Source organism: Mytilus galloprovincialis, chromosome 12, assembly GCF_965363235.1.
Source record: "Mytilus galloprovincialis chromosome 12, xbMytGall1.hap1.1, whole genome shotgun sequence".
Taxonomy (NCBI): Eukaryota; Metazoa; Mollusca; class Bivalvia; order Mytilida; family Mytilidae; genus Mytilus; species Mytilus galloprovincialis.
This window is the reverse complement of record NC_134849.1, coordinates 8,117,402-8,189,490: the sequence shown is the minus strand read 5'-3', so window position 1 is coordinate 8,189,490 and position 72,089 is coordinate 8,117,402. Positions and strand designations below refer to the sequence as shown.

At 32.5% G+C, this 72,089-nt stretch overlaps 1 protein-coding gene and 1 long non-coding RNA gene across 3 annotated transcripts; one reads left to right on the top strand and one right to left on the bottom strand.

Moving 5' to 3' along the window:
* Positions 1 to 14,970: 14,970 nt before the first annotated feature.
* Positions 14,971 to 23,164, top strand: LOC143053495 (uncharacterized). The gene is made up of 3 exons (XR_012971374.1): positions 14,971 to 15,185; positions 16,490 to 16,713; positions 22,984 to 23,164. It is a non-coding gene; the product is annotated as an uncharacterized LOC143053495 (long non-coding RNA).
* Positions 23,165 to 43,620: 20,456 nt separating this feature from the next.
* LOC143054643 (uncharacterized) lies at positions 43,621 to 71,627 on the bottom strand. 2 transcript variants are annotated; one of them, XM_076227659.1, is made up of 14 exons: positions 71,490 to 71,627; positions 69,952 to 70,091; positions 68,948 to 69,095; positions 68,600 to 68,736; positions 67,259 to 67,394; positions 57,203 to 57,298; positions 56,422 to 56,558; positions 54,038 to 54,129; positions 53,235 to 53,319; positions 52,853 to 52,918; positions 50,011 to 50,103; positions 49,091 to 49,249; positions 48,540 to 48,635; positions 43,621 to 44,173 (listed from the first exon to the last, which is right to left on the bottom strand). In XM_076227659.1, the coding sequence occupies exons 1-14, from the start codon at positions 71,605 to 71,607 to the stop codon at positions 44,024 to 44,026; spliced, it is 1,653 nt and encodes a 550-aa protein (XP_076083774.1). In that variant the 5' UTR covers positions 71,608 to 71,627; the 3' UTR covers positions 43,621 to 44,023. The 2 variants fall into 2 exon arrangements, with proteins under 2 accessions (XP_076083774.1, XP_076083775.1); XM_076227660.1 differs by lacking the exons at positions 48,540 to 48,635; positions 49,091 to 49,249.
* Positions 71,628 to 72,089: the final 462 nt, after the last annotated feature.

Genomic DNA, 72,089 nt, shown 5'->3' with positions numbered 1-72,089 from the left:
TATTGCCTAAGTTGACGCCATCGAGACATTTGTTGACAAAGGAAAGATTAAAGAAAGATTTTTTCTCTTTTTCATCTTTTTCAATGCGGACTTGCATATCCGAAATTATAGTTTTAAGTTTGTATTGGTTTGAACGAGGGTTTGTAACATTGGTTTCCATACATAAATTGAACAGAGTATGAAGTTTTGAAAGGGGTAATGAATAAAGTTTTGTTCGAATGTGATGAAAACCTAACGGCTTTGTACAGCAAGTCATAAATAGAGATATCATGCAGAGTAGGTGACATATAATGACGATGACCATAACTGCGTCTACGTCGAGGAGTACAGTTGAAAATATTCATCACATTCACCGAACTACATGAAGGATACATATACCATCAATTTTATCATTGCAACCATATGGTGTCGCAGTTCTCAATTGTCTAATCCAGTAGTCCTCTTTTTGTCTACAGAGAGGCGTTGCAAGACTAGGATTGTTAGAGCTATGGTATATTTTTTCCGATAAAGCGTACTGTCATAGAAACAATGGAATAATCGGGCTGATTGAAATGCTGGTAAGAATGTCGTTTGCATTGAGGTTAATGTCTGATCTATGACCGCACATACGTTTGTTTAGACTTCCTTTTGTTTCACCGACGTATACCAATCCGCTAAGGTTTCACTCTAATCCGTAGACTACATTTGTCGATCTATAATTCAGATCATCGAAATTTCTGGTAAAATATGACTTGCTAGTGAATTCAGCATCTGTTATTAAAATTTCACAAGTTTTGCAGCCGTTGGTCTCACATTTCGAAATGCGACAGTGTTGTTCTGGTAAAAATTCAAAATGTCTTTAAGGAGAACTGAATATGGCTGTATATGTGTAATATTGCTATTGTCACTAGTACGTTGATCTGAATGAGTCATGTTTGAGATATTTGTCAAGTTTGGTGTTGATGGGACACCTGCCATATCAGACGACACCGTGTCCATAGTGACGTCTGTTTCGGACTTTTATACTGGGCGACATCCGAGCCACCAGCTTCATGTTTGATCTTCGTAAATTCATGCAACTTAAGTTTTGCTACTGGGCGGATGATGTCCTCGGGGACAAAATGTCCACCAGGAGAGACATCGACCCAGTAGTTATTAAATGATAGGACATCATCAATATATCTGAAAGTAAAATTAAAGAATTTCAAAATGTGCTTTTTCTTTATATCTATTAAAATGTTCTGATTTTCTGAATGAATCTTACTCCCTACGAGTACAATAACAAATCAGCCAGTAGGGAGTGCACAATAAGTATTCATTGAAATATCGACTGTTTGTTGAAATATCAATCCACCAAATTCGACAAATATTTTGTCGATCAAAAAGTCCAGTATTTTAATACTATCATGTTCAGTTTATTTTCTGGTAGATTCACACTGTGGTTCTTCACAAAACTAGAATTATCATACTCCAAAACGTGAAATGTGGATCTACGATTCCCATTTTTATAGAAAAAGCTCTGTTTAATGAGATGGTAAGCTGATATTCCAACTGAGCATGGGGAAAAAGTAGTGTAAAGCCTAGAAAAATCAAAAGTCGTTATGTTGCGGCAAAATTGCAATGATTGTGATCGAAGATTAAGCAGTAGATCTTTCGAATTTTTGATAATAAAATTGAGAAAGGAAATGGGGAATGTGTCAAAACGACAAAAACCCGACAATACATATATGGTTTACGTGAATGGTAGTATATATTTCATCACAATATTTAGACGGCCATTTTAACTGCAGAAAGAGTAGTAGTCTATACTTTAAAAAGATGTTTAGTCGAACATTTTGGGGATTCAGCTATGTATCGTTCTTTATGTGGAGTTTTGTGAAGTTTACCAAAATCTTTGAAATAAACAAATTAGTTATAACCTTGAGCAAAGTTAATAAGTGTTTGACATCAACGTGTCAAGTGGCGCGATGATCTGAATGTGTCACTTAAATTGGCAACTAAAACATAAAATTAAACTTCATGTCCAGGAACATAAAAAAATTCCAATTTTAAAAAAGAAAATCATTTCACATTGCAAATGTTTCCGATCACAAACATAAGTGCGGAAACGGATCGAATGCCAAATTTTCGTGTATTCGGTCACCTTGGAAAAAATCCTGGGTATATAAGTTCACACGAGTAACAAACAACATATCTATAAAAGTAACTTTCTACATAAAGAAATGCCTGTACCAAGTCAAATTTATGAAATTTTATAATATTTTTAACTACTAGTTCTTGCAAGTCAATACTTTAACTCCAATTAAACGGTATTTATGTGACATTCAATTCAACAACTAAGCTTGAGATGAATTATGCATGTACTAGACGTGTCTGATAGATAATTTTAAACGTGCGTATTGTCATGCGTTTATTTTTCTACATTGGCTAGATGAATAGGGCTAGGGTTGAGATCCTATCAACATTTTTGCGCCTGTCCCAAGTCCCAAGCCTCTGGCCTTTGTTAGTCTTGTATAATATTTAATCTTAGTTCATTGTGTATAATTTGGAGTTTAGTATGACATCCATTATCACTGAACTAGTATATATATTTGTTAAGGGGGCAGATGAAGGACGCCTCCAAGTGCAGGAATATCTCGCTGAATTGACGACCTATTGGTGACCTTCTGCTGCTGTCTGTTCTATGGTCGGGTTGTTGTCTCTTAGACACAATCACCATTTCCATTCTATTTTTGTTAACATTTAAATAAAAACAAAAATGAAATCTTATAGTCCAATCCAAAAGAATCATTCTTAAACCTATTAATACGATGATTTATATATTTTTAAACTTCTCACTGTAATCCAACAGACCTACACAATTTTAATTTCGCGGGCATCTTAAATATTTATATTTTTCTTTATGTTTATATCTGCCTTTGTGGCCGTCAGTCGTCTTCGGAGTCATCTTGATTATTTAGATGGGATCTAAACTAGAAAATGCTGATACATATTATATAGTTCAAGTATTTGACAATAAATGCCCATTGAAGGAAGAACTTGGATAAGAATTATGATTTTTTTTCAGATGTACACGAAAGAACATTGACAAAATGGAGAGAAATGGATAAGAAATACATTTCCACCTCAGCAACTACGTTTATTGTACAAGCACTTGACAAAAATAGGGGTGTGATTATTACTGGATCTCCGGGCTGTGGAAAATCTTGTGCCGCTTATCATGTAGCATTGACCCTTGAAAAGGTAGGATACGAAATAATTTATTGCGATGGTCCATCAGAAATCTTTAAGCAATATAAGACGGAGAAGTTCCAAGTTTTTGTCATTGATAATGTTTGTGGTAAATTCGCTCTTTATCAACAAAAAGCAGACTCCTGGGAGCAAAACGATGGTAAATTAAATATGTTATTTGAATCGTGTAATCCGAATGATGACTACGAAGATACCGCCAAAATATATGGAACTAAATTCATAATCACGTGCAGAGAGAACATATATAGTCACAAGGGATTTCCAAAACTTACTTGCTTCTCACTTGTACAATGCAGCCTTAGTACCAAATATAAAAATTCTCCAGATGAAATGAGAAATATTGCATTGTCATATGTAAATGAGGATACAGTGAATACCATAGGAAATATTTGTCTTTATGATTTTTTCCCTCTTTTGTGTGGTTTGTACTGCACACAGGTCAATCCAGATACGAAATTCTTTACGCATCCTGTGGAAATAATTAAGAAAGAAGTCAAAGAAATGAAAATCAAATCAGAAATATCTTTTCTCTGTCTTTCTCTGCTTGTTATAAATAATAATAAATGTTGTAAAGATAAATTAGAATCAAGTCATATGAAACGTCTAATAAAGGCTATATGCAGAGAGAGTGAAATTGAATCAGTCGTTTCTATTGTGTCAATACAAAAATATTTTGAGTGTCTTCAAGGAATTTATATTACCGAATCAGATAACTTGTATACTGCAATCCACGACAAAATGTTTGACATCATTTCAGCAGCCGTTTCACCATTTATAATGAATTCTTTAATAAAGTTTGTTGACATTGCTTTCATTGCACATCGCATTCAGCTTGTGTCGTGTGGTAAAGGTAGTCTCCCCTTCGTAGTTTATATTCAACCAGAGTTGGAAAGAAGTTATTTCAAAAGACAATATAAGGAAGCAATGAAAGGAAAATACTGGGAAGTGTTTGGAAGCACACAGACTGAGAATGAGGCATATAGAAAATTACTTTTAACTTTTCTAAAAAAGCAGGACAATCGTCAGGAGATTAAGCACGTTTGTAACAAAGATATGATCACACCGTTGTTCGTATCATCTTATTTGGGATACAAAGATTTTGTAGAATATTTTATAGCTAAAACTCCATGTCACTTTAATGTAAAAGACAAAGACGGTAGATCTTCTTTTTATGTAGCGTGTGAAAACGGTCACATTTCAATGGTTACATATCTCATGAAATTTCATCATGACATCAATGAAGAAACTACTGATGAATTGAAAAATCTACATACAAATAAAAATGGATGGACAGCTCTACATGCAGCCTGTAATCATGGACATTTGGAAGTAGTTAAAGCATTGATTGAGATCGGTATGAGTATAAATGATAAATCAAATGTAGGTCAAACACCGCTATATTTAGCTTGTGGTAACAGACACTATGACACATCTAAATTCTTAATTAATTTAATTGGCAATAAATTAAATAATCATACAAAAACTGTTGGATGGTCAGTTTTACATGTAGCTTGTTTTAATGGACATACGCAATTAGTAGAACTATTGATTCAGATCGGTATGAATATAAATGACACATCAACAAGAGGTGTTACACCACTACATTTAGCTTGTCACACAGGTCAATATGACACAATGAAATTCTTACTTGATTTAAATGGCAAAACATTAAATAGTCGTGTAAATACTACAACGAGATTTTTTGAATACTGGTCGATTTTGCATTTAGCTTGTGCCAATGGACATACACAAATAGCAAAAATATTGATTGAGGTCGGTGTGAATATAAATGCCACATCAAATGTTGGTGAAACTCCACTATATGTAGCTTGTAGAAACGGTAAACATGACACAGTGAAATTATTACTGAATTTAACTGGCCGAACATTGAATAGTCGTTTAGATACAACCAGAAGGAATACATTTGGATGGTCTGCTTTGCAAGTAGCTTGTTTCAATGGACACACGCAAGTTGTAAAATTATTGATTGAGTTCGGTATGAATGTTAATGACACATCAACAACATCTTTAACACCGCTTTTTTACGCTTGTATCTGTGGTCACTATGACACAGTTAAATTATTACTTGATTTAAATGGCAATAAATTAAACAGTCGTGTAGATACGACAACGAAACTTAATGGACAGTCAGTTTTACATGTAGCTTGTTTTAATGGACATACGCTAGTGGTAAAATTATTAATTGAGATCGGTATGAATATAAATGACACATCATATTTAGGTAAAACACCGCTATATTTAGCTTGTGCAAGAGGTCAATATGACACAGTGCAATTTTTACTTGATTTAAACGGCCAAACATGTAATAGTTGTGTAGATACAACAATTAAAGATACAGATGGATGGTCAATTTTACATTCAGCTTGTTCAAACGGACATAAAGGAGTAGTTAAGTTATTAGTTGATGTTGGTTTAAATATAAGTGACACAACAAATGAAGGTTATACACCACTATATCTAGCTTGGATGTTTGATCATTCTGACACAGCGAAATTCTTATTTGACCAAGCATTTAATAGTTGTGTAGATTTAATCATACTAAAAGGAAAGGGATTGTCAATTTTACACTTAGCTTGTGTTTTTGGGTATACAGAAATAGTAAAGTTATCAATTGATGTTGGTATGAATGTAAATGACACAACAAATAAAGGATGCACACCACTGTATTTAGCTTGTTTGAACGGTCATCATGACACAGTGAAAGTCTTACTTGCTTTAAATGGTCAAACATTAAATAGTCGTGTAGATACAACAATTACGGATACAAATGGACAATCGGCTTTGCATGCAGCATATACAAGTGGAAATACAGAAGTTGTGAAGTTAATGACTGATGCTAATAACAATGATGGAGAAACAAGAAATGAAAAACAGCATTGTGTGATATTGTGAAGATAACCAAAAACAATTGTGTACCATTAGATATATGTAATTGTGAACGGAGAAGTAATATTTGTTTAAACATCATAAATCATTAAATGTATCTTTTAAATTCCTCAACATAAAATATGATGCAGAACGTATCATAAAAACGTGAATACTTAAGCCATTACAATACAATTCCTATATACAATTTCATCGGTACCATAGAAATATAAAAAAATGATCAAATTGCTAATAAGACAACTTTCTGTAAGATAAAGACATTGGGAAAACGTATGTGTTGGCAAGCATAGGTCAGTTATCGATTTTCAATAATCGATAAAACTCGCATATAACTTGAGTTAACATGAAAATATTGATTAATATTTTTTTTTATAAGCAGCAGTTCTGATGTGCCAAAATTTAACATCTGTAAAAAGAAAAAAAAAACGTAATTTATATGATAAATGGTGTCACAAGATTTTTAAGCGACATTTATTATAATAGAGAACATTACATTAAGTCTTTAATTTTTAGATCAGAGAAAAATTATCAAATACAAAACATACAAAATAATTGTTTATGCACAAAGACAGGATTGCAATTTTGATGCATATATTTTCACACCATAGCAAATGACGAATGCTGATATTGTTTAGTCTAAATATATATTTGCACGTTAAAAGAAATTATATGTCGGAGAAAACAAATCAAAAACTTTTATTCAGTTAATCCTAATATTGGAAATCATAATTGAAATTGATTTTTAATACCTTACGTTTAAAATAAATTGTGTATCTATATGTATGATTTTTTTTATTATTGTCTGTATGTTTTTGTATTGATGTAGTAACAGTTTCGATGTTGGTTTTATAGTCCCGTTGTCCATCTTTCTGTCTGTCCGTCCGGACAAACCGGACATTAACTCATAATCACTCAAACCAATTTGCATGAACCTTTTGGTAAATTGTTTATATCTATTGATGAGAGCTGCCTTTCGATTTTTTATTTTATAGATTTTTTATTTTACGTTTACGTCATTAAAAAAGGAAGATATTCCAGTTTTCAGACAATAACTCGAAAACGCTTTGAGCAGTTTTTATGTAAATTTGGTGAATTATTAATATCTATTGACAAATGATTGACATTAGCTCTCTTTCGATTTTTATGAATTTTAGATTGAACGTTTCCGAGTTTTGGTGTTTTATTGATTAACAAAGGGTGCTTTTCCAGTTTTCCGACTTTATATTAAAAGTGCTTTTAGCAGTTTTCATTAAGCTTTGCTGACTGATTTATTTATATTAAGATAAGCTAGCTTTAATTGATGATAAATCTCTGATATAACATTGAGCAGTTATTGAACTTTATATTTTGAAAATACGACGGGCGTATCATGCGCTCATTTCGCAGATGTTTATTATCAGTTATTTCTATTTCAAAATGCTGTTTTCGTATTAATTTTTCTGGTAATGATCCAACCTTGTTGCATACAAGCAGATGTTTAGCAAGGTTTTATATTTTCCTATTCTGACATATAGCTTGTCAACATTTAACTGTCCTGGGTGTTCCTGCGTTTATTTGTACCTGTCTCGTAGTGGTATTTTTACCGCTGCCAGATAAACGGGAGGTTTGGCTTGTCACAAACATCTTATAAATTATTACGTAAACATATTATAATGTTATAAGGCCACAAAAACAAATCAGGCCACGATAAATAAATATAATAACTGCAATATCATCACATATGTGACACTCCTATTTTGAATTTACTTTGGTATTTTCGGTAAGATGTATTTTTCTATGTGTAGAAATTAGGTTGAATCTGTTTTGTTCTGTTGGCACTTAATTTACGTTATTTTAACGAGACATACTATTATTGTCCTGTCTTTATTCTCATCGTGTGTCTGACACAAAAGTTTGAAGAAGTAATTATGTACAATTTACATTGTGTGACGCATATACATATCTATGTTAATCTGCTTCCCCTTAAGGAATAAAACTATTCAAAGCTCAATTGCTTTCTATGTTAAATTTTGATAATTGAAGCATTCACACTATTCATGTCAAAACTATATCTTATTCTGTCTTGGTTTGACACTTTATATTGATTAACTGGTTAAAATCAACTACTTCGGAATTACAGGCTAAATGTGCCCTCCTTTTTTGAATTTCTGTTTGTTTTTAACATATTCAAAATAAACCTGCAACAATTGTTGAACAGCGATCCTCCAGGTCCTTATGATTTCATTAAATACCAAAATTACCCCAAAAGTGTACTGATTTACAAGTTAAACTGATACTACAATACCAATTATTGTTTGTTCTAATGCTCGTCATATTGTTAAGCCATGTATTATAAATGAAGTCGTTATCTCTACACAGCATGTCGTTGAAACGATAACACTGTTTCTGATGTCCTGGCTTAACAGAGGGGGGCATTACAATCACCCTTGTCCGTATCTACATCCGTTCGTCCGTCCGTCCGTCCGTATGTCCCAAAATCAGTTTCCGATCTCTAACCGTAGTTTGCAATAACCAATTGTCACGAAACTTATTTTCAATGCTTATTACCACAAAACACAGATCAAGGTCAAATCTTGGTGGCGTCATTTTGTTCTAGAGTTATGCTCCTTTGCAATTGAAAAACATGCTGAATTTTTGGTTACCTTTCTCTAACTTAAGTTTGGCTCAACTAAATATCAAGAAACTTAATTACAATGCTCATTGCTACAATACAAAGATCAGGTTTGAATTTTGGCTGCGTCACTTTTACCGTTCTAGAGTTATGCCCCTCAACAAATGGAAAAATTGCTGAATTTTTCGTTTTCATTTTCTGAATGAAGTTTGCCTCAGCTAAATGTTATGAAACATATACATGATGCTTATTACCACTAATCTCAGACCAAGTAAAATTTGGGTAATCATTTTTTGTTCTTCAGTTATGTCCCGTTATAACGTTATATGCAGGGACATCATCTGTGTACCATACACACATTTTCCCATTTGTTTTAATTTAATGTGGCCCTTCTTACCGTCTGAAGAGCTGTAAGACTGCAAGAGAAAATATGAGTAGCCAAACCCACTAGTCCAACCAGCCGTGAATGAGTTTAAACGATATTTACAAAATAGTTTTAGATTTAGTATTCTGACAATTTAAGAATGGATGTTTTTAAAGTTTAATTTAATTTTTTTATCAAACCTCACATGAAGTAAGAGGTATATTGTGCAGGCGGATAATTTGATTGTTGATATTTGAGGTTGAACAGTTTTGTTACCAGACTTACAATTCTGTAATTAAACTTTAAGGTGATTAAAATTTTCAGTCCCAATGCAAGTATGTTATGCTTAACAGATTTGCGTTTCATTTTGCATTCGCAGTCCTATGACTAATTCTAATTTTATTTTATTTACAAATGATATATGCAAAACGAAGTTTACTAAATGAATGAAAATACTAAAATAACGTTAAGTTACTTAACTATATTATATTATCGTGCACTTCGTAGCTTTTTCGAGGAAAAAGGGAAAATTTCAGCAGGATATCATGATTACTTTAATACATAAACAGATTACACAGTCTTAATATTTGCTGTCTTGGAGATTTTGTTTATGCTTTTATTGTTTAAAAAAACAATCAAATTCTCAAAAATATAAGGTTCCCCTATTAGTTGTATGTACAAAATTGAATTATAAGCAAACGAAGTTTAAAAGAAGGCAGTCACGATAGGGATGGATTACGATGCTCCTCAAATTGAAAAAAAATATTTAAGATTCAGCTGATAGCATAAGTGGGCCACTGGTGAGGAGGGACAAAAGACTGCTCATAACTTGACCCCCCCCCCCCCCCACACACACCAATAAGTATACACCAAACGGTCACATTTATAAATGTATCAACAGATGAAGTAGCTACTCAACGTAGTAAAATTTAGAATATGTCATCTAAACGGCCATTGAATGTTATGTGTGTAACTAGGAAATCATGGACTTGATTATTCACCTTCGGTTGTTGCTATTAAAAAATATATGCATACTTTTTGTTAGGAAACGGACATTGAATATTATAGATGTAACTAGGAAAATTACTGGGCTTAAATATTCACCTTCAGTTGTTGCTAGGAATATTTTCTCCAATTTTGTACACAAAAATTTCATGCATTTTGTATTGAAAAAATTTCATTTCAACCTTGTCATAGATGTTATTGTAAACCTTAACATGCCCTGATATTAATTTTTGAGTTCATTGTCACCCTCAAAAACCAATCAAATGATTGACCTCTATTAATTAGAGCGAACAATTAACATCAACTAGTTTGTGATAAGAAAGCTCAGGACAGTTTCCCCAGAGAGCATTAATGAAAAAACATAGAAGAGTCACTAATTTCCCCTACCATCAATAATTTCCTGCTATCACTTGTGTCCAGTAACTCCGGGTTCCGTACTGGACTCTTACACTTTTCAGGAATGTTTGAATTATACTAGTTTAATCACAGTTGGCAGGGATGTGTAAATACGCAGCCACGTTCTATTACCTAACCTTAGTAAAAATTTATTACTCATTTTTCTTATCATCAAATTACTATATTTTTGGGATGTTTAAATACGCAGTCTCTGTTGCAATTGCTCTACCGTTGTCATATTTTAAATATTATACCATCTTAGATCGGTCAGGACTGTTTATTGAGACTGTATTTCCACCTAGTTGTATAACATCTCAACTGTTACCACCTTTGGGAATATAGAGTTGTGCCAGTTCACGTCGTAAATTACTATTTTTATTTCGGTATATCTTTGTAGTCTTTGCGCCGTGTTTGGAAATTTTAAAATTGTTCCAGCGTTCGCTTAAATTGTATAAATTTTAAGATTTTAATATAGTCCTAATTTGAATTGACATGATTCATTTGTCATCGAGCAATTACCGAGAAAGGATATCTGTTATCCGCTAACATATTGTTCAGAACAAAAAATTTGCGAAATCAAATTTACAGATCTTACATTGTTGGATTGATGTTTAGACGAGTTGTATATACATAATGTACACAGCCATGTATCACCATCATTGATGGCGATCCGATGGATAAATCTGTTGTAGAGTTGTCAGTGACTCAGACGTACTTATAAATATAATTATTTTCTGTGACCGTATCTTACATTAATTTGTAGGATCCTTTACTATAGATAATTGAGCTGATCTGTAACAATAACTTCTCCATGCCTTATATATCATGTACTGTAGTACGACGCTAGATTATAGCTGACGAGGACAGGTAACGCACGGCCACCGAAAGCTTTATTTTTGTAGAGCCCAGGTGGTCGTGTGGTCTAGCGGGACGGCTGCAGTGCAGGCGATTTGGTGTCACGATATCACAGTAGCATGGGTTCGAATCCCGGCAAAGCAAATTTACAGATCTAACATTGTTGGGTTGATGTTTAGACGAGTTGTATATATATATATATATATATATATATATATATTCATTCCTGTCACCTATCAATTATAGTATATATGTGTATTGAAGATATGTCTACAAAATTGTTGAATATATTATAGTAATCAAAATATCATCACATAATGATTTCATTTATTTTATATAAAGAGATAAATTTATTTGAAGTTCACCTTTTATCTTTATTGTACTAGTTTACTCATTTACACGACAAACCTACATGTGACAATACTTTGGACATTGGACGTGTTATCTTAACTCGTGATTGGACACATCAAGTTAAAGCTTGCATGGAGCGGACGAATTGATGTTATAAACAGGTAATGTATCTTGATAATATATACAATCAATTAAATGTCTTACGATGTTACGCTTTAAGGCAAATGTATGACCTATAGTTGCTTACATTTACACCATTTGGTCTTTTGTAGATAGTTCGTGGTAGTCACATCACCTTTCCTTTTCTTTTATCAACCCTGATTTTGTGTTCAGAAGATTTTGCTAATATGTTTCTGTTTTCCAAGTATTGGTTCGAGATTTTTCATATTCCCTCATTACATAACTGTCGATTTTGAATTGCTACTACATAAATTCATACAATTTCATAAACAATGTTCGACAAAACATTTCGTTCCTTACCGAACCTATTTGGATTTTTACTACCAAAGAATTTATTTCAGGTACAGAAGTAAATATCATCATGATCATGATACGAAATGAGCGTTAAAAGAGAATAATATTTTTTTTATTACATGCTTCGGAAACTTCGGAAGCAGTTGTATTGATAAACGTTCATTAGAAAGTTTAAAAAAATATGTTTAAGTTACGAATGAATACATGATTGATTAGAAAATAACGGAAAAGTAGTCTAAAAACTTTGGAGTCTTGTATTAAATTTGTCCGAGGATGTCGAATAAAGGAAACCGGAGTATACTATTGTCCAAAAGACATAAACCGATTGAGAGAACATAAATCAGGGGAACACATCAATTATAAGACGAACACAACGGACCAATAAAAACACGAAAGTGCAACAAAACAAACACAACATACATAAAAAAAGGACCATGTGACAATAACTGCCTAATTTCTAACATGGTACAGGACATTTTAAGAAAAAAATAGTCGATTGAATCTGTTGCATGGCTGCCAAACCTCCCCGCCGATATGGCAAAGTTAGCTATTGATATCTATTAACACCACTGGGTCGATTCAACTGCTGGTGGACGTTTTGTCCCCGAGAGAATCACCAGCCCAGTAGTCAACAATTCGGTGTTGACATGAATATCAATAATGTGGTCATTTTCATAAATTTCCTGTTTTACAAAACTTTTTTATTTTTTTCGAAAAACTAAGTATTTTCTTATCCCAGGCATAGATTACCTTAGCCGTATTTGGCAGAACTTTTTAAAATTTTGAATCCTCAATGCTCTTCAACTTCGTACTTGTTAGGCTTTATCAATATTTTGATATGAGCGTCACTGGTGAGTCTTGTGTAGACGAAACGCGCGTCTGGAGTACTAAAGTATAATCCTGGTACCTTTGATAACTATTTACACCACTGGGTCGTTGCCACTGCTAGTGGACGTTTCGTCCCCGAGGATATCACCAGCCCAATAGTCAACATTTCGGTGTTGACATGAATATCAATAATGTGGCCATTTTTATAAATTTCCTGTTTTACAAAACTTTGAATTTTTCGAAAAACTAAGGATTTTTGAAATTTTGAATCCTCAATGCTCTTCAACTTCGTACTTGTTTGGCTTTTTAAATATTTTGATATGAGTGTCACTTATGAGTCTTGTGTAGACGAAACGCGCGTCATGCGTACTTAATTATAAGCCTGGTACCTTTGATAACTAATTAAACAATTTCGTTAAAATGACGCCAACACTACATGACAGGAATACAGTACAAACAAAATACAATAGCACTCATCGATTAGAAATGAAATTTTATGTTCATGTTTATGTTTATGTCCACCCCATCCCTCCACCCCAATTATGGGGTTTTATGAAAATTTAGTGTCTTAATCATGTCTTTATACATTGTCGGGAAATGGAAAAAATTATTGCAATGAAACATTTAAACTCAATAAGCGAAAATTAAATGACAATAGTATGGGAAAATAAGAAACGGAACAAAAGACAAACAACAGTAAACATAACATAGCATCAAAAGCTAAAGACTGAGCATCAAAACCTCATTAAAAGTCCAACCCTTAAACAATAAGTAAAAACATGAGGTGATATACCGGGCTCCGAATTTGTATATATCTTTTGACTCTTATTAAATATCACAAAGGTTGTAACAAATGCGAATACTAAAACTAAAACCAGTTTTAATCCACCATTTTCGACATACCAAGTCAGGAATATGATAGTTCTTGTCCATTCGTTTTTGATGCGTTTTGTTATTTGATTTGCCATGTGATTATGGACTTTCCGAATTGATTTTCCTCTAAGTTCAGTGTTTTTGTAATTTTACTTTATACTACCATCAAGAACGTAAAGATTTGAAAATCAATATTATGGTGACATCTGACTAAATTCATCAGTTGCGCTCGAAAACAATCTGTTGGAAAAGATTATTGATTATAAAAGTGAAATCAAAGTAAGATAAATGTTCACATCACTATTGAGTATATCAAGAATATCAATAAATAAAGGATAATTTAAGAAAAATTCCAATTATCCAATTATCGATTAAAATTTTGAATATCCCTTGATAACTCAATGATATCGTTAATAAAAGTAAACGATATCCCATGTGTTAAAGGTTATCATTAAACAAATTAAGGATATTATTGTAGGTCTATAAATAATAAAAGCCATTATGGTATATCAATAACTACGTAATCAAAAGATATTTGATAATTAATAAATATACCTCAAATAAATAATTTGAATCCTGACTGAATTCTTGACATCCATAATGCATTTAATCTCTGTATACAGAAAGAAACAATTTTACCCTTTTATTTGAAACCAAAGACCAGGTATTTTAGTGTATCGATGATCTGGGAACCCTCAATCTAAATATGAAAAAGAAATTATATTTTGTCTATGATTATTACAATTTTAAATTATGCATCATTTTCCAATTCAATGGTCGTAACATTTATTCAATATAATTTATCTTTGTTTATAAAAGGACAGTAGTAGCAATATGTAAGTGCCAGAGAGGTTATCCGATTCAAAATACATGAAAAATGTTTGTTATAAAAAAAAATATAATTAGTATTTCTGATAAAATTCGATCTAGTATATTGAGATATTACTACGTTGATCTGAGAGTCACTGATGAGTCTTATGTAGACGAAATGTTCGCCCGGCGTTTTAAATTATGAGCTTGGTACCTTTGATAATTTAAGCTATTCTCATTAGTTTTATCATATTATTTTAGTATGGCAAACTCGCTGTCACAGGAAGAAATAAATTTTCTAAGATTGGCTGGTTTACTAATAAGAATTGCACCACGCGCTGTTAGACAAAAGTTTGACGATGAGCTTCATCCCGTACAGCTACAACAATTTCTGCCGTCAAAATCGTCGTAAGATAGATGACCTAACATTTAAGAGGAGAGTTATTACACAATTACAGTATGATTTATTATATCCTAGAGGTAAGCTTCTTAGATATTTGAAAACCCCTGGGGTATAGTAGAAGAAACAAAAATGGTAATTCTTCGATTTCGTCCGTGCGGCAGTTATACTTGCGGTTATAATAAAGACGTGTGAATTAATTTATCGTGTAATAAGAGTGTCATGCTCTCTGATTGTCAAAACCTTTCTCTAAATCCGTGAATTAACATTATTTATCATGTTTATGATGAACATTTAATCTTAACGATGGCAATTATATCGTTCTCATTTCCGAAATCATGTGTTATCTCTATTATGTCAATGACGTGAGGTAGCGATTTTTATATAAATTTCAAATCGTATAATGACATTGTAGAGATGGACATTGTGTCTATTATAATCATCTAGGGACGTGCATAATGAAAATTTCCCTGGAAATCACATTAATGACAAAGTCGTTCCAATATCGCATTTAACTTAAGGATGTTTGCTCCTCTATTTTTTGAATTTTTGCCAGATTTTCGGAATCCTCTGGTTTTATCCATGTATTAACATCAAAAAATTTTGCCCACTAACCACCACTTTTCTTTTCACATTTTTATTACATACAGTTTAAAAAGCCATATTTCAAAATCTTATGAAATCCTTGTTATTTTTTCATAGTTTTTTTAAACAAAAAAGGTGTTAATGTTAAATGTAAGAAAAATCTAGAGAGAATTATTTCCCGCCAAATGTTCAATGGTTTATATCTCGAAAACAAGCACACGGACCCATAATTTTTTTCTACTTTTTTAGCTTCTTTATTTATATACTATCAATTTATAACAGTCTTTTAAAAAGCTTGTTATTTTGAAACAGAGTAGCGAACATCCTTAACAGCGCAATATGAACGATATAAAGTCAAGATTGAAAATCATGTCTTTGATATATTTCGCGTAGTTAAAGTTAATCTATTGATGCACTTTCATATTGTCGACGGGGACAGTTAGGCGACATAAGTCTATCGATCTTCAAAACAGTTAAATCGATAATAAATTAATAAATGATAAATCCAGGTAACAAACAACTTAAAGAATTTCTTTTGATCTAAAAGAAGCGAGATCAGATGTGTAGTTCATTGTAGAAATCTCAAAGAGTTGGCTACAACATCTTTAGTTTACTACACACATCGGAAAATTGACTTTTTTGTATCTATTTGAACTGCCATTTCAATTATTTACTCTTTTTGTAAATTCCTGTAGCCGCTATCGTAAAAGAAGTGTATATTACTGCATTGTGTGTACATATCGTTTTTATAGATAAGAAGCTGACAAATTAATGTCCCTTTATTTCATGTTTTGATTAGGTTGTTCAGATGTGTCATCTGAATCATTTGATGTGTCATTGATGGTATGTCTACTGAGACATTTCACAGATCTTGACATCCAGGATGGACTTCCATTAGAACACATACATCTTCCAGAAGCTGATATATCCAGGATAAAATATTATAGAAACTACATTGTTCATTCTGACTGCGGCAAAGTGACGGATACTAAGTTTGTAGAAATACGGAACTGTTTAGTAGAGGTATATTTTACAGTAAAAACTAAAGTAAAATGTTTGTATCGTTACGATTAGCATTCGATGACAAAATAGAGCTTGACGATAAATAAAATCATCAAGAATATCAATCTAATTATATAAAAGATTGATAAAATCTGATTAGGATGATTTGAATCTGTGGAAGAAAACAAATAACGTTTCGAATAATAAAGATATTGTATCAATACTTGAAATAGCAGAAACTAATGGCCACCTTATTAATATTTATTTATTGACAACAAAGGAGAATGACTTCTTGCTTGTGACTTAAATATTCATCAAACATATGAACGTTATGTTCAATGGACCATTTAAATATGGTCACGGTCAAATTAGACTGACATATATATATATACACATTAAAAGGTGTCTAAAAAAGACAGCAATAAAGATTTGTATAGTTGATAATTGATTTAACAATGACTCAAAGCAAAACAAAAGTTTTGTGAAGTTGACAGTACATTACGTATATCGTACACAAAACAATGGAATAAATGTCGAGGCAACAGTAAAAATAATAAGAACAACACTGTGAAAACTACTTGTTTTCAAATCGCACATATAAAACTACCTTCACTTGGAGCAAATAAGGCAAAAAAATCCGAAAATAATGTGCATATTTATAGAGTCACGTCAAACAAAAGATAAAAAATCGAGAAGAGTGTTTTCTTTCACGTCTGCACTTTTATCGAGTATGGCATGCCAAATAAATATTTTAAATAATTATTACGGATGGCGAATTAGGACGATGTTTAGCTACTTTTCAATAATCAAGATATGACTCTTTTATTATAGATATACATTTGATACAGAATTTAGTACGATTAAAAAATTATGCACGTATTCTTGAAAATTATTCTGCCTAACGAATTTAATTAACATATTGCACAGGGAGGGAAGCTTTAAAATTCTTTCTTTCATTGAAATTAAATTACTATGACGGCTGACAGGACATGTATATATTACCCATTATGTATATTAACAACACCTTGAAAAAATACTAAAAATACTCATTTTGAATACAAAAACAGCTAATGAGGGGGGGGGGGGGTCTTTATTTCTTTCCTCTGTATTTTTTTGCCATTCTGATATATTCAGTAAGAAATATGTTTATTCTAATCTTGGAATTGTGTAAATGTGCCCCTTTTGAATTTGTCACTGCACTACACAAGTGACTTCATTTATCAATTTTTATTAATATCTGATTGAAACCAAAAAAGGAAAAATATAAATATAAATATAGAATTGTATATGTCAAAATTTATATATATGGGATAAAAAGCAGTAGATAAGATGATTTTTTATTTATATAAGATCCGTACGATGACCTATAGTTGTTAATGTCTGTGTCATTTTTTTGTGGATAGTTGTCTCATTGGCAATCATACTACATCTTCTTTTTTATATTATTTAGTTTGCAAACCGTTAGTTTGCGATGGGGAGATTATAATACTGAAAATTCGAAGCTGAACATTCATTTTATAATATATACATCAGCATTAGTTATCTGACAGCAAGAGTACATTTAACATTTATACGTAGTAAAACAACAATTTGTTTACCCCCTCCAAAAAAAACAACAACAAAAAAGATCCCCAAACCTTAACAATGTCATCCCTCCTCGAGTATTCGTCTTTCAGACCTTAGCAATAAATTGTTGTTTTAGATAAGTATGAATTATGGATCTTATGAAACTAGAGACGTATGATTCATTCCGACGAAAGCGACGTTTTGATTCTGAAATCACTTTTAACCATGTTATTTGTCCATAAATTTTGATATGATAAAGAATCTAAGGTTTTAACTCCATCAGGCAAAAGTGACCTTCGACTGATTTGGCTATTTATTAGGTCCTTTTTGTTCAAATGGCTCTTCAATTGTTTCTATAAAAAGAAGATGTGGTACGATTGCCAATGAGACAACTCTCCACAACAGACCAACATGACACAAAAATTAACAACTATAGGTTACCGTACGGCCTTCAATAATGAGCAAAGCCCATACCGCATAGTCAGCCGAAATGATAATGTTAAACAATTCAAACGAGAAAACTAAAGGCCTTATTTATATAACAAAAAAATGAACGAAAAACAAATATGTACACATAAACAAACGACAACCACTGCATTACAGGCTCCTGACTTCGGACAGGCACATACATACATAATGTTGCGGGGTTAAACATGTAAGCGGGATCCCACCCCTACCCTAACACGGGACAGTGGTATAACAATGAATTATAAGAACGAACTATAAAAATCAGTTGAAAAAGGCTTGACTCATCAGAAGGACAAAAACACAAGTGGACGTGGTCGGGTATTTTGTATATCCCAACAACAAAAAATCACTAGGAACAGATCTGAGAGTACTCGCAGTTAACTGACAGCTATGACAGCTATGACAGCTAGTTCAAAGCCACTAACAACTAATAAAAAGAAATCATGCATCTAAGACTTCTGTTCTATTTCCATCCTTGGTTCTAAATATTCGGCTCTAAGCGTAATTGATACATGTAAATAGAGAATCGCTCTTTGATTGTATGAAATTCATAACTGGTTGTTTTATAGTTTTTCTGTTTTTGCAGAGCTTTTTGTTGTAAGATGTTATTTTGGTCTGAACTCTATCACGAACCGTTTTATTGGTGTTGTAATAATTTCTGACACAATGTAGGAAAATAATGTAAGGTTAACTTTGTCTGATATAGTGCAAGATTGGTCAACTCGTGTAAGATCGTGATTTTGGAGGAAAATACCGATGCTTGAGGATGAACATAATGTGCATGGTTTAAAATCAATGAACCCGTTCTTATAAGAGCCAGTATAACATTTCATTCCAAATGCTATACTTATATCAATGATTAATTTGGTATGCAGAAAACGCAGAGTTTGGTTAATATTTTAATCAACTTTGCTTTATATTCTCTCATATACCGGGTTATTTCAAATAAATACAGTCCGACCGTATGCGTATTTTGAAAATACCTATCTAAATTGTTGAAAACTATACTATATGTTATCATTGATATGTTCATAATTATAAATTAACTGTAAAAAAAATTAGAATTTTTTAAAAACTAAGGCTTTTCTTCCTTATGAATAGATTACCTTAGCTGTGTTGGCAAAACTTTTAGGAATGTTTCGTCCTCAATGCTCTTCATCTTCTTACTTTATTTGGCCTTTTATAACATTTTTGATTCGAGCATCCCTGATGAGTCTTCTCTAGACGAAACTTGCGTCTGGCGTAAATATTTAAAAAAATCCTGGTATCTATGATGAGTTTATTTGCCCTCTCGATGTCCTTAGTTTGACTTTGTCATTTGATTGCTGTCTTATTAACGTATAGCCTACATCTCCAACAGTTTTATATAATTAACACGGTTATTGTGTATAACATACTTAGAGGAAGATGGACCGAGAGAGTGTACACAGGCACTTGTTTCTATCAATGGAAAGTCGACCTTCCTATGAATAGACACAGGTGCCTGTGGCGATGTCCCTAAATAAAGAAAAATTAAGTAAACAGAAAAAAAAATGCTTCACTGTTAAAATTTCTTCCAATTTTTTTTCTATTGTATTTCACAAAACATTATAAAGTTTTATGTCCCATCTTTTGATTTTGAGTAAGAACAAAGACATTTTACCCATGTCGTGTGTTAAACTGTTATAACTGTGTATATCATGTTGTTGTATAATTTGTATAAAATGATGATACATATTGTATTAATATGTTCAATGTGTGTTCTTTAAATGGGATAAAAAAAAACATCCTTCTTTAAACGTTTTAGATTTGCATTATGTAAGTTGCTTGCATAGTCAAATAATCAAACGAAGAAAGACTGTAAGTTTAGTTCGATAGATTCTTCCTCGTCTTCTAACATTTGCAGAACCTTGATCAAGAATATAGAACGCTGCAGCCATGTTAGATGGATTAATTTGTTTTCGCAGAAAAGCTACGATAGAGATACGACTGGGTATAGCTGTAGTAAGTTACGCCAGGTTTTCGCATTGTTAACGATAATCTTAACTTAATTACGACGGCTTTGTGAAATTGCTGTAAAACCTACGATTTATTTACGATGGACTAACGATGACACCACACGTTGCTAGACTTACGATAGTCCAAATAATTATGACGTCTTGAAAGGCTATTATAATTTTTTCTTTGACGCCTAATTCGACGTCATAATGCCGAAGCCGCCATTTTCGGTTGGACTTTGAGAGCATATTTTGCTCTCAACTTTGAGACCCAATTTAGCCATCAAATTTTCATTGAAGGCTAAAAAAATGCATACATAAAAATTCTTACCTTTTATGTGTTTGTTTGTGCAAACTTTTTCCAATTAATTTCTACAGAAATAATTAATATAAGTAACAATTCCATCCGAGGCGGGAACATGTCGATTGCATTTTTTAAAACGTTTATCTGATTTCTTTTTAGGAGATTATAATATAAATTTTTACACCAAACTCGGTAAAATTTGACAGACCCAAATTTCCGGAACCTTTGTTTTACATTATCCGGAAATTCAGGTCCGTAAAAATGTACCGAGTTTGGTTCAAAAATATATTGTATACTCCTTAAATGAAGCATCTTGAGGAGAAATCAGCTAAACGTTTTAAAAAAGCAGTAAATTCCCTCTCAAAGTCAAACTGAAAATATGACTTTGGCGTTATGACGTCGAAGTAAGGCGTCAAAGAAAAAATTTATAATGGCCTTTCAACACATAATAATTATTTGGACGAAGGCGTCAAAGAAAAAAATTATAATAGCCTTTCAAGACGTCATAATTATTTGGACTAGACTTACGAAGGCTTTTTGAAACGGTACCCAGCACTAAAGACATTACATTTTATGAGAAAAAAAACCGGGATGAGATATTGTGTAGCTACAGGAATACTTGATACTTTTTATCAATTTCAGCAACTTGTTTAGCGTTGTGTAAAAGACTCCTAAATAAGTAACTATTTTCAAGGTGACCAGTGAAAATTGAATATTCCTTACGACGTATTTAGAGAGCATTTGCTTAATAAAAATACTGATGACGTCATTTTCTAACAGATACTCGTACATTATGCAAAATAAAATGAATACCCTATTTCAATCATTACTAACGCTGTAAACGCAATCAGGCTGATTCCTTTGGAGCTCAATAAGTACTTAAGTTAATGGTTGTTACCTTGATGCGTCCTCTAAATCATTTAATTTTAGGATAACTGCTAGTCCAGTCAACCTAGCATAAATTTGACCCTAACCCGAAAGTAATTGCAACAGAAGATTTTTAAGTTTTAATCTTTAGCGTTATATCCTAAATATGCATAGAAAAAAAAGTCCGATAAAATATAACTTGAGGAAGACTAAAAAAAACATTTAAATTTCCAATGGAGATTTGCATTGAAAAGGGAGATAACTTTTGCTAAAAAGACAGAAATATCAATAAAAATTGATACAAAATTATAACTTTACCGCTTCTATTCATCAGAATGTATTGATTATTGATTTCTTAGCGGTCTTTAGAGTATAACAAACAACTCTAACGGTGTTTTCATATCTTTTATCAAGCTATAATCTAAATTTCATAATTCATTAGTTGACCATTTATTGAATTTTTCAACATGTCAAGGTAAAGAATCTCAAATTTTAGAAAAATAATTAAGCATGTATTCTTCTCTTTTGTGGTTTAAAGTTTCTTTAGATAAGTAAGTTACAGAAAAAAATATAATATACAGATATAAACAATACCAAATGTTCACATTATTTTTTTCAAAATGGTCACAAAGCTTCAAATTTGCAATTTCTTATATGAAAAATGCACGAAAAAAATAAATCTACCCATAACACTTCGGTTTTGTAATTTTATGAGCAGAATATTATATAATTTAGTCCAATACAAACTTATAACCCCATCAAAGTATTTTATTTTACATAAATTTCAAGAAAAACAACCAAAAACTAACTAAAAAGACTCATTTTTGCAAGAGTTATCTCCCCTTCCAATGTTAATTTCCATCTATGATGAGTTTATTCCCATAGGAAATTAAAAATGCTGATTTTGAGTTTTCCTCAAATTAGATTTTATGGGACTTGTATATAAAGGACATAATGCTATAGATTAGAACTCAAACATTTTCTGTTGCAATTAGTTTGAGGTTAAATCGTAGTTTGACTGGACTATGCTGTTAGATTTATTCGTATCATTATGATTATGCATGATTTTCCTAGATTGATGTATAGGAATAAAACTCTTTCTTTTTACAGGCCATAGGTAGACTTTCTTCAAAATTAAAACCAGATATCGACACATTGCTGAATTCACCGTTGACTTATGTTCGTGATGTAAAAGATGTCTTACGACTTGAGAAAGCTTTGGAAAAAAACAGTCAACGGCTTAATAGAATGGCAAAGAAATTGGAGACACTAGAAATAGAAAATATCAATTTCGAAGGTATTTCTGAATTATTATGAATTATGTAATGTTTAAGTCTCCTCTGATGTTTCGTCAATGATATCACATAATTGATTTTTGTATCAAATTATAGGTAACTGTATAGTTGTCTATGAGGAAAAGTTGACAATTAAGTCAGCGATAAACAGCTTGAGATGAGTAAACTGAACTACACAATATAAGTTGCTCTTATTTTGATTAAAAAAGTTTTATGAACAACATACCGTAAACATTTGAATATACATACACCTCAAATGTTTACACAACAACACCAATACTAAAACAGATATGCAAAAAAAACTAAATACTACGAATAACAGATATCCTTCATTAGTATGATAATTCGGTTTAAAGAACCTATCAATTTATTCTAATTTAAATAAAAAAAAATCTAACGTTCTATTACTAGACTTATTTTTCTTGACTAGCCGGGGTTTAAGAAGTTCTTTTTTTAAGACCAGTATATCTTCAAACAGGAGTTTGGTGATAAACTCATCAATGAAGTGTCCAGGTATTCGTACAATATCATACACTCAATTCTTTTGTATATGTGTTTGGTGACACTGATAGTGATTATAATACAATAATGATTATAACGGCAATCATCCTTATCACACACATCTTCTATATACTGTCCTTATGTAAATCAAAACATCAGCTCCGCCCGATCAGTTGAAATAACATTGGTAATACCAATTAAAAATCGAACCACGCTTGTATGATTTGAGCTGCGTCGGATAGAAATTGACCTTTTGCAAACGAAAATCAATACCTCTGTTTACCTATTTTGGGTTAAAATCATTTCTACGGAAAGTCTGTAATTGTTCAAAAGTAGGTTTTCATAAGAAGACAACCCTTTAAAACAGACCAAAATGCAGCTTTTATATCTTAGTTATTCCAAAATCGATCAAAGTCTTAGATATGTATATGTGTACATGCACTTGTATAAGGTCGATTTCTATCCGACGCAGCTCATTTCTAAAGGTGACACAGATGAATTTTGTTGTGAGCCAAAACTTTCTGTTTCTGTTCTCAATGAAGTAGGTATGAGTTTCAGTTAAAGGTACATGTGCTAAATATTTTGTTTGATCTATATTTCAGTGTAATTATCTAAACGACGTTGAATGCCTGTTTATGATACAGTATAAAATTGAAAATGGAAATGGGGAATGTGTCAAAGAGACAACAACCCGACCAAATAAAAAACAACAGCAGAGGGTCACCAACAGGTCTTCAATGTAGCGAGAAATTCCCGCACCCGGAGGCGTCCTTCAACTGGCCCCTCAACAAATATATACTAGTCCAGTGATAATGAACGCCATACTAATTTCCAAATTGTACACAAGAAACTAAAATTAAAATAATACAAGACTAACAAAGGCCAGAGGCTCCTGACTTGGGACAGGCGCAAAAATGCGGCGGGGTTAAACATGTTTGTGAGATCTCAACCCTCCCCCTATACATCTAACCAATGTAGTAAAGTAAACGCATAACAATACGCACATTAAAATTCAGTTCAAGAGAAATCCGAGTCTGATGTCAGAAGATGTAACCAAAGAAAATAAACAAAATGACAATAATACATAAATAACAACAGACTACTAGCAGTTAACTGACATGCCAGCTCCAGACTTCAATTAAACTGACTGAAAGATTATGATTTCATCATATGAACATCAGGCACAATCCTTCCCGTTAGGGGTTTAGTATCATACCATCATAACATATATGAGAAGAACATAACCCGTGTCATGCCAACAACTGTTTTTAGAATAAATGTGTTTAGTTCCGATGCAAAGACCTTATCAGTGACTCAATATTAACGCCAAAATATGCAATCTTTAATGACTTGACAACAGTAGCGTAATTATATCCCTTCTTAATAAGTCTATTCAAAGGTTTTGTAAGTTTCGGAGGTGAATACTGACACCTTTGTGCTTTATAAAGAATATTACCATAAAAAATTGGATGTGAAATACCTGAACGTATTAGAAGTCTGCATGTTGAGCTATATTTACGAATGATGTTTTTATACCGATGATAAAATTTAGTAAATGTTTTAACTAGTTTGTGATATCGAAAACCCTGGTGTAATAATTTTTCAGTAATACATAAATTTCTCTCGTTAAAATCTAAAACATTGTTACATACACGAGCGAATCGTACAAGTTGAGATATAATAACAGTAGCATGCTATTATTACACGTTAATTACGCGCGTTTGCTAGTTATCCTTGTGTAGCTTGTTCTTGTACTCATGTGTATTTTGAAGACATTTTTACATTACACACCACGGGGATAAAATAAAACCGTCATTCACATACCTGCTATCTAATGTTTTGATATATTGTTATCTCTAACCAAACACTTCTTTTATCTGAAAGTTCTTTAATCAATATGAACATTTGAATATGGCAGTATTTGATGCAAAGGGAAAACAAGGTGTTTGCAATATAAAATAGAGACAAAAAAATTGTTGTCGAAGGACAAGACATCATTAATAACAAGATAATTTCAGTTTTAATTTTTCACGATTGTCTCGATTAGTATTGTAGAAACATACATTATACGATGTTTGCGCTAAAACAAATTTTACTCTTGAAGCGGTTTTGTGACAGAAACAACTGAAATTATAACTTATTAATTTAAGCGTTTGTTATAATTCTTTGTTTCGTATTTGAACTATGTTATGGGTTATAGCACATTATGTTTGTTTGGAGTACGTAGAACTATTTCTCTTTCATTTTCAAATATGTCGTTATATACTGGGATTTTATTTCTCTCTCTGAAAATTACTACTACACAAACAACTTTAACGATTAGTGGAATATGGTAAAACGATGTCGTTAAAAAAAATTGGAATATCTTTCAGAAATACGCCAAAGAACGTTGAATGAATGGAAATACCGGAACAAGAAATATGTTTCTACCTCAGCAACAACATTTATATTACAGTCATTAAGACACAATAAGGGTGTTATTATTACTGGTTCTCCGGGCTGTGGAAAATCTGTTTCTGGTCATCATATAGCATTAGAATTAGAAAAAGAGGGATATGAAATAATTCCTTGTGATGAGCCTTCAGAAATCTTAAAGTATTTTACACCCGAGAAGTTACAGGTTTTTGTAATTGATGATATATGTGGTAAATTCACTCTTAATCAACAAAAATCAGACTCATGGGAACGAAACATTTGTAAGTTAAATATGTTAACTGAATCCAGTACTCTAAATGATGAACATCAGGAAAACTGTGGCAAATTAAATGTTAAGTTTATAATTACGTGCAGGGAGAATATATTTAGTCACAAAGCATTCCCAAAACTAACTTGTTTCTCCTTTGTACAATGCAGCTTCAGTACCAAATATAAAATTTCTTCAGACGAAATGAGGTATATTGCATTGTCGTATTTACCTGAGGACACTGTGAATGACATACAAAATATATGTCTCTATGATTTCTTCCCTCTTATATGTGGTTTGTACTGCCGAAAGCCCAATCCAGATCCAAGATTCTTTACTCATCCTGTTGAAATAATTGAAAACGAAATCTCAGTAATGAAAATCAAATCTGAATCATCTTATCTCTGTCTTTCTCTTCTAGTATTGAGGAATAATAAAATAAGTACAGATGACTTAAAATCTGAAGATGTCGAACAGCTAGTTAAAAGTATATGCAGGGACTGTGACATTGAATCATTCATTGCCATGGTTTCTATACAGAAATGTTTTAAGCATCTCAAGGGTATCTATATTATTGAGGAAGGGGGTATATATACAGCAATCCATGACAAAATGTTTGACATCATAGCAGCAGCCATAGCACCATCTATAATGGAATGTTTAATAAAGTATGCTGACATAACTTTCCTTGCAAATCGCATTCAGCTTTTGTCATTTAGCAGAAGTAGTCTCCCCTTTGCAATTTATATCCCACAAGAGTTTGAAAAAAACTATTTCGAAAGAATACACAAGGAAGCAATGAAAGGAAAGTATTGGGAAGTGTTTGGAGGCGTACAGACAGAGAATGAGTCATATAGAAGTCTTTTGTTGTCTTTTCTGAAAGAACAAGACACATGGCAACACACTTATATTGTCAACGATGATGATGGATCAACTCCGCTGTTTGTATCGTCATCTTTAGGATACCTAGATTTTGTTAAATATTTTACAGCAAAATGTGGTCCTCATATAGATGTAAAAGACAACGAAGGTAGATCTTCTTTCTATGTCGCTTGTAAAAACGGTCACATTGCAGTTGTTAACTATTTAATGAAATATTATGAAGACATTAATGCAGAAATGGTATACAAAACAACTACATTGTCCGAAGCTTGCTTGAATGGACACACTGAAGTGGTTAAATTTTTATTAGACAACAATGCAGATATCAATAGAACCAACAAATCTAACCAGAACGCACTATATTTTGCATGCCTAAATGGTAATGTACAATTAGTGAGTTTATTATGTAACGCCTATAATCTGAATATTTTAATGAGAGATACCGATGACCAAACTACTTTACTTACATCATGCCAAAAGGGACACTTCCAAGCATCTGACCATTTGGCGGAATTTGATAGAGATGTCAATCAACAAAATGACATTGGCAGGACACCATTGTTTATTGCTTGTCTTGAAGGTCATAATGAAACGGTAAAATTGTTACTTGATTTAAACAGACCAATATTACATTTTTGTGTTGATACAACGATAAAAGATATCAAAGGATATTCAATTTTACATGCGGCATGCATTCGTGGACATTCAGAAGTAGTGAAGTTTTTGATTGATTTCGGTATGAATGTAAATGACACATCAATTGTAGGTTCTACACCATTATATCTAGCTTGCCAGGAGGGTCATTATGATACAGTGAAATTCTTACTTGATTTAAACGGACAAATATTTAATAGCTGTGTAGATACAACAATAAAACCTGAAGATGGATGGTCAGCTTTACACACAGTTTGTTTCATGGGACATACAGATATAGTAAGGTTATTGATTGATGTTGGTATGGATGTAAATGACACATCAAATGAAGGTTTTACACCGATATATGTAGCTTGTATGAACGGTAGCTACGACACAGTAAAAACTTTACTCGATTTAAACGGCGACAAGTTAAATAGTTGTGTTGATACAACAATAAACAATATATATGGTTGGTCAGTTTTACATATAGCTTGTTTCAAAGGACACACAGGAGTTATTAAGTTATTGATTAAGATCGGATTGAATGTAAATGCCAGATTGATAAACGGTTCCACACCTCTGTATCTAGCTTGCCAGGAGGGTCACTATGAAACAGTGAAATACTTACTTGATTTAAACAGTGACAAACTAAACAGTTGTGTAGATACAACGATAAAAAATATTTATGGATCATCAGTTGTACATGTAGCTTGTTTCCACGGACATACACAAGTAGTAAAGTTATTGATTGAGATAGGGTTGAATGTAAATGACAGATTGATAAACGGTTCTACACCACTATATCTAGCGTGCAAGGAGGGTCACTATGAAACAGTGAAATTCTTACTTGATTTAATTGGCGACAAATTAAATAATTGTGTTGATACAACGATCAAAAATGAAGATGGATGGTCAGTTTTACATAAAGCTTGTTCAAACGGACATACACAAGTTATAAAATTGCTGGTTGATATCGGTTTGAATGTTAATGACACATCGAAAAACGGTTGTACACCCCTTTTTCTAGCTTGTATGAACGGTTACTATGGCATAGTAAAATATTTACTTGATTTGAATAGCCAAACATGGAATAATCGTGCAGATAAAACAATAAAAGTCGTAAAGTTATTAATTGATGTTGGTTGCAATGTGAATGAAACAACAAATTACGGGTTTATACCACTTGTTCTAGCTTGTCAATACGGTCACTATGAAACAGTGAAATATTTACTCGATTTAAACGAACAAACATTTAGAAGTCGTGCAGATTTAACAGAACGCTGGATTGTCAGTACTACATACAGCTTGTTCCAATGTGCATACAGATATTGTTAGGTTATTGATTGGAGTCGGTTTGAGTATTAATGACACAGCAAATAATGGGTATACACCTCTGTATTTAGCTTGTCGTGAAGGTAACTTTGACACAGTGAAGTTATTACTTAGTTTTAAAGGCCAAACAGAAGATAGTTGTATAAATACAACACGAAAAGATGATAATGAATGGTCAGTTTTACATGTAGCGTGTTTCAATGGACATACAGATGTAGTACAGTTATTGATTGAGAGAGGTATTAATATAAATGACACAACAAATAATGGGTATACACCACTATATTTAGCTTGTCGTCAAGGTATGTGTGACACAGTAAAGGTATTACTGAATTTAAACGACAAAACATCAAATACTCGTGTAAATACAACGACAAGGGACGAAGATGGATGGTCAGTTTTACATGTAGCATGTTCAAATGGACATACAGATGTAGTAAAGTTATTGATTGATATCGGTATGAACATTAATGACATATCAATTAGAGGTGAAACTCCACTATATCTTGCATGTCAGAATGGTCATTATGAAACAGTCAAATTCTTACTTGATTTAAACGGTGAAACATCAAGTAGTCGCGTAGATACAACAATGAAAGATACAAACGGACGATCAGTGTTTGATGCTGCGTTTTTAAATAGACATATTGAAATAGTTAACTTATTGATAGATGTTGACACAACTAGAAAAAGTGACTGTGTGATATTGTAAAGGTAATAAGATATAACGATGAAAATAAGATATTGAGATATATTTCGAAAGCCATCTAATACGGTTTTAGAAAAGAGAGAAGGCGCTCAATGTTCCAATTCCAAGTTGGTAATCAAAATTTTTAGTTGACAATATATCGAAAAGAAAACAAACCCAACCCAGCAGCATAAGTTTTAGAACTTTTGTGACATCTTTTCAGCCAAGGAACTATCATAAAAGCAAACCATTATAGGTCAAGGTATGGACTTCAACACGGAGCCTTGGCTCACACCGAACAGCAACTAGTGTTTAACCATTCAAAGGGGAAAAACTAACGGTCTTATCCATACAAAAACAAGAAACGAGAATACAGTTTGTTGTTTATTCAATGTCACTTAAAACTTCGAGTACATAGTCATATAAGTCTATGCAATACAATCTGAAACTGGTAACTATATATATATATATATATCATTCCATAAATTAGAAGTGTCAAGTTATTGTAAAATAGGTTATAGATAATGCATATTTTAAGGTTTTTCTTGTCGTAGAACACACCGAGGGGTGTCAGGATTGATCAAATGAAAGACCGACCGTAGGGAGGTCTTTCTTTGAGAAATCCTGACACCACGAGGTGTGTTCTACGACAAGAAAAACCTTAAAATATGCATTATCTGACTTATATACCGTCAAAAAAATATTATTTTTATAAAGATTTACAAAATCAAGTATCCTATATTACCGACAACACTAAAATGGGATATTCCTTTCTAATGCGTTCAGGTTTTAATACGCCCTACGGCTCATTTAAAATGTGAAATAAAACTCACTAATTAATTTAGATATAAACCTTTTAAAAAATATTATCCATACACAATAAAAATATTACTGTAACTGCATGAAGTAAGACACAAATGTATTGTTACCATCTGATAACGGTGTATGACAAATACAATTTTTTTTCTGGACAAACTTTTATTTTCGCCTTTGGCGAAAGACAATCTATTTTTTTGGCGACAAGTCAAAAGCTATTTTTTCTTTAAATTTTAGCATTACATATAGTGGCAGCTGAAGGTGAAACAAACAAAATCTTTTTCTCAGGGTCAAAAACAAATAATTTTTTTCTCCAAAAACTGGAAACAAACTTTTTTTTCCAAAAAAGTCCATAGCCCCCCCTCCCCCCAGAAAATCATTTGGTTGCTGCCTTATTAGTTGATCATTTGATAGAGTAAAAGGTATACATAAATTTAAAAAAGTTAAGAACTGACATAAAGACGAATATAAATACATGTGTGTCACATTATGATTTCCTATTCAGCATTTATCGTCCTGAACATGCATGAAATATTTGCCACTGGACGTTAAGCAAGCAACCAAAAATCAACCAACCTATTCAGTGTGACTCAATAAGATTTTCAAAATCTAACACACGAATATGTTAAATCTGGCTTTTTATTGATAAAAGTCTATATTAAAATTCATCTCACATGTATGATAATGTTTTTTTATTGTAGCGATAAATTAACAAATCTTCCCGCGTTATTTGTTTCTAAAATTAAAATGCGGGCAATGAAGGTTTCTTTTACATCTATCATCGATTGAACTTTAATATATAAATTTCCAAATCGACAAAAAAAACTATCAGACGAATAAAATTTTGAAGTAAATTATAGATTGAATTTTTATCAAGGAAAATAATGACCTCACACAGGTCATTATTTTATGTCTTTGAGCATATTTCATTGAAACATGGTATCGTCCGGGTTGATTCTGAAAAAGAATGACCTGTCGTTCTGAAAGAAAATAACTCCATATAGGTATATAAGTCTTATTATAGTACTTACATTTACCCAAAATCAATTTTTGTTCGCCTCCATTTTAAATTTCTTATTGCAACTTGATTTGCATTTGATTTTGAAAGGAAAAGAATATATTATCAACGTGGTACACGCAGGTGTCAAAGTTAAATTTAGGTTGAAACTTTTCTTTGCAAAAAGTAAAATTACAAAAATACTGAACTTAGAGGAAAATCCATTCGGAAAGTCCATAATCACATGACAAAATCAAATAACAAAACGCATCAGAAACGAATGGACAAGAACTGTCATATTCCTGACTTGGTACAGGCCTTTTCAAATGTAGAAAATGGTGGATTAAACCTAGTTCTATAGCGCTAACCCTCTCACTTTAATGACAGTCTCATCAAATTCCGTTATATTTACATTGATGCGTTTAATAAACAGACACAATAAATAAAATAGTCAAAATATGGGTACATCAGTCATCATCGTATAACAATTTTAAAAGGAACAATTTAACAGAACACAAAAACATCTACTATCTACGAACACATTGATTGATTTGAGTGTCTGACGTCAGAACATTTTTATACTTCACATAAATTTATCGTTCAATGTGCATACAAACAATTTTAAAATTTACATAGGCAATGTTAGCATACAGGGTTAAAAAATCAAAAGTATGTAAGAATAAATTTCAGAAATAGACCGAGATTTTAACTAGTCCAAAAGTTATATATAGAATTTATAAGAATCCAAAAATAATGATTTCCACTACGCGATTGAATGATTTTGACGTTTGTGGTTCAACGTATATAGTAATTCATAATAGAAATATATCATAATGACATATAATAGAACAATACCATACTGACGGGACCTTTTTAAGTACAGAGTCACGTTATAAGAACAAAAGAAATACAAAAAGTCGCATATACAAAACAAACCACCAAAAAAATGAAAACCAATACAAACACATTGACGAGATGTATAAGTACCGATCCACGTCAAACGGATATCACATAAAACCATAATATTAATAATAGAACAAAGACAAATGCAAAAACAATAAAACAAGTTGTTAAGATGATAAACAACATCAGTACGCAGAATCAATACATCAAGACCATCGTGTATTATATAGAGAAGTTGATACGGAATATTTATCAACAAGGTATTGGTACCTTCCGATGAACTTTTTTAGAAAAAGGACGAGACGTTCTTTGACATACCCCTGGTTCATCAACTTTCTACTCCAACACTGATGACATTTTACAAAGTCTGAGTAGGAGCTGAAAGCTCTTGAATATCGAATAAGTTGGAAAATATATATCCCATATGCAGGTGAAGTTGGTTTATTGCTAATGAAAATCGTCTCGTTTGCCATAGATTCTGGTACTGAGATGACTGTGTAAGTCAAATTCAAGATATAAGTCTAAAAATGAGGCGGAGGAAGCCGTGTCTGTTGGTTCTTTAATCTCTAGTTCTGGGGGATATATTAATGAAACCCAATCAAAAAAGTTCGGATTGTTTATGGAAAGAACATCATCAATATATCTGAAAGTGAAATTAAATAATCTGGCATCTTTGATCCCTTGTTTTTGACAAGTGTCTGGAGAATCTCCGATTCATATGAAAAAGAGACGAGGTCGGCAAGAAGAGGCGCACAGTTTGTTCACATATGAATGCCGACAAATATGTTGTCGATAAGAAACTCCAGCATACTGACCACTTGTTCTTCTGTGGAGCATGTTTTACCTTTTTGTTTTTCACTATTAACGAAATATGCCTTATGAAATCCCAAAGTAATAAATTTATAGCGTATGCTACCATTTTTATGTTGAAAGGCAAATATAAGTAGGGCCATATGTGATGCCCTGAGTGTATGCTCTCATATTATTTTTATTTGTAGACGTGTGAAAGATGGTCCATATGATCATATGACTTTGAAAAAGTCTACATAATATATTGTTTTCTTTCTTCTCTTTATTTTTGTAAACATTGGATGTGTCAGTCTGTGCAATTTGTTATTACCAAGGCAAAGTATTGTTATATTTTTATACAAATTAGTTCTACGCTGTCTCTTATCTAATCTCTATTACCATGACAAAAGTGCACTAATCTGATATCATAGGGGATTTTATGCTGCTCTGCCACCTTCAAGATGTCTATTCCTTCAGCATTAGTGCCCAGCCAGTTTATTATTTGTTTTTTCTGGCTTGCCAGGTCAGCTACAGCAATGGTCATGTTGAGGGTTGTTATGACAACATTAAATATCCAATCAGGCTGTCAGATTTGCTAGGACAGTCATGTGAGGGTGTCTCTAGTCGATATGACAGAAGTGCCCTAACCAGTGACTTTTTCTGGTTTGCGAGGTCAGTCAGGTGACTGGAAAGTCTGTGGTTGCTATGACAACAGTGCCCTAATAAGTTCTTAATTACTATGTAGACCAGAAGGTTTTGTCACATTGAAATTTTTATGTCAAACCTTTACAAATCTGTTTAATAAGGAATCAATTTTCAACAATGAAACACAAAGTAATGTAATTAAAGGTTTATCAAATGTGAGGCTTGAAAATAAAGTTATCTTTAAATTTAAATAAATTTCACTTTTTCAGTTTGATTGCATATTGCTAAGATAATTTGAAAAATACATTGATTTTTCCATGTCAGTTAGTTGAAACTAATGGTTTCCCTTTAGTGAACCTTATGGGTCCTGATATTCTGCTTTACAGTAGTTTTCTGATTTGCTAGATCAGTCATGTGACCACAGTCCTTGGGTTAAGGACAGCAGATATTGTTTATAAATATATATTTTGAAGCAGATCGTTATAAAAAAAATGTTTTGAAGAGAAAATGGAAAGACATTCCGCACTCCTAACTTACAATGATTGTAAATAGCGCCAGTATTTCATTTGTATTTCTGTTTATGTTTAGAATTATATGCTATAGAACGAACTGTAATATGATAACTTATACATGAATTGTGTTATTTTAAACCTTATTCCTACGTTAATATTGCACATGGACTAGTTCAGAAAAGGAAGGAACTGTTTGATGTGGATGTTTTTTGTTGAATATGTCAGGTTACCAGCAGCTTGACTACATATACAAATACAGAAGTCTGAACCAGTCATTTTCAACATGTGAAAGAAACATTTGTACTTTAGATGGAAGTAATCATATATGTAGCATTATCTATGTTTTTTTCACATTGGTAAAGTTGTTAACAAATGAACTTGATATGTTCCCCTCTCATTTTCAGGATTGTCTTTATAAAATAAAAAAAGATTTTATTCAACACATGTTTTATTCAATTATACATACATATAAAGACAACAGTAGTATACCGGTGTTCAAAGGTTATAAATCGATTGAGAGAAAAATAAATTTCGGTTACAAACTAAAACTGAGGGAACACGTCAAGGTTTAGAGGAAAACAAAGAAACAACAGAAATACTGAAGTGGAACAAACAAAACGCCAACATACATAGAAAGGAACAATTAGATAACAAATGCCATATTCATAACTTGGTACAGGACAATTTAAGAACAGATGGTAGGTTGTTACGTGTTAAATGTCTAGCTAAACCTCCCGCTTTACGACAATGTTAAAAACATTTGTTGCTGAAATGACAACACTACGTAACATATGCCTGCTGGAAGTCACACGTCAATTTATATATTTGGTTTCCTTACTGCGTGCGCTGACTAGTTGAATTGGTATTTAGTTATGACTATAATCAAATTGATTGTGTGTGTACATGTGGCTTGTCATACATTAAATTATTTAGGGAGGTTTAGCTTGCTAAACGGAATTAGATGTAACCCACCGTTTTCAAGGAGCTGACAGTTGCTTTCTTTCTAATCTTTTACTGTAGTTGTATTGACTTCCGAATTATGAATTTACCTTGAAATTTGGTCTTTTATGTAAAACTTTTTCTAGGTGTAGAATTCAGGTTGATTGAACGTTTACATTTGTTGTGACTTAATTACTTACGTTGTTTAAATGGAACACACTATAGTTCTGTCTTTAATATCATGGTGGATGAAACAAAGTTTTCAACAACTAATTATGTATAGTTTGAATAGTGTTACTCATATATGTTTACTTATTTTTCTCTGAACACTACATTATTTTGCTTTTACTGGAATAAAATTATTAATTCAAAGCCTAATTGATTCTTATGTTAAATTCTGCAAATTGAAGAATTCATCGATATTCATGTCAATATATTATCTAATATCATGTTTTATGTGAAACAAAAAAAAAATAATCTTGAAGTTCATTACATGTATGATCGTACTTGTTCCTGGAAGTTGGAAAATACGAAAACAGGAAATTCTGATCTTTATTGTATAGTCATTTTATAAAATTTACTGTTTGCAAAAGTATAATTTATTCTAAATAATAAGGATGTTCTGGTACCTAACAGAAAATCCTGGCCGTTTTTTTGCACAACTTTTTTGAACTTTTGGTCCTCGATGCTGTTCAACTTTGTACTTGTTTCGGCTTTCAAACTTTTGTATCTTGGCGTCACTAGTAAGTCTTATGTGGACAAAATGCACTTCTGGCGTATTAAAATTTTGAAACTTGTTGCCTTTGTTAGCTATTATTCGTGTGTTTCTTTGTCAATTGTGTTCTCCTATTATTTATATTGTAGTCCTGTAATGATGTGTTGTCATTTTAATGCTATATTTCACATGGTCATAAAAGAGGGAGGTTCGGCATGCCACAAAACCAGGTTCAATCAACAATTTTTTCCTTTAAAAATGTCCTGTACCAAGTCAGGAATATGGCCATTGTTATATTATAGTTAGTTTCTGTGTGTGTTACATTTTGACGTTGTGTTTCCGTTGTGTCGTTTGTTTTCTCTTATTTTTTAAGTGTGAATTCACATTACTATAAGACGTCTCACGGTGCTTATCTATCCCTAATTTATGTATTTGGTTTTGATGTTATATTTGTTATTCTCATAGGATTTTGTCTAATGCTTAGTCCGTTTCTGTGTGTGTTACATTTTAATGCTGTGTCGTTGTTCTCCTCTTATATTTAATGCGTTTCCCTCAGTTTTAGTTTGTTACCCCGATTTAGTTTTTGTCCATGGATTATAAGTTTTGCACAGCGGTATACTTCTGTTGCCTTTATTTATACAAGACGAAATATGCCTTCTAATTAGAATTTCTGTTATTTTTTAATTATTCAAAATAAACCTTCAACAATTCTTAAACAGTGACCCACGAGTCTTTTTTAATAATTCTACAATTACCCAAATTGTTAACTGAGTTACAAGTACCCCTGTGTAGGAAATGTACCCATCCTTGTCTGGTCGTATGCTCGTCCTATTATTAAATGTAAAATAAAGGCAATATTAGTATACCGCTGTTCAAAATTAGTTAATCGATAAAGCGAATACAAGTCCGGGTCACAAACCTAAATCAAGAGAAACATATCAGCTATAAGAAGAAAACAACAGGAACACTAAAGTGCAACAAAACAAACCCCAACATACATATAAACAAAAGAGCTGTCATTTATATTATTGTGTGCATGTGGATTGGCATATGTACACCCATTTATTATTGATGATTTCGTTGTCTAGACACAGAATGTCGTTTGTACGCTAAATTTGGGTTTTGGTCAAGGTGGCTATTGCCACTGTCTAAAGAGCTGTATGATTAAACAGAAAACTTGAATAGCTAAACACACACAGAGCAACTGGGCTTTAGAGAGATGAAACATTTCCAAATATGTTTTAGATTTATCGGCTGTTTTAACGTTGAATGGTATAAAGCCTCATACTACGTTAAGTAGGCTAATTTGTTGATTGTTTGAGGTTTTCTTCAGACAACTGCAATCTCCATTGTCCTAGCTCCATGAGTAAACTTCGAGCAATTGAAATGTTATGCTTTCATCTATTATGACAGCAAATAAGACAACTTCCAATTATACACAAAATGACGTGAACGCAATCAAATTAATATATTAATGATTGAAGATTCATGTCACTGTAAAAGTGCTGACTATGGGGCTGGTAATACCTTCGTAGACGAAACGTCACTTGCAAAAACAACAGCTGTAAAAACTCCTAAAAAATACAAGACATACACCAAGGTGAGTAAACATCTGCATAAATATTTTGAAAATCCCGATTCTAATTTATAACGTTTAACGGTTTTTGCTTTTCATTTGGCATTTCACAGACCAATTGAAAGATGTATATCATTGCCATATAATATATTTTATACGTTGTTAACTAAATCAAACATTGTACAACCAGTTGATAAAAATACTGAGATAACATGAAGTTACTTAATTTTATTATTATCTTAACTTACAACTTCATAGATTGATCTACAAATGATGCGAGATACCGGCAGGGAATAGATATAATTATAAATACATTAACCGATTACACCCTCTTTTACTGGAGAAAACTAATCAAGATCTCAAAATTATCATTCTCCGTTAACATTTGTTTTTATCATTTTGAAATATGACCAATAATGCAGTCAACAGATGGCTTTGATTATGATGCACTTCAATAACGATAATAATGATCGATCAATGTTTAATTATTGCCAAGAACAACACGACCAGTACCACTCGCGATAATTTCAATTTAAGTTTCAAAGAAAGTCACATGTTTTCGCAATGTTTATTGGATTTCCATTCGTCTGTTGAGACAGAACAAACAGTGGACAAACATGAGTATTTGACACTTGTGACATGTTGTGGTTTTTTTTCTATTGTTTGTCTGTTCTTTTTATATTTTAGCTATTCCACTGTCAGTTTATTTTCGACTTATGAGTTTGAATGTCCCTTTGGTATCTTAAGTCCGCCTCTCTTTTGAGATATTTTTAATATATCTAAATCAACCTGTTTACAAAACGATTTTATTTTGTATTCTACGTCAATGGCGGGACAGAACGAATGAGAGTGGATTGAAATTAGTATTTGTCACGTCACTTGCGATATATTTTGTGCATATATATATATATATTCATTAAACAAAATAATACAATAAGTAAAAAGTTTACAGTTTCGTTCTATCGAATTCATCCTTCCATTGGGACTCTTCAGGATAACTGATGTAGTGTCGCTATAGGCGACGTCGTCAAGGAGGTTTATGACCTTCCGCCGTTGTTCGTTATTAAAAGTTCTCTTGGTTTAATTTCGAACGGAACGCTGTTATGAAATAACGTTCCATCTCTTTTCTATTTGCTTCATCCCGTCTACATTTAAAAATAGGCATTATTGTAAAATGCTTTTTACCACATGTGTCAAGATGGGCACTAATTGGCGAATTTCTGTATTGTGGGTGTTTTATTTGTTCTTTGTGAACTCTCACCCGTTCACAGAGGCTATTCCCGGTCTGTCCAATATAGTTTTCGTGACAACCAGGACATGTGACACAGTAAATAAGATTTGTTGTCTTACAAGTCATATTGGCGTTCACATGAATTTTTTTGCCATCTTTAAATGATTTCATTTTACCCGTTTCTAAATATTTTGTATCTTGACCGCAAACACCGCATCTTGAATCTCCGCAAGACTTAATTTCAAAGTCACTAAGCTTCGGTTCGAACCGAGCTCTGGTTAAGTGTTTTTTTAAGTTTTTAGGTTGTCTTCGGCTGTAGATTAAGTTTCCTTCCGGTATCAATTTTTTCATAGTTTCACTTTCGTGTAGATTCGGGAGGTTTGATTTAATTGTATTAAAAACGTTTGGTAAATACGGGTCATGTGTATTAACAAACGGTATTTTCTTTAAGTTTTCATCCGTGTAATTCTTGATTTGTTAATTGACAGATCTAACATTGTTGGGTTGATGTTTAGACGAGTTGTATATATATATATATATATATTTACCCGTTTCTAAATATTTTGTATCTTGACCGCAAACACCGCATCTTGAATCTCCGCAAGACTTTATTTCAAAGTCACTAAGCTTCGGTTCGAACCGAGCTCTGGTTAAGTGTTTTTTTAAGTTTTTAGGTTGTCTTCGGCTGTAGATTAAGTTTCCTTCCGGTATCAACGGGACGGCTGCAGTGCAGGCGATTTGGTGTCACGATATCACAGTAGCATGGGTTCGAATCCCGGCGAGGGAAGAACCAAAAATTTGCGAAAGCAAATTTACAGATCTAACATTGTGGGGTTGATGTTTAGACGAGTTGTATATACATTATGTACACAGCCATGTATCACCATCATTGATGGCGATCCGATGGATACATCTGTTGTAGGGTTGTCACTGACTCAGACGTACTTATGAATATAATTATTTTCTGTGACTGTATCTTACATTAATTTGTAGGATCCTTTACTATAGATAATTTAGCTGATCTGTAACAATAACATCTTCATGCCTTATATATCATGTACTGTAGTACGCCGCTAGATTAAAACTGACGTGGAAAGGTAACACATGCCCACCGAAAGCTCTTTTTTTGAGAGCCCAGGTGGTCGTGTGGTCTAGCGGGACGGCTGCAGTGCAGGCGATTTGGTGTCACGATATCACAGTAGCATGGGTTCGAATCCCGGCGAGGGAAGAACCAAAAATTTGCGAAAGCAAATTTACAGATCTAACATTGTTGGGTTGATGTTTAGACGAGTTGTATATACATTATGTACACAGCCATGTATCACCATCATTGATGGCGATCCGATGGATACATCTGTTGTAGGGTTGTCACTGACTCAGACGTACTTATGAATATAATTATTTTCTGTGACTGTATCTTACATTAATTTGTAGGATCTTTTACTAAAGATAATTTAGCTGATCTGTAACAATAACATCTTCATGCCTTATATATCATGTACTGTAGTACGCCGCTAGATTAAAACTGACGTGGAAAGGTAACACATGCCCACCGAAAGCTCTTTTTTTGAGAGCCCAGGTGGTCGTGTGGTCTAGCGGGACGGCTGCAGTGCAGGCGATTTGGTGTCACGATATCACAGTAGCATGGGTTTGAATCCCGGCGAGGGAAGAACCAAAAATTTGCGAAAGCAAATTTACAGATCTAACATTGTTGGGTTGATGTTTAGACGAGTTGTATATATATATATATAGAGAGAGAGAGTCTATAAAAATCTACCAACCAGTAAACTTAATAGGTATTGGATCATGAAAATTGATACTACTATACAAACAGGAAAAATTATATGAGTCTAAAAGATTGTGTAACAATACCGATAAATAGATGGAAAACAAAACACTAAAAAGTGTTGAATATCATTGCACATAGATCGAAAAAAAAACTGAACAGATGATATAAATTATACAATAATTGCAAATATTTCGGCCCAACAAATGGCCTTTTTCGGTGCAAAAGTTTTAACAATACTGATATATAATGTATAAGGTGTAAACATAGATCAGTAATAATACAGGTAAGTTTTGGTCGATTGATTTTAATCCAAAATCCTGAATATGATAATATAAACACTAGACTGTAAATTTAATTATTTCTTTCTATTGATTCCGTCTGGATGGAGGACACCCAGTGTTTTTATCCAAAACTTCTCCCGATTCTCTCTTTGCCTATTTTGCCATGTACAATCCTGTTCGATCACAAGGATCTTCATGTGATCAAAATCTTTCAGATTGTGATCTGGTAACCTGAAGTGTTGGCTGACCGGAATATACGGTTTTTTTGTGAGGTCACTCCTGTGGCCATTAAGGCGTTTGTGAAATGGCTGCATAGATTCACCAACATATTGGAGACCACATCTAGGCCACTCAAGAACGTAAATCACGTTTGAGCTTTTGCAGTTGACATTGCAGAAGATCTTGTATGTCTTTTCTGTGGTCTTACTGTGAAATGTTGATGAATGCTGCAATTGGTTGCAACATTTGCAGCGCTTATCCCCACAAGGCTGGCAATTACCTACAGTATGGTTATGTTTGGAAAGGTCAGCACGGACAAGGAAATTTCTCAGGTTGTTAGGTTGTTTGAAGGCAATCATGGGAGGCTCAGGAAAGGTTTTGGATAACTTGGAATGTTTCTCGATTGCCGTCCAATGATCACGAATGGTCTTGAAACTATCTCTGAGGCATGGATGGTAAGTGAGCACACATTGGATTCTTTTACTTTTCTTTTTTTCTTTGTAAGTTAGCAGACTGCTTCTGGGGATGGATTCCGCTTTTCGAAAACTATTTTTGATGTTTTTGTTTTTATATCCCCTTCTTTTCAAATGTCCTTTGAGCTGCCCCAGACGTTGTTTTGCGGTGTCTTCAGAGGAACAGATTCGCCTTATTCTGAGAGCTTGACTGTATGGAATGCTCTTCGTGCAGTGTGGAGGATGACAACTTTCAGGCGACAAATATTGATGAGTATCTGTAGGTTTAGAGTAAATATCTGTGTTTATTATGCCTACAGAGAGGGTGCTAGATGTTTTGCCGAAATATTTGCAATTATTGTATAATGTATATAATCTGTTCAGTTTTTCCATCTTTGTGCGATGATTATATCATTACTATAATAATGAGTTTTCTGCCTTTTTATGTCAGTTCAGACAAAAGAGGATTGCTGCTCACAAGGAAGTTATTAAACCAAGAGTTTCAAATGGTGAAGTTGAAAGCATCCCTGCGTAAATTTTACGGACGCCATCACGAGTTGGTTAACCGTTATGGATAACAGTTTCAAAAATGATATCAGATATGTTCCTAATGTCGTAACTACAATACCATCCACTTTTCACGATTGGTACTTGCCGAATAAGACTTTTTACCGGATTTGTAATAACATCATTAGCACGACGGGTGCCGCATGTGGAACAAGATCTGCGTACCCTTCCGGAGCAGCTGATATCACCCCCAGGTTTTGTAGGGGTTCGTGTTGCTTAGTCTTTAGTTTTCTATGTTTTGTCTTCTCTACTTTATTTTATCTGTCTTTTTATTTTTAGTAATGGCGTTGCCAGATTATTTTCAATCTCTAAGAAAGACAACTCTTCTTTGATCAATATTTCAATTATATTATGAAATCTCATTACCTGATAATATAATCTGAATACTTTGGTGCATTAAATACAGTTGTCCGTATGACATTGAACTTGACATATTTCACCGAACATATCTTTTACCTGTTGTTTTTGGTAAATTTAATTCCAACCAAAACCTTACAAAGTTAACCCACGAGAATATTTTCAAATGCGCTTTCTTTTAGAAAAAGTCGTTTGAGGTAAATGTTTGGCTCATATCCAAATATAATTGCAAAATCTCAAAATAATTTGCAATTATTGTATAATGTATATAATCTGTTCAGTTTTTCCATCTTTGTGCGATGATTATATCATTACTATAATAATGAGTTTTCTGCCTTTTTATGTCAGTTCAGACAAAAGAGGATTGCTGCTCACAAGGAAGTTATTAAACCAAGAGTTTCAAATGGTGAAGTTGAAAGCATCCCTGCGTAAATTTTACGGACGCCATCACGAGTTGGTTAACCGTTATGGATAACAGTTTCAAAAATGATATCAGATATGTTCCTAATGTCGTAACTACAATACCATCCACTTTTCACGATTGGTACTTGCCGAATAAGACTTTTTACCGGATTTGTAATAACATCATTAGCATTTGAAGATTTTCATAAAATGAAATTATGTGAAGTCCTTAAAGAAATATTAAAGACTAATGTCATGAAAATATCTATAAAAAAGAGAGATATAGAATATACCAAAGGGATTTTTAAGGTAGAAAGCAACAGACAACGACAAAAAAATAAAAAATAAATAAACGAAAAACTACAAAAATTGACTTGATGAATAACAACATTTTATCAAAACGTTTTACGTTTGTCGTTACACAGTTAAACAAGATGATGATGCTACTACTTCTGTCTTTTTCTAAAATATTTACATGACATTATTATGTTTCAGTGAATTGATAACAATGTGCAAAAGTTCGTCAAAAACCGACGTTAATTTTTGTCTATAAGTATTTCTGTTTTATTTTAAAAACAAACAAATGTTTCATGTTTACAAATATATGGAAATGCATATCTGTATAAATACTTCATAGCAACCTACATAATGTATATTGTCATTTAGTATAATTATATGATCCTCTTTTAACCATTTCTAGATTCACTAGCGTATGCCATTGATGGATCAATTGTACGTGCACAAAACTGTCAAAAAACGAACAAAATGCAAATTTGTTGACTAGACATCATACAAAAAATATAACACAAACAAATAGTGTATCCATCAAACATTTTATATATGTAATGTATAATTTTTTAGCTTGATTGTTTATCCAAAATACCGGTGATACTGTATAAATACTACATTGATAGATACTGTCGAATACTAAGATTAACATGTACTACATATTTGCAATCGATTCTAGCTGTGCATCTGTTATACTTGGGTTACTCGGACTATCCCTGGCGTTAATTTCCTCTTCAGATACTTTTGCAAGGTTATTGTCACAAATAAAATGCTGCAGGTATTTAAGTGTAGACCTTTTTCCTTGCTGAAAGTAGAAGAAGAAGTGTATTCTACTTTAGGACAGAACAATTGTGTTTTGCCTTCAATGATAGAAAACATGGAAAATGATGACTTCAATTATGTGTTCCGACAATCTCTAATTTTCCTTCACTAATTTACTATTTTTCGATATATATTTTTTTCTAAATCAGGATATGTATTTCAATCACATCTCATTTCTAAATAAAATACAATAATTATGACTGCATGTGCTTTTCTTGACAACGTTACAACAATGCAATGGAAATAAACTCATCATAGATACCAGGACTAAATTTTGTATATACGCCAGACGTGCGTTTCGTCTACAAATGACTCATAAAGGCAACAGTAGTATACCGCTGTTCAAAACTCATAAATCCATGGACAAAAAACAAAATCGGGGTAACAAACTAAAACCGATGGACAGTGACGATCGAATCCAAAAAAGTTGAAAGGACCAAATAAAGTACGAAGTTAAAGAGCATAGAGGACTACAATTCCTAAAAGTTTTGCCAAATCCAGCTAAGGTATTGTATGCCTGAGGTACAAAAGCCTTAATATTTCAAAAATTCAAAATTTTGTAAACAGTTGATTTATAAATATAACCATATCAATGATAATTCATGTCCGCACAACAAGTGCTGACTACTGGGCTGGTGATACCCTCGGGAAAATAAATCTCCACCAGCAGTGGCATTGACACAGTGTTTGTAAATACGCTCGAATTCAAAAAAGTTAAAAGAGCCAAATAAAGTACGAAGTTAAAGACCATAGAGGACCAAAATTGCTAAAAGTTTTGCCAAATTCAGCTGAGGTATTCTATGTCTGAGGTAAAAGCCTTAGAATTTTCAAAAATTCTAAATTTCGTAAACAGTTAATTTATAAATATAACCATACATATTATATATATTATCAATGATAATTCATATCAGCACAAAAAATCCTGAAAACAAACTACAACCTTAAGCTTGATTTTACTCGTTATTTTTTGGTTATAGCATACAATATTAGCTTCACAAATTCGTTACCTCTTTTTGTAATTTTACAAAGTCACAAAAACATTGAACTTGCTGCATATTTTTGGTATGAATCATTCAACCTAAACAGTCTGTTCACATTATTTAACGCTACTTTTTGTTATTTCAGATGAGCTAGCCTATGTATTTTAATACTAATGTTTATTTCTAAACTTTCTTTTGTTAGTATTTTTTATATATTTTAATGATTGCTGGTCCCTTAGTTAGATCTTAGGAAGGAGCTGGACACATTGGCATTGACTTTAGAGGTTCAGAAATAAAGTTTGATATGTTTTTCATATATTTTCATACCCATTGCATGAAACTGGGCGATTTTCGACAGAAAGGTGGGGAAAGAGCCCATCAGAGCGCATTCTTTGATTTGTTATTATGTACATATATGCCGATTAATTTGTTTATAATTTTTCTTAATGAATAGATCACGGGCTATGGATTATAAATTATTTTCAATAAAAAAAAAAAGAAAGAATATATTATTTAGCAAAACTTTTAGGAATTTTTGGTGCTCAATGCTTTTCAACTTCGTATTTATTTGGCCTTTTCAATATTTTTTTATTTTCCTTTTAGTAAATACATTTTAGGAATACCATTGGAATATATTTGTGCAAAATAGTTGCGACACTGTAACAAACATTTGGCAACAAGAAAAATTTTCAATTCATATCACAAAAAAGATTCTCGCCCCCTACTAACTTCTAATTTGTAGTTTCAGAGAATTTAACCCAAAAAAAATATACTTTCAAATTAAATGTTTTGCCGATAATAAGGAAGAAGTTAATAGGAAAAAAAATATTAAAGCTAAACCGTATCAATTGTATTAGCTTTTTCACATTTGTGACTAAATGATATGCCAGAACTAAAAGCTTTCAAATCTGCTAATAGTGCGGTGACAAAAGTGTAAAAAGACGTCTAAATTGCGAGATTAATCTTCCCAAATAACACACGGTTAACAATGATATTCACTTAAGGACAAACATATCTTCTTTATTTTTGCCCTATCGTCAGAAATTGGTACGGTCACATTTTTCTAAAAAGTCGTATTAATGACTAGTAGTATATTGGAGAGTTTCAACCCCCTTTTTCAAAATGAAAATTTGTGTATGTTTGCATATATTTATTTGGTTATTTTTTTTTCTGAAGCTATTTTCATATGTCAAAATATTCCATTCAGTATTTTATTTCCTACTAGTCTAAGTTTGGACTGTTTAAAATTGAGGTAATTTTAATCGCAAATTCAGACACAAACTTCTTCTTCATAGTAGTAATAAACATTATCCCATAATATTTGTAAGCATATAGTATTTCAAAAAAACTAGTTACTAATAAACATTTCGAACCCCAAATATTAAAAAGCCTTACGAAATCAATGGAAAAGAAAAGATTAAAAAAACTTCAATTTCAACACGGAACTTAGTCAATACATTGTTCTCAAATGATATATGAAATTACTTTATCGCTATTCTATACACATATTTTCAACGAAAGTGCACTAATATATGGCATATATTAATTGTATATGTTTATATTCTATGTTTTTGGTTATAAAACATCAAATATACTTTCTCAGAAAAGTCTTATAGTAAAAATCTAAATAATTGGTGGATAGTTCCAGTAAAATTTCCGCGACATGTACGATTCGTCAAGTCCGTAGAAACTTGCTCCTACATGTCCAAAGAAAAAACAAAATCCGTTAAATTTTATGCAGTGCCTAATAATCCAAAATCATCGACTGAAAATTTGAATCAATTTACCAGTATAGGGAAGTCGACTTTTGTATCTGCAACGAATAAAAGATTGGATGAGGTGAACATCAAGGTTTCTCATGTATCATGTGTATATAGCTGTACATTTAAATAACTCAGTGCAGGCAGTTTATCATCGTTCATGCTGAATAGACTTATTAAGAAGGGATATAGTTACGATACTGTTGTCAGGTCATTAAAGATTGCATATTTTGGCGTTAATATTGATTCACTTATAGGGTCTTTGCATCGGAACTAAACACATTTATTCAAAAACCAGTTGTTGGCATGACACGGGTTATGTTCTTCTCATATATGTTATGATGGTATGATACTAAACCCCTAACGGGAAGGATTGTGCCTGATGTTCATATGATGAAATCATAATCTTTCAGTCAGTTTAATTGAAGTCTGGAGCTGGCATGTCAGTTAACTGCTAGTAGTCTGTTGTTATTTATGTATTATTGTCATTTTGTTTATTTTCTTTGGTTACATCTTCTGACATCAGACTCGGACTTCTCTTGAACTGAATTTTAATGTGCGTATTGTTATGCGTTTACTTTTCCACATTGGCTAGAGGTATAGGGGGAGGGTTGAGATCTCACAAACTGTATTAAATAATAGAAAAATTATCCAAAAACTAGCATTGCAACACAAATGATGCTTCGTTATTTATAACGGGATTGTTCAATGAGACATTAAGTTGTATTTATAGTGAAATCACAGCTATTTATGTGTTAAATTTGAAGTTTTTGGTCAAATTAAAAATAAAATAAAATATAATGTCCCTTCCTGAACATGCTCCTTTCGAAATGAATGCTGCTACTGGGACGTAATGTTCAAAGTGCAGAGGATAAAACCAAAGAGAAGAAAGACTAAATAAAGGCAACAGTAGTATACCGCTGTTCAAAACTCATAAATCCATGGACAAAAAACAAAATCGGGGTAACAAAGTAAAACCGAGGGAAACGCATTAAATATAAGAAGAGAACAACGACATAACACTAAAATGTAACACACACAGAAACGGACCGAGAATCAGACAAAATCCAACGAGGATAACAAATATAACATCAAAACCAAATACATGAATTTGGGATAGACAAGTACCGTGACACGTCTTATCGCAATGTGAATTAATACTAAAAAATAAGAGAAAACAAACAACGCAACGTTTAAATGTAACACACACAGAAACGAACTATAATATAACAATGGCCATATTCCTGACTTGGGACAGGACATTTTTAAAGGAAAAAATGAAGGGTTGAACCTGGTTTTGTGGCATGCCAAACCTTGCACTTTTATGGCCATGTGAAATATAACATCAAAATGACAACACAACACCACAGGATTACAATATAAATAAATTGGAGAACACAATTGATAAAAAATAACACGAACAACAGCCATTAAAAGGCAACAAGTTCAAAATGTTAATACGCCAGAAGTGCATTTTGTCCACACAAGACCCAATAGTGACGCCCATATACAAAAGTTTGAAAGCCGAAACAAGTACAAAGCCGAACAGCATCGAGGACCAAAAGATCAAAAAACAATCTATTTATTTCCATACATCACCTTAACTTACATCTATTAAGAAGTCTTTGTCTTCATCTTCCAAAGCAAAGTCGTCTGTTTTGATGTACCATGAACTAATTCCTATCGTTCTTTTTACGTCAGAACTCTGAAAACAAGGCAATTTCCAACACTACATAACAAATATCAAGCATCATAATGTTTAAATTAAATAAGATATATTTGCTTTAACTGATAACAATTCCAAACATTAAGCCTCCGTATAATATAACATCAATGATTCTTAAGATGATACCTTTAATATATTCTAAGGTATGCCACCCATATTGTATTATGTAGCAATAGAAGTAGAAGTCATTGTTAAAGTTGTATGAAAAACGAAACAGGGTATGATGATATCACATCTTATTTGTAAACCTTTTATTGACTAATGAAATAAATGTAAAATAGGGAAAAAATATCAACTATCAAGATGGAGTCATCAATTTTGTTGACATTTCAAAACATATTTAGCTTCATTTTTTTTCTGAATTCAATGTTTCATTTTTCTGAATTTTATACACTTCTGTAGTTGCTTTAAAATATGATTATGCACGCATTTACCTGCGAAAATATTCTACTACCATTGGTTAAGACGGCATTACAAATGTTTGTCAAAAAACTGAAAAATCCATTGATTTCTTTGCGTTTTAGCCCGAGGTATTTTTCTTGAATGCAAACTCCTGTTACTTCAATAAAATTTAGCAGTTCATTGAAATCGATCTGAAATGCATAACGAAATTCATGAATTATGTCTATATTCATGAATGAATTTTCTTCGATTAAATATAGAACTATAAGCAACCAACAATCGATCAATAAATCGACTAAATGTTTAAAGACAACTAGACATAATGGACGGCTTGTTAAAATAGTTTCTTTTTTTTTTAACTTGCTCTCCTAAATCTGCATTGCCAAAGATTTTTTTTATTGGGTGTATCACCAGCCTGGTTAGTTCACCATACTTCTGTATTGACATTTATTATCAATGATCATGATGATAATAATAATAAATTATCATTTATCTATTAAAATATTTTCAAACTTTAAATTTTGATAGAGACAACAAACCGACGAAAGAACAGAAAACAGCCGTAGGCCCTCAATGGGTCTTCAGCGATTTTGCAAAACCTTACGAGATTTTGAGTCCCCAATGCTCTTCAACATCATACTTTACTTTGCTTTTTTACTTTTTTTTTTATTCAATCGTGAATGATGAGACTTTTGTACATAAAAAAAAGTAAAATCACAAAAATACTGAACTCCGAGGAAAATTCAAAACGGAAAGTACATGATAAAATGATAAAACACTTCAAACGATGGACAACAACTGTCATATTCCTGACTTGGTACAGACAAAAATGCGTATACCTTACACAGTTATTATCCTTATATCTATGATGCGTTTGATAAGGTGACAAAGATATAACCCATCAACAATTTTACCATAAGGCTTGTAATGGTGCAAATAGGTATAAACTTACACTGCCATTTCCGTCTCTGTCTAAAGCATCGTATGCAAGATCAGGACCAACACCTTCCCCGAATAAGAATTTGCAGTATTTCTCTGAATCGGCCTGAAATGAATCAAATGCATACACCGTAAGTTGGATGGCTTTGACTTTCGTAGTATATTTGTTAAAAAGACGCCTGACAGGAAAATGCATAATAAAACAAATAATTTGCAAACATTTATAAGAAAAACGTCTTACATAAGAACCACAAGGGGAACTGAGGTCTTTTGATGACGGACATTTAACACCTTTGTCAAAGTGGAGCGTACATTGGTCCTCAATGCTCTTCAACTTCATACTTTATTTGGCCTTTTCAACTTTTTTGAATTGGAGCGTCATTGATTAATCTTTTGTAGACGAATCGCGCGTCTGGCGCAAATACAACATTTCAATCTTGGTATCTATGGTGAGTTTATTTAGCCATGTGAAATATAGTTTCTAATGTGAACAATCAAACCAAAGCCTTGTTTAATTGTGTAAATTGTGTAACGCTCTCTGCACGTAACGAAACATGGTAACCACTCTTTTTGAAATATATAGGTTTCTGTTTAAATGTGTCATGTTTTATTTTTTTTCAAAATTTTCATCGTAAGATACCATAACCTAGCTGACAAATCATCTGTATCAACTTCACACAATGCATGATAGCCTTGAAATATAGATTTTAGGTACTGACGTTGTTTATCACCTTAATTACGTGTTCTAGTGTTCTTATATTTGTCTATGTGAATTATTAACCTTTACTATTTAGTCCATTTTTGTGTCATTTTACTTTTTGCTAGGCTTAATTTCTGTCCTTCTCTAAAATACTCTGTATTTCAGTGGGTTTTAACATTTTACGGTTTCATCACTGTTCACCCCCTACTGCATGACAAAACTGTTGTATTTATTTTTTAACTAGTTCTTTTCTTGAACATGCATACAATATTTTCATCTAAATGTTTAGCAAACAAAAATCAACCAAAACAGTATGCGCAGTAGTAAATAATGATATAAACGTTTGTCATACATACAATTTAATTTGAATAAAGAACAAAGACAAGTAGAGTATCTCAATAAATTGAAATGGACCATATTATGATTATAGGAGGTTTTAAACGCCCCACTTGCTTACAAAATCAGATGGACGATTTTTGCTTCAATACTTCCGTTGAAACATCTAGTTTACTTATCGATAGTTCTTTTAAACTGTGGAAAATATTGTATACTTTATTTGTTTGTCTTCATTATTCTACCGTCAAAGTATTTATATGAACCATTCCTGTTTAAGACACGTCTAATTCTTAATGTAGAAGACTGGTTATTAAATTATGTAAAAATTTTGATGTTTTGGGTATTTAATAAAGTGCTGATAATATTAACGATACAATTTATTCGCAGGGTTAAATTCACCTTAACACCTCGATTGAAGATATGTTATTCACTTTATATAAACATATCTAGGTCATCTTTATTTATTAGTAATTGATTGTATTTTTAAAATCAAAGAACAACTCAATTGCAAAGTATCATAAACCAATTATGAAAATACAAATCAAGATATGCAAAACAGAATTTATTGCATGGCCTCAAATAGAAACGAGATTGAATTAAGCCATTTCAATTGATATTTTATAGTGTGTCTTTCTATGTTGTGATGTTTCACTATTGTTTCAAATTAGGGGAAGGTTTGGTACCATTAAAACGTTTAACCCGCTGCAATTGTTTGCATCTATCCTAAGTCAGTAATCTGATTTTCAGTTGTTGTCGTTTGTTGATGTGGTTCATAAGTGTTTCTCGTTTTTTTCTATATAAATAAGACAGTTGGTTTTCACATTTGAATGGTTTTACATTAGTAATTTTTGGGGCCCTTTATAGCTTGATGTTAAGTGTGGGCCAAGGCTCCGTGTTGCAGACCGTAGTTTGACCTATAATGGTTCACATTTTTTTTTTACTTGGATGGAGAGTTGTCTCATTGGCCCTTATATCAGTTCTTCTTATATATATAGATAGATTATATGACATAGAATGTCCATATGTGTATAACAATAATATCTAGTTACGCTTTAATTTATTGATAACTGAACAATATTTTTACCGATAAAATGATATTCAGATAAACTAGTACTAGTGCGAAAATATGGATTTTGTGTTATTAAAATTTCCTGGTTTTTTTTTTACAAAAACAGTAAAACTCGGAAACTAAATCTTTGTATCTATGGTGACATCCTTAGCGTCACTACATACACGTCCATGGCGAACACGTTGGAATATATAGACACCGGGAGATGTTGCCACAGGAACATCACCGTCCAAAACGAACATTCAAAAAAGAAATGTAGAATCAACCCTTATGTCGTACATATTTGTTTAGACTTTTTGTATAAAACTGAATTTGTTAATCAAGGAAAGATCAGTTATTGCTGTGTTTATTTCATATATTTAATTCAAGTTCCTTTGTGAATATTACAGCAGTATTTTAAGGAATTATTGATTATTCATTGAAGAAATATAACCAAGTTAACGGTAAAATTTGTTGAATTTATCAATCAAATAGAATTTTTACGGGTCTTTACGGATTTTCATGTTTATAAAGTAAAATATTTCACTATGTTGGGTTATAACAGTTTCATCCACATTTCTATTTAATAAGTCTTCGAAATGACTAATGAGTGATATCCAACAATAGCAAGTCGACATTGATGGGTATATACAACTAAAAGCTTCATCAAACGCGACTTTACTTGCTAACAACTACACAGTTTGGTCTCGGTAGCTTCTTGTCTCACAGGCAATCATGCTACAACTTATAATTTTTGTTTTTGTATCTTACTTCAGAAAAAGCTTTTTCAAAGTCTTCTTTTAAAATGACGCCATCTGAAAAGCGTCCTTCTAAAACCTACAAAAGATCATGAAAATTCTGACTTTAGCAATGAATTGCTAAATGTCATAGGTAAAGGTCACATGTGATGTAAATATAAATGCAACGTTTTTTTTTTATAATTAAAGGTGATAAGATACTAATTAACAAAACGGAAAGTATGAAAGAAGAATGAAAGAAGTCTTAAATCAATATCATTTAAGTAGTATATCCTAATAATTAATTTTTCTTTTTTCTTTTTTCTTTGCTTTCCTTTTCATTTTTAAATGATACCTGCTTATGATAATAATACTCCAGCTTCTGTACAAATGATAAGATTTTAAGGAAAACTTACAGCGAGGAACTCAATCGCAGCTTCACATACGTCTGTATATACCTTATTTATCTTACTCTGTCCTTGTTCAGTTTTTGCCCAATGTCTACAAGGAACAAGGTTCCTATCAATATATCAATTTCATTTCAAGGTCTTCTAAGTTTACACTTTTGGGTGTAAGCACAAACTTCTCAATTAGTCAAGATGATATTTGAAAAAATGTGTATTTTTTTTAGAAAATGAAAACAACTCTTACTAAATTTCATGCGTGCGAACGCTTTTCTGGATTTATCGTCATCAGAAACGTCCAAAGCCGAATATTTAAACGACATAGATGTATACGATCCGAATTAATTGAAGATTTATATGACAAAAAGGACATAAAAAAATGATAATTTCGCTATACATGTATAAAAGTATGGTATAAATGTTCAGTAGTTTTCGTTTGTTGATGTGTTTCATAATTGTTTCTCGTTTCTCGTTTCTCATATAGATTAGACCGTTGTTTTTCCCGTTTGAATGGTTTTACACTTATCATTTTTGGGCCCTTTATAGTTTGCTGTTCGTTGTCAGCCAAAGCACCGTGTTAAAGACCGTACTTTGACCTATAATGGTTTATTTTAATAAATTGTGACTTGGATGGAGAGTTGTCTCATTGACAAACGTACCAAATCTTCTTATATCTATTTAAAAATAAATTAGAGTCAAGTCATTAATTTAATGTAACGTTAGAAAATAATATTATATGTTTAATCGTGCATCTTATTTAATACCGGTAAACTTCTGTCACGTTCTTAACATTATGTACAAATGATTTACTTTACTTTGCTAATTTCGTGTTTGGTAACTTTCCCATTGGAACGCCAGATTTCTTCAATATCAAATCCTTTTGATATTCTGGTTCGTCAAAAGAAAACTGAAAGAAAACATTTATCTAGAGGCTCATAGTAATGTACGTTTTCTCACCTAGCAAAAATACATCAGTTTGTTACTTATCATATGAAAAAATTCTCAAGATCAATACGTTTCTGATACCTTTTCATTAGTTCATTTTCAAACAAGCACTGCGATGAAATTTAATCAAATTAAAACAATAGTTTGTTTGACTTATTATTAGGGTCACATTGAAAACTTCATACATTCAACTGCGTCTTCAATCCCCAAATCCTACGGTCATTCAGTAGGCAGCAGGCCTGGGGTCTATCAAGTTTTGATCAAGTTTTGATCTTGGTTTCTGAATATTTGTATAAAATGATATTCGGAATATTTTGGTACTTGGTGGTCCATGAAACATCTTTTAAAATTTTTTAAAACAAAACTATGTAGATGAATGGCCATTTTTTTAATGATTCGATACCCACTTTACATGTATTTCAATGAAAGATTGAATAGGTCAATGAACATTTTTACACCAAACTGTGGTTTGGGTCCTGTCTGTGTTGTTATTTCACCTAATAAATATCAAAATGTTTTTATTGCAATCAAATCTTTTCAACTTATATTTGTCTTCACAGAGCCCTTAGCCATTTAACAAGATACTTCTTTAATGACATATTTATTATATCCCTTTGAAATCCATTTACGATGTCTAAATGATTAACTGATCAATGTTAGAAACAAAATTATATGATACTTTATTTATTTTTCAGAAAAAACACAGAGAAGCCCTAGAAATTAAAAAAAAGTTTTTAGTTTTTATATTGAAAATGTAAAGTGTAATGTAATGCACTTCACTGGCATTACATTACATGTGAGATAAAATGTAATTGTAATTGTAATGGAAGAATCACAAAGTAATTATAAGTAATGCACTACATTGCAATGTAATGACCCCAGGCCTAGTAAGCAGTGACGTTAACGTTTATATTTAGTTCATGTCATTTTTTTTTAATTTATGGAGTTCATCATATTGTACTTGGCAATGCCTGTCTCGAAATATCTAAGTCACAAACGGTTAAGGATAGTTAATATTTTTCGTACGATTATAACATGACTGACTGCGTCATACCATCGGATTATTACAACAGAGGTGCGAAAGATACCAAAAGGACAGTCAAAAATGAAAATAAACTGACAACGTCATGGCTTAAAAAGAAAAAGACAAACAGACAGATAATAGCACACAAGACACAACATAGAAAACAAAAGACTAAGCAACGAGAACCCGAACACCAAAAACTGTCATGAACAGTACAACTTATGTCAATAATAGAGCAGAAACATGCTCACTCTTCCTGTGTTCAAAAGTAAACTATTTTTTTTTCTTAAGGGATTGTTGTTCAATTTATTTTAAATTTCTAAGTTCAATGTTTTACCTTTTTTCTCCAGGGTTATTTCTATATTCCATGGTGTTGATTTATCCAAGACAACAATACTTTTACTTTATTTTATTTTTAACTGACACATTCAGTCCTCTATGAGGAGTTAGATTAGTAACATGTACCTACTTTTTTTCCAACTATTAATGCAAATTGAAACGTATCTTTACATATTCTTATAGTTTTCCTAACTACACTAAGGTACAAGATGTTCAGGAAATGAAACAAATTTCACATTTAAACAGCTACCATGCCAGCAAGCCATAACAAAATTTGTATATTTTGTTATTTATTTTGATTCTCCTTGTTTCACTTCAACTTTTAGGTATACATCTATATCAAATTGAAAGAACATGTGAGCACTCCCCAAACAATTTTATATTTGGTGAGATTTTCAATAGATAAACGTAAGATTCTCTAAAATTATTGTATTGTTTCTTGCCTAAGTACGTTGTTTTCTTTACCTTTACAGTTTTCTTTGTTTTCATGAAACTGATAATTATTATGATATTATTAAGATGTCATAGATTAAACAATCTCATGAAATTCGTTGACTTTTTTTTATTTAACGCATTTCCAATAACTATGTGCAAATTTAGAAAAAGTTTTAAATCCTTAATGTTCGTAGGCCAAACCTTAGAAGTAATGTCCTTTTGTTTATTCTGTAAGGTGAAACCAGCGACATTATATATTATAACAGTATTATGTCTGCCTGTTACTCATCACAATTTTTAACAACAGTTAACGGTGTGAATCTAAACCTATTTAGAGCCTATTTTGGATTTGTTATTCTTCCTTCTTTTTGTATTTTCTCTGGGCTTGCTGTTTTATCTTAGATGACTAGATTTTCGTCTTTTTTATAATACTAGTGTGCAGTAGAATCCACTTACAATAATACTTCCAAGAGTTTTTGTGGATTCTGTTCCACTTTGAAACCTGTTTTTTCTATCCATCAGAGATGCTATATCACGGATTGGCTGAATTTTTCTTAAGAAACTATCTTTTGGATCCATCGAAAGCCACCATCTTAGAAAAAAGACATAAAAATTATCTCAATTGATATTCCGTAAATTTGTTTCTATTGTTTGATAGCCACGATGAATGGTTAGTCCTTCAATTGAGGATATTTTACTGTACAATTTCAGCTTTAGTTTGATATATTCCTTTGTGTTAAATTCAGGTAGTATCATGATAATAGTCAAAATCCTTTCGTAATGTTTGGTCCTCATTAAATATAATCTTCTACTGTATCGAACATCACTGATCCGACATTTGAAAACAAATGGCGTACAAGATATTGAGACTTTGATTAGTGTTATAACTTCAGTTCACGAAATATTTAAAAAGTATTGGAAATAAAACTTATTTAAAAAAATATTGTTTTCAGCATAGAATATTAGTTTCAAAATGATCAATAAAAGATACATTTGCTCACACATTGTTGTCACTATGTGCGACTATCATACAACTGCGAGGTTTATGTAGCTATAAAACAAGGTTAAAATAACATTTTATATATTTTAAGTAAATACCTGAACCAAGTAAGAAATATGATTGTTTTTGTTCGTTAGATGTGTTTAAGCTTTTGGTTTTGCCATTTTTTAAAGGGCATTTTTTTTTATTAATTTTCCTTGGAGTTATGTATTTTTGTTATTTAAATTTTACATTTACCGTCAAAACAATGGATAGGATAGTTACAAATAATTCCTCCATCTACGTAAGTATTTGTGTTGCTATACATTGTACCTTGAACACTTTGAAACAAACCTGAAACAAATCGAAGTTGACAGTTGACATATTGTTATTCAATTATTATAATTTGTTTGTGCACATTTAATTTATTTTAAGATTTTTTTAATTAATCATAAATATCTGTGTTTGACAATATCAAGAAAATTTACCGAAAAATTACATCAATTTAAATAATATAAAAGGAATCTTGATTTGAGAAAAAACATTTTTCTTAAAAAAAAAATTGAGTTCGAAAGAATTAAATTTGTACTGGAATCCCTAAACGTGTATCAGCTTATGGTTGGAATGAACGAAAGATTAACCACAATTGAAAAAGGGATGCTACAAGTTACACAGATAAACAGAACTCTAACAACAATGGTACATAACTTTGGTGAGCTAAAAACGAAAGTAAGCAACGTGGAATCTGATGTAAATAAGCTAAAAAGCAAGAGTGCTACAACCGAATCTGATATTGCTTCTATAAAGAACAAAAACGTTAATATTGATAGGGACATGAAGCAAATGAAGAAAGATAACAGTGAGACAAATAGAAACATGCAAGGACTTAGCGATTTCATCGACGATTTTAGAGCCAAGCATGAGAGTAATGTAAAAGAAGTGAGCGGAATAAGAACAGCGATGAGCAAGGCGGTAAATGATTTTGAGGACATGTCACACGAATTAAAGCAGGAAATAAAGGTTTCGATCAACGAGGTTAAGGAAGAGAATGATGAGCTTAAAGATACCATAATTGATTTACAATGTCGCTCAATGAAAAACAATCTCATTTTCACAGGCCTCAGAGAACCAGAGAACGAAAACACAGAAAACTTGATTCGCGGTTTTATTAAAGACGAGCTGCACATATACCACAAGCTTGAATTAGGGAACGTACATAGGTTCGGTACCGGAGCCCAACCTGGAAAACGCGGACGACCTAGACCTATCGTCGCAAGGTTTATTTACCACAATGATCTGGCAATGGTTATGTCAAACACATATAGACTAAAGGGAAAACAATACGGTGTGAATAAACAGTTTCCAGAAGCCATCGAGCAAGCCAGAAAAAGTCTCTATCCTGTTATGAAAGAGATGAAAGCTGACGGACATCGTGTGAGACTTGTTAGAGACATACTTTATGTAGACGGAGTAATTTACAACCACCAGACTTTAAATTCTCCACCGCCTAACAATCGGAGAGAATTATTAAATACGCCTGAAGACTATCAGTCACGTAAGAGACGACGAAGGGAATCGCGAAATTCAACAGATCACTCATAGGGAGCCCCAGAAAAGAACAAGTGTAATGGTATGACAAATTTACATGACAGTGAACAATGTTTAACTAGAACGAGTAACTGTAAAATTAATATGTTAACTTTAAATTGTTGTGGTGTTATTAAACGTATGCATTATCCAGAATTTATAGATATGGTTCAGAAATTTGATTTTATTTCTCTTGTTGAAACTAAAACAGATGATCTAGATAAGATAGATATTCCAGGATTTACTTTTCATCTGAAAAATAGAAAAAATATAGCAAGGGTTAAATCGGGGGGAATAGCTTTCGGCTATAAGTCACACTTGGAAAATTTTGTAAAGCCAGTTGAAAATTTCAGTAGTTTAGTATATTGGTGGAAAATTTCTTCCGATTTACTTAAAACTGACCAAGATGTCATGATAGGAAATATTTATATCCCTCCAGAAAATTCTGTATATAAGGTTCCTGATGCTTTTAATGAATTAGAACAAGAATTTTTGAAATTTTCTGTAGAGTACAAGTATATACTTTTAAATGGTGATTTTAATAGTAGAACTAGTCGAGATGTAGAATATATTGAAATGGTTCATAGTCAGCATGATATTGTTGATACTGATAATGTAGATATTTTAAACAATCTAGAATTATATGATATGTCTAAAGTTAGATGTAGTATGGATACAAGTAAAAACGCTTATGGTAACATGTTGTTAGAAATGTGTAAAAACAATAATATAATTATACTAAATGGTAGAGTTAATGGTGACAAAGAAGGCAAATTTACTTGCCGTCAGGCCAGTGTTGTTGATTATTTTATTTGTACTTATGATTTTCTATGTTTCGTTGTAAATATGTATGTTCAAGACTTTTCCAAGCTTTTCTCAGATGTCCACTCTCCGTTAATATTATCTTTAAATTTTGAAGATGGTATTGAGGAAGATGTGCATATTGCTGAGAACAGCGTGGAAAATGCAAGAGAAGTAAAACGGGTACAAAAATGGGATGTTGAGAAAAAGAATGATTTCGTAGAATTTATCGACAAGGACAAAATTTCAGATTTGGTTGCCGAATTAGAATCAGTTGACAGTAACCATTTATCTCAAGGCAAAATTAACGAAGTGGTCGAAAAAATTAACAGCATATTATTGGATGCTGCAGAAAATGTTCTAGGTACATATAATGCTAGCCAAGGAAATCGTACAGGAAAAAAAATGGGCAAAAAGGGGAACAAACCATGGTTTGATAAGCAATGTTGGAATAAGAGAAAGATTTACAGGGGAGCAAAGAGAAATTATAACAGTAATAGATCAGAAGTAAAAAGGGAAGAAATGAAAAAGAAAGAACGGGAATATAAACGCCAGATGGATAAATCGATGAGGGAATATAGAAAAAAATTTCAAAAACATATGAAAAACCTGAGGACAAAAAATCCGAAGGAATATTGGAAAATTTTAAATAGGGGAGGGAAAAGAAAAAAACCTAATATAGCATTAGATGTACTGTTTGATTTTTTCAAAAATTTAAATAACGCCGAGAATACAAATGACGTCACAACTGAGCCGAATGACATTCAAGGTGTAAATGAAGTTTTGAATTCAGAAATTACCGCAGATGAGATTATTAAGTGTATACGAGACTTGAAAAACGGAAAGGCTAGTGGCGATGATTTAATAATCAACGAATTTATTAAAAGCACATCACACATTTTTATACCCGTTTATGTGAAACTTTTTAATATGATTTTTGATTCTGGTACTTTGCCTGAAATATGGCTTATGGGAAATATTATACCTTTTTATAAAAACAAGGGTGACCAATCTGATCCCCAAAATTATAGACCAATTACTATACTCAGCTGCCTGGGAAAACTTTTCACATCTGTTTTAAATCTTAGATTGAGTTCTTTCTTAGAGGATTATTTATTATTAAATGAAAACCAGGCTGGCTTCAGAAAAGGTTATTCCACAGTAGACAATATATTTGCTATTCACATCTTATTTGAGTTGCTAAAGAGGAAAAAGAAGAAATTATATTGTGCTTTCGTTGACTTTGCAAAAGCTTTCGATACTGTTTGGCGGTCTGGTCTTTGGTCAAAACTTATTAAACATTCGATTAACGGGAAAATGTATAACGTTATTGTCAACATGTACAATAATATCAAATCACGTATTCATTTTGGATCAGATTTTTCTGAATTTTTCCCTTGTTCCATTGGTGTTAGACAGGGAGAGAATCTCTCTCCTTTGCTTTTTTCCATTTATCTTAACGATCTGGAATTGTTTTTACAGAATAATAATATAGAAGGCTTGTGTACTATCTCTGATGAGTTAGAAATAGAGTTAAATGTTTACTTAAAATTGTTTGTCATTTTATATGCTGACGATACTGTCTTAATGGCAGAATCTCAGATAGATTTACAGAGACAACTGGACTCCTTATATGAATATTGTGAGTTATGGAAACTAAGAGTAAATGTGGAAAAAAGTAAGATTGTAATTTTTTCACAAGGTAGACTACCGCAGAATATTGTTTTTAAGTATAATAATATAATACTAGATATTGTGAGTGAATTTACTTATCTTGGTGTATTACTGTCTAGATCAGGAAATTTTTCAAGAGCTAAAAAAAAGCAATGTGAAAAAGCAACACATGCTATGTACGATATTATTCGAAAAGGTAGAGTACATAATCTGTCAATTGAATGCCAACTTGATTTATTTGATAAAATTGTTAAACCAATACTTCTGTATGGGTGCGAAGTTTGGGGTTTTGGAAATAATTCAATAATCGAGAGGGTTCATATTAAATTTTGTAAAATATTACTTCGAGTAAAAAAGTCTACTCCTGATTTTATGATTTATGGTGAATTGGGAAGATATCCATTTGATATTTCAATTAAGTTACGAATGATAAATTATTGGTTCAAGTTGGTAACCGGAAAACCTGACAAATTACCTTTTATTTTGTATAACTTAGCAAATGCCAAATATGGCACAAATATTTTATGGTTAAAACAAGTCAAGTCAATTTTAGACACGTGTGGCTTGTCATATGTATGGGACAATATCTTTTTTGTTAATAAAACATGGCTACATGTAACCATCAAACAGAATTTAATAGATCAATTCAAACAAAAATGGCTAGCAAGCCTACAGGAATCACCAAAAGCATTAAATTATCGTTTATTTAAAGATACTTTGGAGTTTGAAAAATATTTTAATATTTTGGATGATAGGCAAATATCCTTATTTTTTAAATTTCGAACTTTGAACATGAAATTTCCAATAGAAACTGGAAGATGGCAAAAAATAGAAAGAGAAAACAGAAAATGTGTATTATGTAATTCAGATGCCATTGGTGATGAATACCATTACATTTTTAATTGTTCAGCTTTTGATAACTGTAGAAAACAATGTATTGCATTTTACTATAGAAATAGCCCAAATACATTGAAGTTTTATGACTTAATGAATTCAAAAAAATGTTCAGAACTGAACGAACTATGTAAACTTATTAAGGAGATCAATAACAAATTGAATTTTTCTGGGTGAACAATTGTGAATGCCTCTATCTACGTTCGTACATTATTTATTTATGTAATTTTGAAATATGTATAATTATCTCTATACCTTTGTAATTTGGTTTGTGAGAATAAAGATAAAGATAAAGCTAAGGTAAGGTTACTGATTTTAACATAAATTTGTACATCCATATACATGTACATAATATATTTTATACTGCAATCAGCTATTTTACTATACAGATAAAGCTATACGTAAAAACGTAAGCTTTATACGTCAATGACCTCAACTAACCTTTAAGCCCCGCCTACTTACAGGAACTACTGTATTTCATCAACAACGTCACATCACAACCATGACAACGTGTAGTAACAATGGTCAAACATTTATGAATTTAAACTTGTTTTGTCTTCAAATTGGTAATTTATGTACCATGTTTATTAAATGTTATTAATTAAGTTCATTTTACCTGTTTAATTCAATAAGATGTCAATGTCTTACCGTCTGGACTACGGTCATAGGGAAATATCCCAAAATGTTACCCCAAATGGGAAATTCCAAGCACTTTTTTTTATCAATATTTGTTACAGATTTTTTTTAATTTTTAAAAATTTTTTTTTTATCGATTTCAGTATAAAAACAATATACGTATAGTGTCTTGAAATATGAAATTTATTTGTATTCGGCACGAAATAGTGGAAATGATCGGTAGAACCTCGCATTTCCCCCGTTTCTAAGCCTCATACAAATAAATTTCATATTTCAAGACACTATACGTATATTGTCTAATTATGTGTATATGTATATTTGAATGTGTATGTAAACTGTTATATCATATGTATGTATATATTTTTTGATGCACTTTCATTGCTTCAAAATGTTTTACTTTATTACGTTTATTTATTTCACATAATATTTGTGCTGCAAGATGAATTGATGTAAATAGCTGCAAATTGAAGAAGAAAATCATAATAAATTATAAAAGTTAACGAACGAATTAAATCATATGTGGTTATTCGTCAAATCCGATACTAAAATGGATCGATAAGGAAACATGCTTTGCTCATTGTTGAAGTCGAAAAGGTTATCTATAGTTTGTATTTTCTGTGTCATTTGGTCTCTCGTGAAGAGTTGTGTCATTGGCATTCAAACCACATCTTTTATTTTTATATTTACTAACAGAGCAGACGCACACTTATATTGTGTTTCTTTAGTCCGGCCAATTGGTGAAGATATAGAGCAGAATTGCTCACTTAATGAGGAAAGCATGAAACTTTGCACGGTAGGTCTTGGTAGTATACCCTTTGATTTTAGCTATGGACCCACTAGAAAAATTCAATATGGCTGCCATTTTCAAGTTGGTGGAAAAACGCTATAAATATCAAGATTGTCCGCAAGGTATTTTAGATAATTTTGGAAATAAAAGTAATGATCCTTAAAAGTGGTCTTCATGTTCTTGAATTAATTGTCAATTAATGTTTAAATATACATAAAGTAGTTTGGTTATTTCTAAAAATCATACATTTGCAAATATGGTTGCATATACAAAAACAAATAGTGAAAATCAAATTGTTTATCAATATGCAAGATGCTATTGTAATTGTTCTTTCATCGCTTTCAGTTAAAGGTTGGAATGAAATAGGTTGAAAGGAGTCGATTGAACATTGATATAGGTCGATTAAATGTGGTGTCAAACTAGGTAACTTGTCTGAACATAGAGGCAGTGCCGATGGCACCTTGTCTATTGTCTCGTCAATGCCACGTATCACGTCACTTATCAGGTTTCGTCTGTCGTTTCCACTATATCGTCAAATTGTTCTATGTAACCAATATAGGTGTAGCTTTCTTCAGGCGGATGTGCCGATTGCCATCATTTAAAATTGTTAAGATACAACTATTTCCGTTTTGAACTAGTCACCGGGCATGGTTATTAAATGTACTCCTCGTCAGCATTTTTATTAGTTTTAATGGTAATAGTCTTTTCAGAATTTGGCGGAATTGTAATTGTTTGTTTTATGCAAACTTGCTGAGTTGAAATCTCACCTCCACTGTTCACATGACCATTTATCACTTTGTTGTTGATGGTAAATATGGAAATACTCAGCACTGCGCCCAGTGCGTCCAACATATCTATCCCAAGTATAACATTTTCTGTTAAGGGCGCTTTGCATACATCCCATTGTATGTTAACTCATTCAATGTCGAGAGAGGTTGTTTTTTTAAAATCTTCCCAATAACCAGCTGTTCAACCAAACCCCGTATCGTTACAGTGTCCGAATCTTTAATGTCTACTGGAAATAATGTCTCATTCACTAATGTTATCATTGCAACCGTGTCCACATTTATGCTCACATTCTGGTCATATATAATATCTCGTACTGATTAATGGTTAGTCTTTATGACAATATCTGTGGAGGACGTGGGCCTCTGTTCGGTTTTGTCATGAGGTGATGTTTCATGACAAATAGATTGTGGAGTCGGATGTTGACCTACTGGTCCGACCTGTTGTTGTTTAAGGATTCCGTTGTTGGGGTTCTACTTTGATTTGCTCTGTATCCTGGTGAAGGTTAACGTTGGGGTGTTGCACTTGATTTTTTTATCTGGCGATCTACTGCGATTATATTGCTATGAGAATCTTCCAGGTATATCTATCAGTTGATCTTCCATTGATCTGGTAATCTCAACGATTTTATTGATCAAAAGGCCCAAGGTTACATTGATCGGCCAATCCATGGTTACGCTGATTAGTAGAAAGCATAACACCAGCTAGATATGTGACAATTTGAGTGCGGTTACGGACCTTATTTTCCAAAGGACTGCTCATATTCCCTTTATCGGTCGGTGAGACTGCGCCATAAGCAAAGTAGACTTGTTGATTGGGAAAATTGGCACTATGTGGTCCATATATAGCCATATGGTTGGATATTGAGGTTTTCAATTGTTTAAACGCCTTTTTGATCGTTTCTTGGTTCCTCTCTATTACATGCCTTGCAGAATTGTTATCTTTAGGAGGAATGCTTCGATTCCAATCTGGTATGACTGTCTTTCTTACTGAAGCGCTGCTTGTCTTAAGGCATTGGAATCATAATTTGTGTTTACCTTGCGAGAGTACTCCAAGGCAACATCAGCAAGGCAATCTAACAGACTACACACCTGTTTCCTGTTTTCCAATTGACGTCTACTGGCAGTCCGTTCAAATTGGTAAATGCACGCCTCCCAAGTCATCACTGTCATTGATCCTCTTCCAGTGAATATTTGCATTTTGGGAGGTGTGGGCTTCGGCTCCGGTTCTTTGTACCAGAATGTTCTTGCCATCGTGTATATTCTCTCTCCACAGAGGAGTCTGAAAAAGAGCTGATGCCCCTCTCTTGGTTTCCTTTGCCCTTTCCTTGATCAAACAGTGGAGTCAGCTTGCTGTTGTGGCAAGCATGTTAGAGCTCTAGGAGCTGGTGATGTTGTCCTAATTGAGTTATACATGTGGGAGGAGGAGGATATGGAATAAACTCACAGGGATGATACTGCAGTCAGCAATGAATAAACTTGATAGATCTATTTGCAGCCAATTGTTTCTGTAATGGTGTGCTGCTCTGAACCAAATATGATTGATTTATAGTAGGTTGTAAGTGTCCGTAAGAAGACACATACGCTATTTGCTGGTATCCTGTATCAGTACTAAAGGTTCCTGATCTTAAATGGAGGATGTTGTTGAAAAATTTTAACTGTCTCAACAGGGCAAATGGCCCTGCCATAGGACTTCCGACTTTAAGTGAAGACACCAAATTTGCATTCAACAGAGTTGGTGCGGTTGATGGTTCATGTGAATTAATAGGGAAAGACCTAAAACAGAGAGTTTGTCGTGTACTTTTGGTGTACTTGCGTTGTACAGCTGGAAAGTACCCTGCTGTTCAAACGCACTTTTAAATTGAACTGTGTCTCCTTCCTCAGATGCTATCAGAGGTCCATCCGTCTCACCAGAGCTTTGAACTTCTCTTTGGTCTGACCGTCAATTCCGCCAAGCGCTTACCACTAGCCTTGTTGTCTACCCTCTGTTCAGACTTCTGAAGTTGCTGATATATTGCTCCAATCTGTTCATTATTAATATTTATTGCATCTTTCTGTTCAACTTGCATCGTTATGAGACCAAAATATATTCTATCAATTCACGCTTTGCTCTGTTTTATATTGCGGTCAATCTCAGCTGTTCTTTGGGCATTATATTTCCTATCTGCTAAAAATTCTTGGTACACTTGTTGAATAGAGTTGTCGTAACTCCATATCCCCAAGTGATTCAGTTTCTGCCAATTCAATAGTCTTGTCCTTTTTGTCCTCATTTCCTGCCATTTCACTGACTTGTGGTTATACAATTCTCAAATCACAGTATAATATTTGCAAAGTATTGCACACCAAGTAAAAAGATAGGCATTGATTAATATCTCAAGGCAGCTAAATCTCAAATCAAAGCTTTGATGTGTGACCTAAGACAAAACATATTTCAGCTTTTAATGAAAGCTACTACTGCAGATTTTTATAAAAGCTATTACTTTGTATATGAAATGACCCACCAGGGAAAACCTAAAGGACAGAACTGGAACAGAGACTAAATGACACTATACTTTAATGAAATGATTAAATTCAGTTCACTCTCAATGATGAATATTTGCATTTTTTCAAGGCGGCCATTTTGAAATAGCCGTCATTTCAAATTTAAAAGATGGATCAAAACAAAATCTTGCTAAGTACACCAACTCATTAAAATCTGTTGAATTTTGTGCTTCCAGCATCAAATCCACTGTGGTTTGAGCAGTACTGGAAAATATTTTAGAATGTGTGGCGGTCATCTTGAAATTGGCCGCCATATTGAATATTGGGGATTAGTCCATAGCTTATATTGCTCAGTACACCAACACGTACCATCATGCAAATTTTGGTGCTTTCCTCATTATTTGAGCATTTTTTTCACCGATCTGCCGAACTACTTCTAGAATGAACAGAATTTTGTTTTTTTTAAAGCAAACTAGATATGATAAATATATATACGAAATGATTTCGTACTCAGAAAAAGAAACTAGATGTACACATCCCAGAAATATTATCTGAATACAATAAATATGATAAACACATGTTTTTTTCTTCTTCTTTTTTCTCCTAATAGATTTATATTCACATTGATTATATATCCATTCTTCTAAAAAACAAATGACCAAATCTTACCTGGAATAGACATTGACATGCGCACTGCCAATCTAACAGGCATATCTGGTGTTGTTTTTACATGACAATATTCTTCTGACATAGTATTGACGTTTGTAATAATAATACACAATTCATTACCAAATTTCTTATATACCTACAATAAAAAAACAACACATAACCAATTTTTTGTACACCTTTAAGTATCTGGAGTCTAGAAGGAAATTTATATTTATATAAAAAAGATCAAAAAATCAATTCCGAAATAGTTGGTTAAATTTAAAGTATTTTACTCATTATTTAATTTACCATACAGTATATACAAGCGAGCGAGGAAAACATAATTAAAAGACTAATGAATTTTTCAACGAAATTTTGTAAGCATTCAAAAAAGTAAAATCAGAAAAACACTGAGCTCCGAAGAAATATTATATCTTTAGAGATGTATATCTATGTATCATTCTTTTCAAAGTTTTGTCTAAACACATCCTCGTCAAAAACACAATGAATTTAGGAATTCACATATCTGAGGAGCGGTGTGACCTACTGCTATTATCTTCGCATAACAATTTTATATATCTAACATGGTTGTGAAAATCCATGGATGGTACCAGCGGGATTCGAACCCTCATTCTCGATATCTTAAGGCAGCGATCTAACCAATTGATCCAAAGAAGATCTTTCCTAACTCAACTAGTTAGACTACCTTTATATCTCCAGGTCTACAACACTCTTCCCCCTTTTTTTCGGGCTGCGTAAAATCCATTCGAGCAACTCACAGGTTCACTACTGTACAAACCCGAGACTTCTATTCGGAAACCCTCTGGCAAGTTTCCTGCATGTCACCTAGACATGTAACGGTCATTCTATGACCTGGACAAACCTCATCACCATATCTAACATCGAACTACCAGGAAATATTCTATATACACTGTTTGTACCAGTAGCAGATGCTAACAGCGCCATTGTTGTGAAAGTATGGAAGTAGTTTTGTTCAACATTAAAAGAGGGATGAAAGATACCAAAGGGAAGTCAAACTCATAGATCGAAAATAAACTGACAACGCCATGGCTAAAAAAGAAAAAGACAAACAATCAAGAAATAGTGCACAAGACACAGCATATATAACTATAAAAACTAAGCAACACGAACCCCACCAAAAACTGGGGTCAGCTGCCCCGGAAGAGTAACTAATTATTTTGTGGGTATGAGCTACCATCAGACTAGTATAAATTGTATCTAGTCCTCGATTGATTAAAATCTTTATATTTCATTTTGTTTTGTTATTAAAAATCAAAAGTTTTGCATTTTTCTATTATCTATTATTCTTAACAAATAATTAACACATAGTGTTTACTATACCTCAGCGAATGTTATATCTGGGTCACCTGTCTTCATAGAGAAAATGTTCCCCAAAAAATCCATAAGTTTGGCTCCTGGATGCCAGCCATATTTTGACATAATGTTTGGGATCATACTAAAGAAACCATAGGGCGCATCTATAACAAACAATGATTTGTCCTTATGAATGTTATCTTAAACACACACATTTCCATCACGTTAAAGTACATATCAATGAAACATTCTTCTGCATGATTTAAAGTCTTTTATGATTTATAATGTATCGTCACCTTATATTTCAATTTTTTTTTCTATAAATATAATTTGTATTGTTACCAAAAGATCTGTTTTTTTTAGCTTTACGCTTACCACAAATGATTGGTTCTAGGTTAATTCTCATGATTTTCTCAACATCATATGAATTGAATCCGAGAGCGTACAATGAAACACAGATCGACCCTGCGCTGGCGCCAGCAAATCTGTGAATCTGTTTTAAAATTCCATGTTCTTCAAGCACCTAAAAATTTCAAACATTGACAATAGTACAAATTGTCTCTCATTAAATTGGCATTAGCTGTCAATTTTATACACCTGCAAATATCGTCCTATCAAACCATTGATCAGTAAATCAGACCACATCTATCATCAACTCCTGACTCCTGCCTTCTCAAAATACCACCCAGTACAGAAGATATTGTCTGCTAGAAAATTCAGCACCCGGGGGCGGGCGTCAGCTGACCCATGAACAAGAATGTGTTCTATTTCAGTCAATCCTCCCTTATAAGTCTAGCCAATGTAGAATAAACAAACAAGCATTAATACGCACAGTGAAAGTTTAAAAGAAGTCCGAGTCTGATGACAGATTAGATAACAAAATAATAAGCAAAATGAAAATGATGCATAATTAACAAAGGACTTCAGCATTAACTGGCATGTCAGCTCCAGACATCAATTAAACTGGTTAAAATATTATGTCTTCATCATATACAAATCAAGTTCAATCCCGCCAATTTATAATGGAGCAAATATTCAAAACTTAAAATGAAAGTTACAGAAATCCAAGGAAAATTCAAAATGGAAGGTGACTTTTCAAATCACAAAACCAAAAGCTCAGACGAATGGAAAACAACTTCCATTTTTCTGACATATACAGACATTTTCTTATGTAGAAAATGTTGGATGCAACCCTGTTTTATAGCTAGCTTAACCTCTCAATTGTATTGCAGAAGTATGTAATTATATTCTATTGACAATGTGTAGGCACAGCAAACAAACATATTAAGTCAAAATGTAAAAATATGGCACTAAACTATTTATTGTTAACAAGAGTAACTGCATTATTTATCATATTTTAAATCTACGAATAACTGTACCCTTCCAAGTCCACCGTAAACAATACCCTTGACTCCTCCTCCTTCTAGTACCAGATTTTCAAAAGGAAAATTATATTGTGATGGATCAATCTCGCTACAGTCTGCGTCACCATGATGCGGGAGTGACTTGTAATCCTCATCTAAAATACGAAACTTTTGAAGTTATTCATTATGTAATCTGAAAAAAATTACGTTCGATATCTTCATTCATTACATACAAATTCCGGAACTAAAACAAAAAAGTTGTGTTATTAACGACAACTAAAGTTTGATAAAGTGGTTAAAATATTGTATTAAAACACGTGTTGAAATTAAACTAGTTTAATATAAAATGAAATAATACAAACAAAGAAAGAAACATGGTTAGTAAGCAATGTGCAAAGCGTTTCCTTTTGTCTAAACATCAAACGTCTCATGGTAGTATACTTGTCCCAGAATGTCCCCCTTTGATCAATCACATAATTTAACCAAAGACTTTAAAATTTGTATTTATTGATTCATCGCTAAGTAGTTCTTCTCCTTCCGATTACAGAAATTATTCCGGTGCCGGCGTGTGGAATATACCGGAACCTTGACGATATGTACATGAAAAAGGAGGTCGAAAATTATAATATGAAATTAAATATTTGCCATAGTCCAACTATAACTAAGATTACATTAGTTGAAGCTTAATGTTAAACATATTCACATTATGTGCAGTGGCTTAAATACATTAGTAGTAGCCAAACAGGATCACCAAAATGTTAAGGTGGAGATACCACATTTGAAAGATTCTAGGGAGGGTGACATGCAAATTGCCTCCGACTGATCATTCCAAGCTGCAATAGTGCCTGGGAAAAAAGACTTATCATATTTATGATGGCAGTTGTTATCTAATAGTTCGTTTCTATCTATGCTGCATTGGTGTTGCGCTAAAGTGTTGCTGTTGTTCCGTTGTTTTCCTGTAAAAGTGGATGTGGTTCACTCGATTTTAATATGTAACCCAGATTTGTTTCCTCTCGATGGATTTATGAATTTTGAACAGCGGTATACATAGTCCTGATTTTATTACAGTCTTTAATTGTATATATATGCCGAAACTTAATGCTGTCCTCTAGTACGCCTGTTCGATTGTGTCAGGACGTCATTAGGAACTTCAACAAATACCCCTTTAGTCTTATAGTTCAAAACAAGCTTTGCCTTTGCTCTGTGGGATTGTTAGTTTTCTCATTTAAGATTACTTATCATACAAGTGATAGCTCCTGGTGATCTATCATTGTAATCATTAAACATATACGTGAGAGATACATACATACATACATACATACATACAGACAGACAGACAGACAGACAGACAGACAGACAGACAGACAGACAGACAGACAGACAGACAGACAGACATACATACATACATACATACATACATACAAACATACATAAATACATATAAATATCGTACCACACTCGATGCAGTGGTAGAATCTATATGTAACACGAGTATAGTAGTACTCATATTTTAATTTGTCTTTTAAACATCTTGTATCACACATGTAACTCACCTATATCGTCATCGCTTTTGTCACATTCTTCCTTTACAGCTAACAAGAATTTCTCACGTGAGACCTTTATTTTCTCTCTTGCACTCCGACATTTTTCTGACATCAAAGGATCTTTCATACTCTTGGAATAATAGTTACCCATCTATAGAATGCACAAAATATTATATTACAATATAATATCAATTAAAAAAGGAATTGAAATAACTTAAGCCAAACAGTATTTTAGAAGCGGACCAAACAAATCTTAGGTAGTGTGACAAAAATTGGAATAGTGATATTAAGAAACAAGAGTGTACAAACGGGAATATCTCCCCTGCTGTTCTAACCATTGATTGTATATTAGAAGTCTTAAAAATAAAGGTTTTACTACAAGTATCCCATAAACATAACATTGGACATTGCTTATGGTAATTTGAAAAACAGACAAAAAACACAAAAACTTATCATTAACCAATGAACGGTGAAAATAAGGTCGATTTTAGACAAAGGCAACAGTAGTTTACCGCTGTTTGAAAGTCATAAGTCGATTGAGATAAAACAAATCCGGGTAACAAAATAAAACTGAGGGAAACACATACCATATAAGAGGAAAACAACGAG

Excerpts from the sequence above, each read along its gene's own strand:
- LOC143054643 (XM_076227659.1), bottom strand. The coding sequence starts at position 71,607 with ATGAAAGATCCTTTGATGTCAGAAAAATGTCGGAGTGCAAGAGAGAAA. Across the intron at positions 52,919-53,234 it reads CTGCGATTGAGTTCCTCGCT|GTTTTAGAAGGACGCTTTTC; the intron begins GTAAGTTTTCCT and ends GATCTTTTGTAG. Across the intron at positions 49,250-50,010 it reads ACAGAGACGGAAATGGCAGT|ATCGATTTCAATGAACTGCT; the intron begins GTAAGTTTATAC and ends TATGCATTTCAG.